General features: G+C 35.6%; 3 protein-coding genes across 8 annotated transcripts in view; 2 read left to right on the top strand and 1 right to left on the bottom strand.

Moving 5' to 3' along the window:
* The first annotated feature begins 23,242 nt into the window (after nt 1-23,242).
* On the top strand, nt 23,243-25,208 carry LOC134852088 (F-box/LRR-repeat protein 16-like). The gene is made up of 4 exons (XM_063868367.1): nt 23,243-23,584; nt 23,888-24,110; nt 24,516-24,959; nt 25,098-25,208. The coding sequence occupies exons 1-4, from the start codon at nt 23,439-23,441 to the stop codon at nt 25,206-25,208; spliced, it is 924 nt and encodes a 307-aa protein (XP_063724437.1). The 5' UTR covers nt 23,243-23,438.
* A 6,917-nt stretch (nt 25,209-32,125) lies between these two features.
* Nucleotides 32,126-63,792, top strand: LOC134851482 (adenosine receptor A3-like). Its single transcript, XM_063867598.1, has 5 exons — nt 32,126-32,893; nt 35,510-35,671; nt 37,505-37,664; nt 62,423-62,611; nt 63,279-63,792. Exons 1-5 carry the CDS (start codon nt 32,428-32,430, stop codon nt 63,583-63,585), a joined length of 1,284 nt encoding a protein of 427 aa, XP_063723668.1. The 5' UTR covers nt 32,126-32,427; the 3' UTR covers nt 63,586-63,792.
* Nucleotides 63,793-70,441: 6,649 nt separating this feature from the next.
* LOC134851412 (microtubule-associated protein tau-like) overlaps nt 70,442-72,089 on the bottom strand; it is a 6,564-nt gene continuing 4,916 nt past the window's right edge. For all 6 annotated transcript variants that reach the window (XM_063867483.1, XM_063867481.1, XM_063867482.1 and 3 more), the window contains one exon: nt 70,442-72,020. In XM_063867483.1, the coding sequence (XP_063723553.1) occupies nt 70,770-72,020 (1,251 nt within the window). In that variant the 3' untranslated portion in view covers nt 70,442-70,769. The remainder of the gene's footprint in view (nt 72,021-72,089) is intronic.

The raw sequence follows: 72,089 nt of genomic DNA, 5'->3' as shown, positions 1-72,089 counted from the left end.
TTGCCCCCCAAGGCCTGTTTCCCGTCAACCATTGGTGTTCCATCCGCCGCCGAAACTAGTTGATTCTGTTCCAGTCGTCTAGGGTGGTTCATGTGATCGACATCAAACTCAACGTCGGATCGTTCCTCCCAATCCGTTGCCATGGGTTGGGGAATTTTCTGATTTCTTAGGTCAGTAGAATCTAAATAGGCAGATTTTTGTTTCAACACTCTGGCCCAATTTAGGTTTTGCAGGGTTGGCTTTTTCGTAAGATTTCGAAGGACCGTATTTGCTTCCCTGCCGTGATGAGCTTCAAACGGCGATATTTTGAGAGTAGCATTCGGAGCAAATCTTAGAGCACTCAAGGCTCGTTCTATCATTGATTCTAAATTTCCGCTATCTTTTTCTTTTGCGTAAGTTAGGACAAAGTTTTTCATGCTGCCAATGGTACGTTCAACACATCCGGTTGCACGATGATCATTCACGGGTGAATAAATTATTTCTATTCCTTCGGAATTTCAAAATGATTTAACTGCATTCGATGTGAAACTTGATCCTTGGACCATAAAAATTTTCCTAGGGACACCATGTTGAGATATGTATTGTTTAATGAACTTAAGGACCTTATCGCTTTTATTATTCCCGCAGATCATTGCAGAGGGCCAGCGTGAGAATCGATCGACCGCTACCAAAACATATTTACTCGATTCATTTAAGTATCTAATCGGACCCCAAAAATCTAGCTGTAGACATTCATTCGGCTCCCGTGGTTCATATACTTTCCCAACGTCACCTTTAGCGCATAATGGTTTAAGGCTTTTACCTGCGTCCGTGCATTCCTTGCACCCATCCGCAGCTGCAACTTAATTCCGGTGGAGATAGGGAAACCAGACATCCCTCGCAGCCTCGAACATATTCGAGCGCCCGTGGTGAAAAGAATGTAGGCGATTGACTACAGCCTTTCTGAGTGGTATGGGGATGACGAGTCGTTCGTCCATCCACAGGCAATTTTCCCGCACGTGGAAATCATGTGTGTGCTGTCCGAGGTAGGCACCCATTGCTCTGACCTTCTTTTCCAATTCCGGGTCCTTACTCTCCACCAGTTCTTTTATCGCACGCATCTGAGGGTCCCCTTTATAATTTGCTTCAACTAGCTTTAGGTTGAATAGTTCTGGCAGTGCACTGCTTTTTCGGATGATCTTACAGTCCCGGGGAATCACTGACATGATTACATTTCCTCCTGCTGGGTATGCCGCCGGAAAGAGTTCGCCTCCGAATGCCGAAGGAATGGAGATTACCGTGTTGCATCGGATGTCCATAGTGTGATGTGTCTCCGCCTCCAGTCGTGCGTCTACTATCTCCACCTCGCTGCTACTGCCGCTTGTGATTTCTGGATGTTTCAACAAAAATTTATTTAGTTTCTTCAAATTAAGTGATGTCATTGTAGAGGTATTTGTTTTGATAGATCGATAACTTGTTTTGTTAAAAAGAGGACTACTGTTTACTGTGGAATTAATATCAGACTCATGTAGTTTACATTCAGTAATTGACTTTACTACTTTTGCGCCCTCCCGGTCAGTACACTCAGCTATTCGTTTTACTGGCTTCTGATTGGTTGGCCGACGGTCACGCGTTTTGACGCCCTCTTCCGATGGAAAGTTAATTCTATCGTTTCCAACTTGTATATCTTTAGCTGAAACAACTGATTTCCTTGATGCTTTAATAATCCCTATTTTGGTGTCAATATAACCGAGTGAATTGGTAATTGACTGCAATTTAGCAACTGTGAAGGTGTTATCATAACGACTAACTCTTGTTGCTTCCCCCACCGGATGCCTTGATAGATAATCCGCCAGGCCAATTTTAGCCCCAGGCATATGTTCAATGACAAAATCAAAGGGAATAATTCTATCGATCCAACGAGTCAACCGACTGAACATAGTTTTGTTTTTCTTATTGTTTCCATTCAATAATGATACCAAAGCCTTGTGATCTGTCACTACAGTAAATTGCCGCCCGAAAATATAATTTCTAAAATATTCGGAACCCCAAACTACGGCCAGCATTTCTAGCTCATTTGTCGAATATTTCTTTTCGGCCGCATTTAGAAAACGGGACGCAAATGATATAGGTCGCCAACCCTCGGCGCCTAGTTGTTCGAGTACAGCCCCCAAACCATTATGGCTTGCGTCGCACACGATACGTATGTCCTTAGCACATCAAAATGCTTAAGTTCGACTATGTTCGCGACTTGTTTTTTAAGCAATTCGAACACTGTTTGGAAGTCAGTTGTCCATAGGAATTCGTTTTTCTTACTAAGCAGCGGACGTAGGGGCGCCGAAGTTTCTGCCAACGCAAGCAAATATTTGTGAAGGCTATGGATTGACCCCATGAACGAATTCAATTGTGAGAGCGTTTTTGGGGCAGCTAATTTGTCAATCGGATCTGTTTTCCGCACCAGTGGTGTAATCCCTGATTTTGTAATCCGGTGGCCTAACCATTCGCAAGTATTCTTCGCAAATTGACATTTTTCTAGTTTCAAAGCCATATTTTCTCTATCTAATTTCGCCAAAATCTTCTCCACCAGGGCAATATGTTCGATTTTGGTACCTTTTGAAATCACTAATATATCATCAATGAAAGCATGCGCACACGGAAATTCAGCCAGAATGGCATCCATGACCCGTTGAATTTCCGCCGGCATGGTTGTCAATCCATAGAATCCTGTCTTGAATCGATATGTACCGGTAGAGCGGCCTCCCACTAACGAAAAATTACAATGTTTGCTAGTATTTTCATTTACAGGAAGTTGACCGTATGCGTACGTGAGATCCATCGTTATAAAAAAAACATCCCCCTGTTTACGTTCGCTGATCGTTTGCCCTACAATGTCCATTATTTCTTCAATATTGGGCATTTGATATTTATTTTTATGCACTTGCTTGTTCAATTCTCTGGATTCCAGTGCAAGTTTTACCGAACCATCTTTTTTCACTGTGATGACAATAGGTGAAACAAAAAATTTATCTGAACATTCTTCCAATTTTTGAATATGACCTTGTTCCAAAAGTTTGTCAATCTCCTTATCGACTTTTTCCTGTAATGTTATGGGCACTCGCCTACCCTTTTGTTGAATTGGAGTTAGATTCTTGAAGAATTCGGCCTGCACTTTATAATTTCGGATGCGCCCTACCCTGCGAAAAAGATGTTGAAATTGCTTACTGAAATGTGTCTGCCAATCATCCAAGTCATTGTCCGTCGCCACAGTTCTTTCCTTTGAATGTATGCTGTTCACCCCTTCTGTCGATGGTGCTTGTACCAACATCAGTCCTAGTGATGGCATTAAATCCCTGCCAATAATAGACGGTCTGCACCCTCCGATGACGTTGATATCCGCCGAACAAGTCCATCCATTGGAATCAAGCGTGACTTGCATCTTCCCCAAAAATTTTAACGGATTATTGCCGTAGTCGCGGAATTGGTCGTCTTTCGGATCCAGCGGCTTCAATTGTACGTTGACTGTTCCCAGGGTACGTTTTAGTTCCCCAATAGTGAAGATGAATATTGGCGAACCACTATCAATCCAGGCCTGGGTTGCTTTGCCATTGATTCTTAAGGCTAGTTTGGCCCCTGCGACTCTCAATTCTGTTTCCTCCTTCCGCCGGATTGACATAACTACATACTCCGTTGAACTATCCGAATCCGATCCATGTGCCGGTGCCTTTGAATCAGTCACCCATCCGACGGAACTTCCGTAATTGGATGCACTCTCCTCCGGATAATCTTGTGCAATCCCGCCATCAGTGTTGTCCTCATTTATCATGCCTACGCGACCCCTATTCGCTGATCGACGTCCTCTACAAGTTCGCTCGTAATGTCCAGTTTTCTTGCAAAAAATGCAGGTTGCGTTTCTTGCTGGACACTTTGGAATATGATCCGGGGTAAAACCACTCTGGTCACAATTGTAGCACTTGCGATCTGCTGCTCCTCCGCGGCCCCTTGTGCCTCCTCTGCCAAATCCACGTCCGCCTCTTTGAAATGGTCGGCGATAACCTCCTCTGATTGCGCTTATAGGCTCCGCTTTAATTTGTAGTGAGCCCACTGGTGCCGCGGTAAGTCCCCCACCGGATACTTTATATAACTTTGCGTATTTGTCACCCCGCTCATATGACAAAGCAATCCGATAGACCTCATCTGCTGTCTTAGTTGAACGACATAGTTCCGTTTGAGCCTCCTTATTGGACATATTCACTATGAATAAGTCACGTAACAGCCGTCGTTCCAATGCTCCCAATGATCATCTAGCGGCCAGTCCACTCAATACGGAGTGAAATTCTTCCAACGTTTCCCCGTCACGTTGTTTCCGAGATAGTAGCTGATACGTCTCGAACGTTTCGTTCCTTTCCTTCCCGAAGACATTCTCAAATTCATTCAAAACCCGTGGATATCGGGTAGTCGCCAGATCCAAATGGGGTTTTCGGTTATGTAGTTCGTCCTAACCACGTTCCCCCAAACACAAGTAGAGATTAGAAATTAGTGTCTGCTCAGCTTCCAATCGATTTTTCCCATTCACATCCTCTGGCAGATCTGTAATTTGCGCCGCGGTTAGCGTCCGATCAAAATAGAATGCCGTCGGATTGAATGAGTGTTTTGCTATTACACCCCAGGTAAATCGTGTAATCCAATGCTCCCACAGCAATGGTGCTTCCGTACATTTGCTCGGCCAAAATGCCGTAATCCCCAGTGGATTTTTCCCTGATCCCGCGCTTTGTCCTGCTTGCTGCGCCATGTGAAAAATGTAAGTTCAATATCGTAAATTCACTGAATTTAATTCACCACCTCTTCAGTGAATTTACGATATTGAACTTACATTTTTCACAGAGTTTTTTTTCGGAATCCATCCTCCACACTCTTCAAAGTATAGAGTGTTTTTTTTTGGCATCTAGCAAACTACTAAATAGGTTGAAACGCATGCCTGATTTCAATTTGAAACCATCCCTAAGACGGATTATTTCTCAGCTTACGCGCTGAAAGCACGAAACTTTTCGCGCATTTATTGTCCCAAATTGATCATTTTGACACTCTTATAACCCGAGCAATGTTTCAAACTTGATCACAATAAAAAATCTGCTAAAATCAGAGCTCACGATAACAGAACATTTCGGATAATCTTTCAAAATTGTGTTAAAATTTGCTAGTTATAAATTGATATATGTCTAGAGAATAAAATACCCCAAGCAAAATAAATCCGTCATTTTCTCCGAAAGTTGGAAGAAAAGAACTAAGGCTAGTAAATATTTCTCATCTTTGAGGGCATCTGCCATACTTTTGAAACCTAAAACTAGATTATTATGTTGTTTCTTTGGCGGCATCCAATGCAAACATACAAAGTCTCAAATGTTTCCAGACATCCAATCCACTGTATGGTTACAAAGTCTCAAAGGTTGGTTTCCCGTACCCTTACAAGTATGTGGGGCTACAAAGAGAGGCATTTGAATAACAGTTGCATACAAACTGATTAATTTGTTTGTTTTTAAAATTGATTTTGTAAATCAAATTTAACCTTATGTTGCATTAGGATACAGATTTTGATTCATTTTTTAAAATAAAAAGCTTCATTTTGAAGCACTCAATAAAACAAATCACTTTTAGCAATAAACATTCAGTTCTCTAGTGTTCTAAGATTCGTGAATATTTGACACACATCAGTCCAATTAGTAAAAATTATTTATACTTACAAGATAGAGTTCTACTTATTAGTTATATTTACAAAAACAAGTGTATAGAGTTCTACTCTCTGTGGCTTAGCTTTTGACATGTTGGCGCGACTGCGGTAGACACTTTTTTGTTATTTATGCTGTTTGAACGAATGACGAAATTCGGCCTATCAGTTTTTTAAAATAAAATATCATTTTGGACTGTTTTTGGACTGTTTTATATCTTACTGTTTTGTCGTCAATACTTTTGGGACTTTACAGTTTTTTTTTTCGAATGTTTTGTACTAGACTGATTTGTACAGACACGATCGAAACAGCACGCAATTTTCATAGCAAGGTCGGATCTACAATAATTTCGAGAGGTAGGATTTTCAAAAAAAATTTCAAAGTTTTGTCGAATTTTTTTTGAAAGTTTGTCAAACAAAATGATTCCCGAGCGAACCTAGAAAACTAAAAAACATATTTTGCCAAAATTTGATAACCGCAAAAAAATTGATAACAAAACAGGCCAAAAAAGCCGTTTGTGAGAATTTTTTGGATAACTTTCACCAAAAAATAGCGTTTTTTAATTATTGGCGTCAAAAAAGCGTTTATAATAATTTTAGCGTTGGTCCACAAAAAAATGATATCATAAAATAATAGCAAAAAGAGACCATTTTATTGATGAGATATCGAACTCTTGAAGCAGGGGGCAATTCGAAACCCCTAATCCCGCGGCTGTTTCACTGGTCCATTTAACATCATTTAACTCATTTCTTAAAAATTTTCTATTAGGTGGGTGTTGTGGTCATCAGTTGCGAGCCTACACTCAACACGGACAGAAAAATGGAATGTCTCCTTCAGAATACTTAAATAAAGTGTCAGACTTCAAAACAACACCTCGGAAGCATTTAGTTTACGTCAAGGTAAAACTTCACTTAGTGCCGTAGTCGGAAGGGGGTTACATTTCTAAACCTTCTGGAATGAAATACGGAATTTGGCTTTTTTGAAATATGTGCTAATCACTATTTTTGTGTAAATAAATATCGCCTGAGGCAAAATTTTTTTTTTTTCGTTTTTTAAGGTAAAAAAAATCAGTTTCCAAGCCCTCCAAAGTTCTTCTTGTTTTGTAACAATTTTCTGCGCAGCCAGCCTTTTTTTACCTGGCCAAAAAACCTTTTTTGCAAGGTTTCGACTAAAAATTTCTGTTTTATCGGGGAATTCCCTCTCAAAAAGTAGATAACAGCGTCGAAAATTGATTGGAAAAAAGAGCAAAACATTTATAAATGGGCTCACAAGAGTTTGTTTGTTCCTACGTTTTTTACTTCGTAAACTCGTAAACTTCTTAAAACTTCTAAAATTACTTCATTAGATTTATTGCCAATTTTCAAAAAATCTGCCAACAGTTTTCGTTTTTCTTTCGCTTTAGGCGAGTTGGAGTGGGCCGCAGTGCAGGAACGTTATCAGCCGGGTCGGTTTCGGGACAGGGGAGCTGAAAATAAAAGGAACCAGAATTCTAAAAAACAGATCCTTTGTTTTACCCCCGAGCGGAAACTCGACCATGGTGACAGTTTTCGGAAACCCAATTGAGAGTTCATTGACCTTCGAGTGGTTTTTAGAAAATGTTGTCTGCAAGGAAAAACCTCGGCTTTGTGAACAAAACGAAGAGGATGCTAACAGCGACAGAAAAGAGGAGATGAAACTTGAAATTTTAGATATTGATAAATAATCAAGGGTGAAATCTAATTAAATTTCAGGCTATTTTGTTTTTAAGGTCTGAAAACAGTTTGTTGGTGATGTAACAGTTTTTTTGGTTTATGGAAGGAAAAAAGAAGTTTGAAAAGTGTTATAATTTAATAATAGAACAACCGTTTTTTTCGTAATCCTGGGCCAAATTTTTAACACTAATTTCACAAAATGGAGATCAGCAAAATTGAACGTTAAAATTGCTATGATGTTAGGCAACCGGTCCATAAGCTTGTGTGTTGATTACCATATCCACGTACAAGAACACGCTCGCTGCTGGTTTGACCATTCTACAAAAAATCTCTGATAAAATTTTTAGCTGATTCCACCTATTTTTGCATTTTTCTAATAAAACAAGTTGTACGACAGCTTTTTCTCCCGGAAATAAAACAAAAAAAAATCCGAAATTGCCAAAAAAATTTTGAGTAATTATCTGAATTTTAAACTTTTTCGGTTTTAAATATGAAAAAAGTTAAGATTGTAGTTATAATATATGCATTTCAAACCATAAGTTCTGAAAAAAATCATATTTTCAAAATATATGTCTTAGTCATGCAATTTTACCTGTTGGAAATATTTGCCGGCACAATAAAACATCAATTTTAACGATTCGTGTTATATGGATTTGGAGCTGGGTGCTGGGGAATTAAATGTTTTGATTTTTGATTTTAAAAAATTCTTGTAGTTAGTAACTGATAATAAACTTCGCAAAAATAGAAGTTACACTGCATTTTTTGGATAGCTGCCTTCGGAACTAAAAAGCATTTGATAAATGCGGTCATTAATGAGTCATTTTGGTGTTGTATATTTGTATGTTTGAATATGTATATATTTGAAGAGAGGCCTTACAGAAAGACGCGCGGTAAATTTAGAAGCTGAGAGTCAAAAGGTGGCGAAGGATCGAATGGGCGAAAACCAAAATCAGCCAATCATATTTTAGAATTTCAAAATTCGGAAAGAAAGCGTGAAATTCTCGAAAAAAAATAAAAACTTCCGTTTAATTAATTTTAAAACATGGCCGATTATAAAAACAGCAGAAATCTGCGAATTTTTTCAAATTGTCAATGACCGCCGGCGAATTGGAACAAATTTTATATTTCGAGGGTTTTGTTATAGAAGAGTAAAATTTCGCTTCATTTCATTCCTTTCAGTTGAACGGCAATTGACTCAATTGAATAAATGATTTTCGACTTTATTTTTTCGTTCCTTCGCCCATGAGTCCTTCGCCCATGAGAAGAGCCCGCAACTGTTTTGAGCCCGCGACACCCAAAGAAGAGCCCGCGACACCCAAAAATCTACCTGTCTGATTCAACGAACATGCAGACAAGTAAATTATGCAGTAGAAAGAAAAAAATTTTGGGCTCAAATGTGATTGGTTAACTTTTTCGGAAAATTTTTTTGGGAATTAATTCAGAAACAAATTAGGCTTTTTTGCTGGCTAAAGAAAAATTTAAAGGATAAAAATTTGTCAAAACACAGGTTAGAAATCAAGTCAGGTGTTCAATGCGACCACCAAAGCGTTTCAAATTGAAAACCCTAAAGTTTTTGTGTTCTTTTTATCTGCTGCATTTTAAAACTGCTTTTCTGGGCCTTTTTGATAAAGCAATGTCAGACCTTTTTGAGGCATTTTTTGAAAAAACAATTCTTTACGTGCTGGTAAATTGCATGTAGAGAAAATTGAACCAGTACATTACTTGAAAACTTGTAGACGTACTTTTGTACAAGCTATTTGAAGTGATTGATCTATATTAATTTGCCCACACGACTGGTTAATTTAGGATCTTCCTCCAGACATAATATATTGCTTTTGGGGTTGTATATGTAGCTGGTAAAGTAATTCAAATTTCAAATTTCAATAAATAACCGGCACCGGAATTCCATGGATAATAATAATTATATTGAGTTTTCGTGGTCTGTCTCAATAAATTTCGAGAATAATCGATTATAATCGATTAAAAATGGATTACAATAAATTTATTTTTCGAATAAAAAAAATCGAATATAACCGATTAAAATCGATTATTTTTGAAAGAAAATGAAACTTGTTTTCGAGGCAAAATAAACCATTATAATTAATTATAATCGATTGTAAGGGATTTTTTCGAGAGGTTAGTCATGAATCATACAACTTTTTTTCAAAGTTATCGCATTTCCTGTTTAGTGCAGTTGCTACCTATTAGGTTTTTAGGCTTTATAAAATGTTGCATTTAACCTTTCAATCTTTATAATTTGGTCTTATATACCCTGTTTACCCCTTCCCTGTTAACCCCCACCCCCGTTTTCTTCCCTGTTTACACCCTCCCCCCGTTTTCCCCCCTGTTTACACCCCTCCATCTTAGTTTATCCCCCCACGTTTACTGGTGAGGGGGTTTGGGCAAATGCGGAATGATGGGGGGGCAAAGTGGGGGGGGGGGGTTAATTTGAGTAGGTTTAGATTGCGAGAAGGCTGTGAGTAGCGCAGAAAAGTTACAAGTTTTGCAAATGATTTTGCAAAAAATTTATAGATTATAATCCATTATAATCAATTATAATGGATTTTAAATGGATTATAATCCATTATAATGAATTTTAAATGGATTATAATCCATTATAATGGTTTTTAATGGATTGTGTTTTTACGAAAATAATCGATTATAATGACAATATAATCGATTACGTGATCTAAATTTGCCACAATAATGGATTATAATGACAACATTTTAGACACCATTTCCATAATAATTGATTATTATCCATGGAACTCCGGTGCGGGAAGATTGGTGAAAAGCACACATTAATTATTCAAGTTGGTTTTTTGAAATCTCAGAAATTTACTAAAAAATGTCGAAAGTGAAATAGTTTTCTAAGCCGATCATTATAACTTAAATGGGAGCTAAAACATTTGTCAAAAGCGGCATACAGAATGTCATAATTTATGTGAACAAAAAACGGCATAAAATTTGATCAAATGTTTTGCTTTGAAATTCAGCTTGTGCGTGAGGGAAAATTTAAAAAGTTCAGAATTTTTTTAATGAAGTTTTTTAACGAATTTTCTTAAAACAATAACAGAAACTTGAAAGCTAACTTAGTTCAAACTTTGAAGGCATCAGCTTAACTGGAATTTAAAAAAGCTTCACTTTTGATTGCTTTTCGTAAATTTTTGAGTATTTGAAAATTGGTTTATTCTAAAATAATTAACGCGGTCTATTTTGTTATAATGACACTCAAGCGGTGGTTTGATCCTGCTCAGCAATGAATCCAAATTGAACAAAAGCTAGTTGGCTTCAAAAATAAGTTACCAGACGGTATATGCAAGTAACAACACGGTATGATTTAAAATAACTGAAAAAATAAAACTAAAAATATACATATATATATATATATTTTTTTTGAAATAAGAAAATTGTTTAGAATATTATAAAATTCAGCTCGAAAACTCATCTTCTTCTTGGTACTAGCAGTCTTTAAAAAAAATGACCTTTAGAAGCTCAGGGAAAACGCAAATGCAAAACCACTTATGGAAAGTTTTTATTCGATGAGGGGAATTTTTGATGTACCATCATGAGATTTAATTAGAAAAAATATATTAATTTTTTCTAGAAGCAATCATAAACCGTTCTAGCATCTTTTGCAATACCAGCTTGCTCAAGTTTCTCAAAACAAACTCTTTTGGTTGCCGAGTTAACACAAAATTTCCTGGATATTTTGACCCTTGAACTTTTGGCATTGACCGAGAAAAGTATATCACCTCAAAATTGAGGAATTAAAAGACAAATTTGAGATATTGATATTCACTGATTTTACAAGTTAGTTTATACCTCTCATACAAAAATGGCAACCAAATCTGTAGCATTTTTAACCATCAGGCTTTTGTTTGTGTTGCAAGGTAAAAACTATATCTTTCCAATCTTTTATCTAATTTCTGAGTGCTCATCATTGGAAAGGGTCAGCCTTCGGCGAGTAGTTTTGTTTGACCACCAAATTTCTTCGTATGTGCTATGACACAGAATAAAAACCCAAAAGCCTAGAAACATTCCCTTATTCCAAGATATGCAACAATTCCCGAAGAAAAATTTGAACCAAAAAAGCGCGAATATAAAATTAATGGTTCAACTTTTTCTTCGGGAATTGATGCATATCTTGGAATATGGGAAAACCAAAGCGTCAAATCAACGAACCATCCTGAAATTCACTAAATAGTCAGCGTCAGTTGCATTTTTATTTAATGACAGGATCGATGACCATTTGCTCAATCTTAAAGACAAAGCTTGATGTAAATGAAAATTGCAGCTTTCCCGCACCGAATTTTCTTCATTAACAATCAAATATCTGGCATTTCTATGTTCGAAAAGAAGTTATCCCCACACTAATCAAATTTATGACAAGTTTTCGTAAGAAGACGACAAAATTAGACTATTTAGTCAAAATAATGCTTTTCTCTATAAAATACCAAAAAAGTATTTTTTTTCTGCAAATGATAGCAGTTCGAATTTTGTTTTTTTTTCTCTCTCCATATCATCCCAATAATCCCCTACTGGAATATATATCACCGACAAACAATCCTTTATAATTACTTCAATTAGGAGATTTTTACTTGCTGCACAAGTGCGGTTGTTCTTGAATGATCTTTTTTATTAACTTTTTAGCCGTTGTCTTGACAGTTTTTTCTGGTGAGAGAAAACCAAACGATCAAAACCGCCAATCGCTCGGATTTCTGCTGCCTGATCGCCTGGATCCACTCGGACTGAAATGCCAACAGTTCAGGTATTAAAAAGTTCTGCGAAATTGAAAAAAAGCCCGTAACTTTATTGTTTTGAACTATATATTCTCTGCAAAAATTGATAAAATTTTAAACCCTTCATTTTCTGTTAAAATTTGTTTCCAAAAAACTTTCCCTCCCTGATTTTACTATATTTTGGTGCCCAGTGAAAAAGTCTCTTGGAAAACATTTGAACTTTGGTCAGTTAAAGATGTAGAGCAGAACCAGAGGAAAGAATCTTTGGGTGGCGAAGTTTCTGCCCCTCCCGTAGTTAAATGGCATCTGTTTAAAATCGTAGCATCCCCATTGTTACGAATGTAACAATGATGAGTTATATAAAAATGATCATGCTCGTCATATTCGTAGAATTGGTCATAATTCTAAAATAATTAATTTTCAAATTTTAAGAAAAAAATTTTAGGTAAGCTAGCATCAATTTCTATCTGAAACTGGGAATTATGTTTAAATTGTTTTTTTTAGTAACTACTTTTGTGTTATGGGCTACTGGATTAAACGCACTATTACTCAGAGAAAACCAGAGCCAGAAGACCATGATCTGTTTTTGCAGATGGTTCGAGAGAAATTCAGCGACTTCAACTGGTTTTCTTTCCAAGAACAGGACGCTCAGATTGGTATCTAAACTAATTATCAATTTTTCCGAAATTATATATTTTTTAAAATTGCACCTTTAAATTTTAGTATGTGTAAGTATTTTGCTCATATTTTTTTTTACAATAGAGACTTATCATGTTTTAAAAAGGAACTTTACTTAAAATTATTCCGAGTTTTTCAATGAATGTATTTCCTTGTATAAAAAACTGACAAGTTGGTATTGAAAACTGTTCAGATGGGTAAATAACTCAATATGTATACCAGATAAACCTAAATTCAATTTGCCATTAAAAATGATCTTATACCAAAGCAAAACTCAAATGGCGTTCACAATAGAATCCATTCTTTAACGTTTTTCGAAGAAAATGGCGCATTATTTTCTTCATAATACATAAGAGAATTTTAACCGGCCGTTTTTGACATAATTTTTCATAAAAAAGGGTGTTGATGACCTGAGCTGAAATTAAGAAAAAAAGTCGCCTTTGATAAATTTTTTATGGAGATTTGAAATTTGATGAATATGAGATAATTCACAAGCATCATCTTTTGCTCTGTAATTGCGTAAGCGACGAATAAATCTTATTTTTTAAATTGTAATTTAGTCTCTACGTTTTTATCTTTTTATCAAATTTGTATCAAGTAAGTGGTCGGAATATCATTTAACATTTCTTTTCTCTTTTTTTTGTAGGTGGATGCTGTAAACATCAGCCTGCAAACCTACATTCAGCACGGACAGAGAAACGGGTTATCACCTTCAGAGTACTTAAATATAGTATCTGACTTCAAAACAACGCCTCAAAAACATTTAGTTTTTATCAAGGTAACTTTTCACCAGTTTATTATTGGGGAATGATTACTTGCGCGACATTTTTGGAAAAAACTGATAAAAACATCAGTTTTTCCTAATTTTATATAATTTAGAAACGCTTCAAGCAAATCAATTTCGGCTTGTTTTGATTTTCGAGGATACTAGATTAATTTTTCGAGCAGGCAATTGAAAAAAAAAGAAAACAGGCCAAAAAGACTGCTTCTGCGTACTTAGTGATTTTTTTTGAAAAACTGCGTTATATTTGTGATATCATTCTCAAAATTTGTACACTTACGTGCCAAAAGTATTTTTTGAAATTTTTCACAGGATTATACTGCCAGAAAATGGCAAGGAGATAACAAGAAAAATAAAAGTGTCTTACGACCTCTACAAAAATTTAATTGGTTAGGTTTAAAAAATTTTAGAAAACCTGTAATATTTTTTCCAATTTAGGCGTATTGGGGTGATCGACAGTGCATGAATATCATCAGCAAGGTCGGTTTTGGGACAGGAGTGCTGAAAATTGAAGGCACTAGAGTCCTAAGAAACAAATCGTTTGTGTTACCTCCGAGCGGAAACTCGACCCTGGTGCCAATGTTTCGAAGTCCGATTGAGAGTTCGTTGACTTTTGAGTGGTTCTTAGAACATGTTGTCTGCAAGGAAAAACCTTGGCTTTGTGAACAGAATGAAGTTGATGCTAGCAGCAGCAGACAAGAAGAAACTATTGTTAAAGTTTTGAACGATAAAATGAAAATGTAAGAAATCTATAGGTTAAAGATAGCGTTAAAGATTAGCACCAAGATCATCTTGTAACATTAAAACTCATTTGACAACTATGCTCAAAGGAGGTTAATAAACCAGTCGAAGTATAAATACAAAAATGCGCAGAGTAAATAAGCCAGCAGAAAAATTGCATCATTTGACGAAATTTGCTTGACTTTCATAACTGTTACGTAATTGTTGCTTAAAATTTATAGAACACTTGCGTATTTTCGGCTGGTTGATACCTCGGCTGGTTTATACTTCGGCTGGTTTAAATACCACCATGCTGAAAATCTAGTCCTCATAAAAACTTTAAGAGAATGACTTCGATAGTTCTTTCATTTAACGTTTTGGTTCTTAAATCTATAACTTGAAGTTTTTTGATAAAATTCAATGTTTTATAACTGGTGTTTTTGCGCCAAAGGTTCTCATGTTAAAATAATTTTTTGATGGCTGAAGTTATAAATTTTTCCTCATTGGAGTTTGAAAAAAACTAGAATCAAGCAACAATTGGATCTTTTTCTCTGAAAAATTTAAAATTGGAGTCAAACAGCAAGTTTTTTTAGATGCCTAAAATTTAAAAACTAAGAGTTGGCTAAAGTAAACTAAATCATATTAAGCTTTACGAGTTTTTTTGTTCAAAGCGCCGTTTTCAGTTTTAATTTGAGTCAGTTGCATCTATTTCCACAACGACAAAACTAATATTAAGATCTTTTGAAATCAATTTCAAGAGATTCTTAACAGCATGAAAATTTATTGCATGAAAAGTGATTGCCTTTTTTTAATTTGGTAAAATCTAAAATTGTAAAAATTGATATACAACTGATTTCAACGATTTTGGCCTACTGTAAATAAACGATCACTATGCCAAAAAAATTAGTTTATTTCGATTCCAACATTGAATGAAATTTACTTTTTTGGGCCGAGCAACATTAATTTTCAAACCCGAAATTTTGTTTTTAATCCGAATTTAGAGCGAACACGATACCCAAGAAAAAATTTTGTCCGTATTGTGTAAGCTTGAGCGTGAGCGGAGATTTAGAATTAGTTCCAAATTAAATTGGGGCATGCTCCTCGGGCTATTAAAAACTTAGCTATATGCAATGATTATCACTTTGTATTTAACACAGCGTGTGTGGGATGATTTTCAAAACTAAAACATTTTTCAGAATTTCATCAAATATTTATTTCAAGTTACTACAAAGAAATTTAAATACAGTCGGAGAGTTCAAGTTTTGCCCTGATGCGAGCATTTTTTCTTCATAATTGTTGCAATCTTTGGATTTGTCTAACTATCTCAACCTTTGGTATCTAGGAACGATTTGTCACCCCTATAAAAATACTTCAATGGTTAAGCATATGTGAGTTCTGTACCTAATAACGAATCTTTCCCCTTGCAAAAGGGGGATTTGTTAAAAGATTCCATTTTTCGATGGTAAGCAATTGTTTGAAAGCGCAGCATCCTTTTTCTGAAGCCTTCAAGAAAAAAATGATTTGATTCGTTGCATCGTTTGGCATGCTTGCCTGACATCACTTGAGGATGATTTATTTTTTGTCGCCCTGAATAGATATAACTTCAGCTATGCAAGAGAGTTCCAGGACCAAGTTAACATCCCCCCCCCCTAAACACCACGTTTAGGGGGGATGATGTTAACTTGGTTCTCAGTTGGGAATTTTCAGCCAATCAGAATCGAGCATTTTACATGCAGCGCTTAACAAGTTTAATTTTTAATTTAAATTCAGCGCTGGGGGATCTTAACTTGGTCTATTTGGGTTGGTGGGGGGGGGGGGGTGTTAACTTGATTCGAGTTCCATTACCGTTTTGGAGGGCCAACTTATTTTAAATCCTGCGGAGCAATTTGATAATCAATATCACTTAGAAAAAAAACGAGCATAAATCTTGTGCGAAAATAATTGATCAATGTATCAAAACAATCAGGGTACACCGTTATAATAACATAAAATAAGGTTCTAAATTTCAATTGTATCATTCGATTTTTATGTTTCTTATGACTTCTCCGGGATTGGAAATGATAATTAACTCATGTTCTTTTTCTGTATTATATGACAAACAAAAGTTGCCCAATTCACAAAAATAAAATCAAAAAGAGGGTATGATATCAGATGATGAAAAATGTTTTACAATGGATTCCTCTGATTTCAGTTTTTCCAACTACTTGCAACCTGTTCGAAGTTTTCTTCCTTTTATTTATTTCTCGCGTTTTAGCTTTTATGATATCTGATTGTAAAATCTTTATATCAAACCGCAAAAATTTTGTTGAAGATGGTATTTTGGTAATGTTAAATTCCGATCTGAATAAACAAATGTATTCAATCAAGATCATAAGCGACAACAAAATCAAGAATTTACCAAAGGTGGCAAAGCGCTCTGAAGTTTAGTACCTGTCAATTGTGTCTAGCACCGATGTAAGGTTAATTGCTTGACAGATGATTTAACGAACAAAACAAGACACGATGAGTGAGCTTGTTTAATTACTATGACATTCCTCTTTTTATGAAATGAAGTTGTATAGGTATAATGAAAGAAATTTTAGTACTCAGAATTGGGTTTAGTAAAAGAATTTTGAAAAGTCAGAATGTTTTGGTTTAATATGTTAATGAAATTTAATGAATTAGGAACGAAATTTAAGTACTCAGAATGTTTTAGTTTAAAGAATGAATTTTAAGGACTCAGATTGTTTTGATTTTAATTTGCAACTAAACTTTTTGAGTGTTTGACTGATCCGGTCAGCCATCTCCCTGGATTACTCCAATTTAGTTTCTCTTTTCGTTACTTTTTCTCCATTCCTTTTGATAGGTGATCAATCTTTACTCCTCCCATTTTACTAACCGTCGTACGTTTTCTTCCACTTCTGCGTGAGGACGTATCGCCAAAACTACTTTTTGAGTCTTGGCTTGAATATGATACCAAACGTTTTTTATCTTGCTTGATCGTTCCACCGGTTTTTGCCGAAGGCGCACTCGTTGCACCGCAGGTGCATTTTGATTGTCGAATATCTCATCCGCCGCTGGTTCCTTTATCGATCGGGAAGTCTCATCGCCCGTGTCTTGCTTTTCGCCTTCGCTCTCTCCGTGTCCGCTATACGTTTCGCCCTCGCTCTCAACCGCTGGTCCTGTCGTTCGACCCCTCGCCTCAAGGATTTCCTGTTCCACTGGTGGCAAAGTCACCGTCGGAATTTTGCCCGCCGTTCGTCTGGATAGCAACGGCTGGTAACCGTCCTCGTCCGACTCCGTTTTGTTTGCCGGTTCGAATCTTCTTCCTGTAATTGAAACTCCATGGCTCGAGCCTTTGGCAGTCAATTTCCTTCCTAACTCCTGTGGAGTCGGTAGTTTGGGCATTTTTTCCCCGCTAGTTTTCAGATGTAGCAGTAGTCTTCTTGATCGCGACCCCAGATTTCCTAAGAAGGCTACTCATTTTTAATGTATGTGTGCTTTCGGCGATTATTTTACAACTGAGTAGTTTATACCTTTTAAGGTTTTTATCGCCCGTCTGTTAATAAACTGCCCGGTCCCGCGGTCATGATTGTTTCGGCCGGTACCCTCGCCGATGGCTCATGTTCCTGATTGAGCGCCTGGTGGTCAGGTAAGGTGATAGGATGGTTGCGCGTTCTGTTTCCGTTCTCGGAATCCGATCTGATCCCCCAATTGGTGTCCGCTGGATTCGGCATTTCTCTAAACAGGCAGACTTAGATTTGATTAAGTTTGTCCAGTTTAGAATTCTTAGTGATGGCTTTTTGTTAGATTACTTAATACTGTGTTTGCCTCCCGACCGTGGTGAGCTGTAAAAGGTAAGAATTCGAGTGTTGAATTGTTCCGAAATCGTAACGCTCCGAGGGCCCTTTCGAGCTTTTTCTCCAGTGGTCCCGGTTTTTCATCGCGCGCAAACGTTAGAACGGAGTATTTTAGGCTGCCAAGCGTTCATTCGACACACCCAGTTGCTCGATGGTCGTTTACTGGGGATTGTATTATTTCTATCCTTTTGTTGTTACAAAAAGCTTTTACCTCCTTTGACATAAAGTTAGTTCCTCGATCCACGTGAACTTTTCTCGGCACTCCGTCATTGGTTATATATGACTTAAGGAAATTTAGAATTTTATCGGAGCAGTTCGGTCCACATACCATTGCCGATGGCCAGCGCGAGAATCGATCGACAGCTGCATTAACGTACTTTTTAGACTCTCTTAAGTAATTAATAGGTCCCCAGAAGTCTAACTGCAACGGTTCCTTTGGTTCTGAAATAGTACCTAAATCTCACTTGCTACAAATAGTTTCAAAATTCCTACCAGCTGCGGTGCACTCCCTGCAGTTTTCTGCCATCGCCGCAAGGTTTCGGTATATGCAAGGGAACCAGATGTTTTTAGCGGCCATGAAAATGTTTGTCTTTCGCTGATGATAGTAGTGTAGGCTGTTATTTATGGCTTTGTGGAGGTTATTAGGTAGGACTAGTTTATCGTTCATCCATTCAACGATATCGCGTACGTAAAATCGCAAACAAACTGTTAGTAGTAACGACTCATATTGTGCACCTTTTGTTGAATTTCCGGATCCTTTGCTTTCACCATTTCGCAAACAGCTTGTAGTTGTGGGTCTAAGCCGTATTGTGACTCGATGAATCTTGAGTTAAATAATTCCGGAAGAGCGGTATTCTTCTTGACTACCTTACAGCTACAAAGGACTATCGACATGATGCAATTTTTCGGGTCCACCGCAGAGAAAATTTCACCTTTGAATGTCGAAGGTACGGATAGCACCGTATTCTTTTTGGTTGTTGTAGTTTCTGTAGTTATCGCCTGCAATTGTGTTTCTCCTTCAAGCTCCTCCACTTCATTGTCTTCACTTTCACTTGTATCAATACTCGGATGCTTCTCCAAAAATTTCTCGATCTTTCTAATTGTCTTCTCTCTGTTGTTTGAATGTATTTCAAATAACTCACTGCCGTCTTTCAAGTTAATAATTAGCTTCAATTATTTTTAAGTTTTTGTCACGTTGGCGAAAGCAAATATCTGCATTTTGATTGGCTGAATTGCTTTATTATGCTACATCGCCCTTAGCGGTCATTTTCTTGTACAAAATTTGCATATTACGTCCTTATTGGTTAAGACCTGTTAAGTTGAGTCAAACTGATGTTTTATTTCCGTTAAATCAGTTTTTACAAATCCGAAGGTTTCACGAATTGCATGTATTTTCGTCACGGTGAACATACTCTCATAACTTGAAACTGGCTTAGCTGAACTGTTTAGATTTCTGGATAAGTAATTTGCCAAGTGGATTTCAGCCACCGTTTTATGTTCCACGCGGATATCAAATGGAATTGATCTGTCTAACCATCTTGTTTGTTAAACAGCTGAACATTATTTCTTCTTCCTTATTTTTACCAATTAACAACGATACCAGCGCCTTATGGTCAAAGATAACTAGAAAAGTCCATCCCAGTACATAATTCCGGAAATATTCCGCTCCCCACACTACCGCTAGCAGTTCCAGTTAGTTTGTTGAACGCTTTTTAGCGTCATTCAGATAACGCGACGCGAATGAGATCGGCCACCACCCTTCAGAGCCGAGTTGCTCTAATACGGCTCCCAATCCGTTATGGCTCGCGTAACATACTATTCGATTATCCTTGAGGACGTCAAAATGTTTTAGTTCCACAATGTTTGCTACATGGTTTTTTGGTTCTCAAATTCCGCCTGGCATTCTGGTGTCCATACGTATTAGTTTTTCCGATTAAGTACTGGGTGTAGCGGCGCCAAAGATTCTGCAAGCGCCGGCATATACTTATGCAAACTGTGGATCGATCCCATGAAAGATCTAAGTTGCGACAGTGGGCGCGGCGGTTTAAGTGCGTCGATTGTTGCCATTTTCCGAACTAAAAGGGTGATGCTTGTTGCGCCGATTTAATGCCCGAGCCATTCACATTCATGTTGTGCAAACTAGCTTTTTGACAATTTTAACGCCAGGTTTTCTTTGTCTAGCTTTTTGAGTATTTTTTCGACTGTTGAGAAGTGTTCTATTTCGGATCTTTTTGTTGTAATTAAGTATCAACAATGAATCCGTGTGCCTGTCAAAATTCCGACAAAATGAAATCCATCACTCTTTGATTTTTGCCGGCATAGTAGTTAAACCGTAGAAAACGGTTTTGAACTGATACGTTCCCGTCGACTTTCCCCCGATTAACAAAACATACATTGAACGCTAGTTTCCGGGCTGAATGTCAGTTGACCATAGGCGTACGTTAAGTCCATAGTTGAAAAATAAATATCCGCAGATTTATATTCGCTAATCGTTTGACCGACAGTGTCCATGAGTTCCCCGATATTAGGCATCTGATATTTGTTTTTATGAACTTGTTTATTTAGTTCACGAGCCTCAAGTGCTAACTTTACTGAACCGTCTTTCTTTACCGTAACCATTATTGGAGAGACAAAGTACCGGTCCGAACACTCCTCGAGTTTTTCTATATGCCCCTGGTGTAACAATTTGGATATTTCCCCATCTAATTTCTCTTGTAACGTTATTGGTACGCGTCTACCCTTTTGTTGAATAGGTAGGAGAGAATTAACAAATTCTGCGTCCACCCTATATTTCCGGATTTTATCGACCCGTGTAAAACGATTTGAAAACTGCTTTCTAAAATAGTCCTGCTATTGGTCCATTTGGTTATCTCCCTCGCCATTTTCCTACTGAATTGCCATCACCTGCTACCCTGTTGTCTTCTGAAGTAACTGGAGCCCCAATTCAGCCGTCAAGTCTCGAACGACTATTGATGGGTGGTTTCCTCCAATCACTTTGATGAACGCTGTCATCTTCCAGCCGTTCGATGCCAGCTGCACTTTCATGGTCCCCAGTAAGCTTAGCGGGTATTTTCCATAATCTCGGTAATCCTGGTCCTCCGGTGTCAAATCACATAGGTTGAATCCTGCGGCGCCCATTTTTTTCTTCAGTTCTCCGATCGTAAAGATAGAAATTGGGGAACCGCCTTTGATCCATACACTTTTCTTTTTGCTGTTTATTGCAATTGGTAATTTAGCGCCTGCGACTCGTCATTCTGTTTTATTTTTCGATCTAATCGATTTATCTGGATAATCCCCAAAACTGTCTGAATCCCACGAATGCTGTTGCCGTGGAGGTGTCGGTGTACTTACCCATCCTCCCAAACTCTCGTTTTGCGACATGTTATCTTCAATGCCTTCCTCCTGTCCATGAATCATTCCGACCGATTGTCGTCCTCGGTTTCCACGTTTAACTTCGCATGTCCGTTCAAAACGGCCCACCTTCTTGCAGAAATTACAGTTCGTTCTTTTTGCGGGACACTCGCTCATATGTTCCTAAGTGAAACATGGATTGTCACAATTGTAACATCTCCGATCGTTCGCTTTTACTCCCCCTCGGAATTCTCTCCTCCCTTGGATCTGTCCGCGCCCGCGCCTTCGGTTATTCTTATGATATCCACCTCTGATTATACCCAACGGTTTCGTTTTAATCTGGAGCCCTCCTGCCGTCAGTTTACTTGTCCCGCCTGATCCTCCGGATGTCGATACGTACGTTTTTGCGCATTTGTCGCCCCTCTCCTAAGGTAGGGCGCTGCGATATACTTCTTCCGGCGTTTTTGTTGCTCGACATAGCTCATTTTGGGCCTCCCTGTTGGTCATAGTTACATTAAATACATCCCTGAGTATCCTGGAGTCCAGCGTTCCGAAGGAAGACCTCGCTGCAAGCCCACTAAGGACGGAGTGAAACTTTTCCAAGGACTAACCAATGCGTTGCTTGCGTGACAATAGTTGAAATACCTCGTATGTCTCATTCCGTTCTTTCCTGAATTACCCTTCCATCGCGTTCAGCACCCGTGGATATCTCGTAGCCGCCAAGTCCAAATGAGGTTTCCACTTGTTTAAGTCATCGTGCCCTTTTTCTCCGAGGCACAAATATAAGTTGGATATCAATGTTTGTCCCGATTCCAATCGTGGTTTCCCATCCACATCCGCAGGTAAAGCAGCGATTTGGGTCGCGTCAAGAGTACTTGCAAAGTAAAAAATTTCGGATTTATTGCGTGTTTTGCTACCATCCCCCACTGGAAGCGGTTAACCCGAAGTTCCCACAGCATTGGTGGTTCCGTGCAAAGCGCTCCGATGGTTAGTACCTGTCAATAGTGTCTAGTACCGGTGTAAGGTTAATTGATTGACAGATGGCGTAACGAACATAACAAGATACGATGAGTGAGCTAGTTTAATCACTATGACAGATATCTGATTGTAAAAAATTTATACCAACCGCAAAAAAATTGATGCAAGAATGACTAGTTTGCAATCAACCATAGAATTATCCACAAAAAGTTATATACTCAGCCTAACCCCATTTTTCAGAATTTTTATCATATTATGCAGCCCAAAGATATGAGAATAAAACTAAGACCAGCATTGGGCTAAGTACTTACACAATACTGTTGTACAAGTTTCAAGTGATCTTAAATGCCCGCGCGCTGTTCAAAAGCTTGAAAAAACCAAGCACTTTTTTAATACTTTCTGATGTTTTTTTTTCTAACTTTTCAGTTATTTTTTTTTATAATTATCCGTTAAATTAGAGACATTTGCTGCCTTGCAGAGCTTTCAAACAACAACTCCATTGTTTAAAAAACTATCTCCGGTCAGTCATAACTCTTTTTCATTGTTTGAACTCCGTATGGGGCACTTTGCATAACAATGTTAGCAAAAAGCTTCAATTTGATTGTCAGCTTTCGAATGGTTATTTAGATGCTGAATTGTCATTAAACTGTACTTGTCATTTTCGCTCAGCCGCACTTACAATTTATGTTCAGCAGTTCATAAGATAGTTTGCTTTGACACTTGTTATTACTTTTGTTTTGCAAGTTTTTTTTGTGTTATTTACTTCGATTATAAGTAGCGGTTTTATTATTGAGATTGGCTATCGATAAAAACGCTGGCCAGTTTGTTGGTAATTTACTTCAAAATAAACACTCTCTTCAGTTTAACTAAATTCAATTTAACTGAAACAAGAAAAGCGAAAACTTAATTTCTCAAAAAAAAACACCGGCTAACAGCTAAAAACTCGAAAATTGCAAATGAGTCATCATCGCTATCTACCGCAGGAACTATGGCTGAGTATATTCGAGTACATCAACCTAATAGAACTGTGTAGTTCCGTTAGACTTGTAAGTCGTTCTTGGAACAACATAGTTCTCTGCTGCTTCCAGGAAAACAAATACAGGTAAAAACGAGTTTCAAAAATTCTACATAGACAGATTTAATTTAAGAATAGCAAATGACATAATTTAAAAAAATTGGAGCCGAATTTTCAGCCAGAATTATCTCTCAGAGTCGCCTAAACCTCAAGTTAGCATGCGGAAATGATTGGAAGCTGTCTTAGAGTTTTGCTCTTTAAATATAATTCTGTCTGTTTTATATTAATTAAAATTAACAGTTAACTCAGTTTAGTCAAAAACAATTTCAGGACAGTCAATTCTGCATCATTTTAATTTTAAAAACAAGTTAATAATGATTGCAATTTTAGGTGGCTCAACATGGCTTCAAGTGGATCCAACGACAGTCGAAGAGCTGCAATGGGATCCATCGAAAATCGGAAAGCTGTATTGGGTTCCACCAGACATCGAGTCTCCAATATGCAGAAGTCTCATAAAAGAACTGCAGATGTCTTGCTTAAAGATTGTATGCTTTTCAGGCTGCAGTTTGGATTCGATCTTTCAAGCTTCGAAGCTGTTACATTGCGCAATCAGGTCTGTCCGTGGAGTCACTTCTTATACTTTTTAGACCTATTGTACATTTTAATCTCAACGCGTTTCTTGACTATCAATGATTGTTAAGGCGATGAATCATCAAAATTCCAGACTTTTTGCAACAATAAATTTGGTATTTCTCTCTCGGTTTGTTGGGACACTCTTATGAAATATGTCGTTCAAAGACCTGTAATTTAGTAATAATTCAAACTAAAAGCACAAAGGAAAAAAGATTTTCGATTCCAAAACTAATGTCAATGAGCTCAATTTGTTTATTTGGGGGCCGTTTGGTCGGCGATGAATTAAATCGAGCAGTTCATAAGTTCAATCCTACCCTTAAAAAACTGACAATTAAGTTCACTTTTTAGCAAGGAACCAAATGAATAAAACTTTTTTGTTTTCTAGGTTTCAATAACTGACCAAGGATTCCGATACGCAATCACTATGTCTTCAAACCTCACGAATTTAGTTTTATCCGGATGTGTCAATCTAACAGATCTTAGTATGGTATCGATCGGAAAACTGACCTACCTCAAATCCCTAGACGTCAGTAAATGCATCAGACTAACAGACCAGGGATTTAGTTACTTTTCCCAAGGAAAGACCAAAGATCTGAAGTGTTTGAACATCAGCGCATGCGAACACATTACAGATAAGTCATTGAAGATCATCTCGGAGACTTTCGGGTCGACTTTAAACTCGGTTCTGGCATCCGACTTAATTCTTATTTCGGACTGTGGAATTGAGCAGTTGACAAGAAGTTCCATCTTTTTGAAATTTTTGGACCTCAGTTTCTGTCCAAAATTGACGCCATTATGCTTGACTTACCTCGAATGCTGCAGTTTAGAGGTAAGAAGATTATTGAATTATCAGTTAACTTAACCATTTTGGGTCGCAATGGTCTCAACATACCCAATTTGGGTCGTGATTGAAGCAGCATAAGTTCCCGATCTCGGCCCGGGTTATGAAAATAATATTTTGTTTCAGTTTTTGAAGCTGGAAGGAAGCTTGTTGCCAAAAAGAAGGACTGAAAATTGCTTCAAGGCTGAAGACTATGGACTAAATGGTGAAACTAAAATACCAATCACAGCCCATTAAACGTACACTCTTTCATCCATTAAAGCACTGCAGTAAAACTATAACATATGCACCGAATGTAAAATTAAAATGCAATAAAAATTAATTTACTCTTGTTTTTGTTTCATTTCATTGGTTGCCTGTTTTTCAGGTCTAATGTAAAATGCAATGGGGCACATAAACTTTCGGAATAATAGGCCAGCTACCATATAAAGATGTCAAAGTTAATGAGCAGTTACAAAATTTTGGGTAAAATTATTCAAAAAAAATTATGAACAAAAATAGGATATTTTTTGGCGATGCTTTCCTTTGCTGTTAGTCTTTTAAAAATAAACCGTGATGATAATAATTGGATTCAAATAGTTCAACAAATTTGATTCGCAGCCTTTACAAAAAGTGATAATTCGTAGCAATTCGTAGCTGGCAATAAGTATTAGTTCTTTTCAGCAGTAATTCTAGCAAATTTGTTTTCAGATGAAAATTGATCTTGATGAAATTTATCTTGCTCAGATTTTGATGCTTCGGTTTGATTTTGAAAGCTCGATGAAATTGATCTTGCTCAGATTTTGATGCTTCGGTTTGATTTTGAAAGCTCGATGAAATTGATCGTGCTCAGATTTTGATGCTTCGGTTTGATTTTGAAAGCTCGATGAAATTGATCTTGCTCAGATTTTCATGCTTCGGTTTGATTTTGAAAGCTCGATGAAATTGATCTTGCTCAGATTTTCATGCTTCGGTTTGATTTTGAAAGCTCGATGAAATTGATCTTGCTCAGATTTTCATGCTTCGGTTTGATTTTGAAAGCTCGATGAATTTGATCTTGCTCAGATTTTCATGCTTCGGTTTGATTTTGAAAGCTCGATGAAATTAATCTTGCTCAGATTTTCATGCTTCGGTTTGATTTTGAAAGCTCGATGAAATTGATCTTGCTCAGATTTTCATGCTTCGGTTTGATTTTGAAAGCTCGATGAAATTGATCTTGCTCAGATTTTCATGCTTCGGTTTGATTTTGAAAGCTCGATGAAATTGATCTTGCTCAGATTTTCATGCTTCGGTTTGATTTTGAAAGCTCGATGAAATTGATCTTGCTCAGATTTTCATGCTTCGGTTTGATTTTGAACGCTCGATGAAATTAATCTTGCTCAGATTTTCATGCTTCGGTTTGATTTTGAAAGCTCGATGAAATTGATCTTGCTCAGATTTTCATGCTTCGGTTTGATTTTGAAAGCTCGATGAAATTGATCTTGCTCAGACTTTCATTCTTTGGTTTTATTTTGAAAGCTGCATAACTGCTTTGTGCAGTAAATTTTAGAACAAAAAAATATATAAATTTTTGGTATAAATATATAAATTGAAATCCAAAAACTTCACGGCAAAATTCTAAACTCGATCTATCAGTTGGATTTTCGACAAAAAAGCTGTTGCTTTTCACATATGAAAAAAAACAATAGATTCTTGTGGTGAGGGACTACACGTAAGAACATAAAGACCAACTCAATAAACTTGATATTGTTCACTTAAAGAGAAAATGTTAGTCGTTGTGTTTCATAGTATGGTTGAAATGCTACTCGTACAACATCGAAGTCGTTTTGAGACAGTTTTCTATACGTGTGAAATGCTTGCTCAACGACTGTTAAATTGCATGTAGAGCAATTTTTGCCAACCAGGGAACATTGAGAAGTTTCGAGTTTTGGGCTGATATGTTTTAGCCAACGCTTAACATATATATGGTAAGCTCAACGTTTCAAGATTGTTTTCGTAGCAAGATATTCACATCAGTAACTCTAAATTTCCTACGAACAGTTTTTATTGTGTGCTAGCAAGTAATACTTCAAATATTTTCTGCCCGGCTTGAAATACTACTATTTTTGTATCATGTTTAAAAACAGGATTACTTGTATGTTTTGACAGGAGCCTTCAACTTACTCCTACCATGAAAGCGTTTAGCAATTAAAAAAGCAAGCGTAAGAAAAGTTTATGTTTCCTTAGGAGCTCTGCAAAGCACTAAAAAGTCTGAACCGCAGGCAAAAGTTTAAAAAAAAACAGGCCAAAAAGGCGTTTTTCGGGCACTTTTTGAAAATTTTTGCCAAAAAATTGCGCCTTTTCGGCGCGCTCCCTCCTCAAAATTAGTATAGGTTAGCGCCAAAGGCGATGACATTGCGTTATCTTTTTTCCTGTTAAGAGCAGGTGCTAAATTTTTTTCAATTTTTTTTTACCACATTACTCCCTCATACTGAAGAATGGTTGAAAGGGGATGAGGTTAATGTTTGAATGGAGAAGCGGTTACCCAACGCAAACTCTCTGTTTTTAACAGCCCTCCGTTTACCCCTTCCCTACAATTACTGAACGTGCGTGGGGGGATTTGAGAGGTACAAAAATTTTGAGGGGTACATGGGCACTCGGTGCCGGAGCTTTTGTCTGAGTTATATGTGTTTGCCCTCTTTTTTTGTTGTTCCTGAATTGGTTTCCTAAAGATAAGGGGACCTTTCCTTCAGAGTTGTTTCTCATCATTTTAAAAACTTTCGCTGCGCAAAAAAGCGATATCGAAACCAAACCCCTCCCCAAGAGTTAAAATCTTAGCAAGACAATTTTATAAAACAAGCACCTCTTCGCGCACTGGAGTTCCATGAATTAAAGACTATTATATTTTGCATTGCGTTTTCATGCTATTCTTAAAAAACTAGTTATAAGCTTTTTACAATGAATTATTTTGTTTCTAATAGTTCTATATTATTTTAAGAGGCGACAAAATCAATTTTAAATCAGTTAACAAGACTGCTCGTATCAAGGCGAAGCCCTGAATGTTCTGACTGCCTTTTAAGGTCTATGGAGCATTAATAACTTGAAAAATTTCAATGTAATAGAAAAAATTTTTAAAAAAATTTTGAAAAAATTTGAGATTTTATGTAAAAACATCCCCCCACACGTCATATTAAGAATAAAGTGATAGATTTTGCGCCTATTAACAAATCGATTATGGCAAATAAGCTTCTTTCAACCAATTTGGAACGATTTCTAAGACGGATTAAATCTCGCTTACGCGTTAATAGCGCGAAATTTATCGCGCGTTAATTGTCCCAAATTGGCCAAAATGGCAGTCTTTAAACCCCCATAACTTTATGAAAAATGATCACAGGTAAAATATCTTTTCAAATTTAAGCTCAGGACAACAATAGCTTTCGAATGATAAAAAAAATTTCCGTCAAAAAGGGCTAGTTAAAAAGTCGAAATTTGTCTGAAGAAAAAAAACCCACCCCGAGCACAAATATTCCGTTACTTTCGTATCGAAAGTCGGAACAAAAACGGTGTTTTATTTTTATAGAAACTGACAAGCTATTGAGATTTTGAGATTTAATGACATTCAATTCATGAATGCAGAGAATAAAACACTAATAGCACTGGTTGCATTGGTTAAATACAACTGCAATCAGCTTCATTGCATTTTTCCACCAATTTCTAATCAAGCCGAATTTTAAACAGATATGAATATGGCCATTTTGGTCTGGATAAAACTCTACATAAGAACAAACCTAACATTAAGAACAAACTGTTTTAAGATGGTACTGATGCTTGATTGGCTAATTCTACCCAATCATTTGAAGCAAAATAGTTTCAGCTTGAGACGTTGAAAGTTATGAAAATTATGAGCGGATTACACAAAAAAACAAGCACTGCACACAAACTACATTAATTTTGCTTAAATATATATTAGTTTTGAGTAACTTCTATAATGCATTTCAAATTGAGCTTAGACACTAAGTAAAATTTAGAAAAAAAATCATACAAAAGTTAACAGCCTCCCATGTTCACCCAACGCTTACCACTCTCTCCACGTTCTGGTTCTGTCCCCTTATGTTTACCCGCACGTTTATTGGGTTTTATGCACTAAACATCCCAAAATCAATATTTCTATATCTTGAAATGAAATTCATATTGTTGAATATGATTGGCTAGTTGGCTAACAGCATGACCCGGCGTTTCAAATAAGAAATTCACGCTGATAAAATTATTAGCATAATTGATTGAAAATATAGAAGTGTTCCGTTGAAGTAATTTTTCTCAAATTTTATTGACTGAATATAATTTTACAAGTTGGCTAAAAGTTATTTCTTTATTAATTGATCAAGTTCAGTATGAAGATTTCGGCTACTAATTTCAGCTGCTGAAACGATGATTGAAATGCCTGGCCGCGCAGCTTGCATTTGATTGGCTAAAACTAGCCAATCAGATTGGAGCTCAAAAACGTTATCTCAAGATATAGCAATTTTGATTTTGGGCCGTTTAGTGCATAAAACACCGTTTTTTTCAACCCGTTTTGTTGAAGCCTCCTTTCCACGTTCATTCTTAACCTACTTCTCCGTGTTCTGTTTGTCCAGTAACTCATTTCGCGATAGACGGAGGGAACGGGGGGATTACTGGGGTTAAACATAACAATGATGGTGTATAAAACATGAAAGTGGGGTCGGTAAACAGGACGTGGGGTGAAAGTTTGGTGTAAGCGTGCAATCTTGCCTCCCACTACCAACACCCCCCTCCCCTGCCCCAAAAAATAGGCAGCGGTGTGAAAGTTAGGCAGAGGCAGGAGAAGCCATTAGTGGCGGTAAAATTTAGATAAATTTTAATGGTCTTAATCTTTTTTCACTAATATATATAGAGGCGCGGATCTAGGATTTTATCGAGTGGGGGTCTGTTTTTCAAAAAAAAATTGAATAATTTGGTGGCCTTTTTTTATTTTAGGTCGACCAAATCGATTTTCTAAGTTCATCCAGAACCCTATAAAGACCCTAGTTTGACCAAATTTTCTGCGCCGCGATGTTGCCTCCCACTCCCAACGCCCCCCCCCCCCCCCCCCTCCCCCGCCCCAAAAAACATGAATAATAGGCAGCGGTGTGAAATTTAGGCGGCGACGGGAGATGCCATTAGGGGCGGTGCGGGCAGGGTAGGGGCATTCGTTGGACGATAAAGGAGGAGAGGCTGGGTAGGCTTGTGGATGGGAAGGTTGAACAGCCTGGGGAGGGGTGTTTGTGTGTCTTTTCAAGTATAAAAAAAAGTATGCACCAATTTTTTTTAGAAAAAAACATCAAAATTTTGAAAGATTTCATATTGGAGTTAGCGGTTTATACTAAAAAGTTTTTGCGCAAAGATAAAATTTGTTGGTCTTAACTTTTTTTCACTAATCGCAATCTGCAAATCCACATTACATTGGTAGAGTGTTGTAAACTTGAAAATTTATCTATCGAGAACAATAGGTGTTTGCCGTCCTCGCCAATGAAGTCATAATTTTCAATGATGACAATAAAATCAATATGCCGATCAAACCTGCAATGAAAAACGAAGAACGATTTAAGCAATCAAGACTGCTCCTATCCGTCTGCCCGTAGTCTCGAATCGTTTTTGGAATATGAAAGATTGACAAGCTACAAAATATACTAAGCTGATAAAAACAAAGTGTTAAAAATTGAGTTGTTGATGGAATTAATGAGACCAACAAGCTTGCCTCAATTGAATTCTATTTGGAACGATTATGAGTGCAGATATTTTGCCACCCATAAATTTTTTCGCGAGTCGAAACAATCTACCAAATTTTCAATCCAGCACCAAAGCACCCGGGTTGAGGCGATCGACATATGTTTCGACTTTGAAATTGAGCAAGTGCAGTTTTGCGATTGCAATTCCGCGGTCGGGAAGCAATTTTAAGTCGAGCACAAAAATCGAACCGGGTCAAGACTGTCAATTTTGGTCGAGAAGGTCGAAACATAGGTCGAGAAAGTAGAGAAAAAGGTCGAATACAATCGAAGCAACTGATTTTGGTCGAGAAAATGAAAAAATAGGTTAACAAAGGTCAAACACAACTTATTTTTTTTCAAAGATTTTAAAGATAAATAGGAATCTCAGCAACAAAATTGAAAGACCTCCGTGTGAAAGTTGCAACTCGCAACAATCAATTGAGGAGATTTTCTCACCGCAAAACTAAAATTTTCAGATTGATTCTTCAGTTTTTGGAAATCTAAGGGTTCCTGCGTCAAGGAAAGGTAAATTCCTCCAAAAATTACTCAAATATCAGTTTTCCCATCAACAGTTTCAGCTGAGAAACAAAATAAAAAGCAAATTGGGAGAATGAACTTGCAAAAAAAAGTTAAGTTTCCTGTGGACGAATTTCATTATATTATTTTTTTCAATTTATTCTTGTTATTTGATAGTCAAAAAGGTCAAAATATATGTCGAGCGCAGTCGAAATATACCCAGTTTTGGTCGAGAAAGTCAAAATATAACTCGAGCACGTTTTGAACGTGCTGGAAGTATGCTCCGACCGTGCTTGACTGTTCTCGACTGTGCTCGCTGTATATTTCGAATTTGTTTTGGACCCAAACTCTGTCTCGACTGTTCATTTTTGGTCAAGCTTTGACATCGTGCTCGATGTTGAATTCGAAACATAAAGTGTACACCTCGAACCGGGACTTACTAATGTAAAAAAAATCGTGTCATTGTATATTTTAAGGCCCCCATAAACCGTTCAATTATAATTAAACAAGCAAACAATACCTGGTGACATTTTTCAGATTGCGACTGCGCTTGACTTTGATGCAACCATGTCCATAGCATTAATAATGATTTCAAAACTCAATACTGTTTTAATCACCCGGGTTGACAAAAAATGCTTATCATAAATTTCCATGCTACGGGGAAAATACTTACCATACAAAACAATTTCAACCATGTTGCAATGTACACTGGTTTTTTTTTACAGTTCGCTCAGATCTAATCATGATTACGAGATCTCTTTTGTTTTCGATTTTCGCTCCAACAATTTTAGCTTTTAATTTTAATGTGGTTAGATTAATTAGTCATTTCCGGACTGCTAAACTTTGAGCAAGTTTGACTTTTACTCAAAAAGTTCAAAACGAGTCTTACTTCAAAGCCGTGCTATTTATCAAACAATTGACCCAGATCATTTGCTAGACAACCAACATATCAAATATTAAATATTTATCACATCAAGTTAGAATTTAGAAGATGTAACTATTTTTGAACCCATATTCTGTTTCAAAGAAGGCAATGATTATAACGAGTTAAAAACCTGTTTTTATCTTTCAACTATGGGCTCAAGATTTCGATGCATTTTTTTGTGTTGATGCAAACCTTTTTGCTACTGAAACTGCAGCGGTCCATGTTTAGATTTTAATCTATACAGAAAATCCATGAATTTCTAAAATCTAAAAAAAAACTAAAAATCAAAGCGATGTCTCTTGAAATTATGGATCTATTGGGTTCGGTTCTGGACAGTAACTATATCACCGACAGCCCCGAACATTCCAATTCGTCAACGACTCCGAACTACGGCTGGTCAATTTTCGCCGACATCGACCCTCAACTTCGGGAGGTGAATTCAATCGTCTCGGGTGTTCTCGGCCTCGCGGGACTCATTTTCAACACGATTACTCTAATCGTACTTTTGGACCGAAACCTCCGAGGGAAGAAAAAATATAAACTCATAGTTTCACTTACAATTGTCGACTTGTTGTCCTGTATTAGTGCCGTGTTTTATGCTAATTGCAACCCGAACTGGTCAGTTCCGGAGGGGTTCCTGGGCCAGTTTCTGTGCAAGGTGATTTTCAGTCGTTTTCTGTATTATGTCCTGTCGGCTGTTAGTGCGTGGCACTTAGTAATGATAAGCGTGGAGAGATATGTGTTTGTCTTGCATACAGGTGAGTGGAAATAAGATTACTAGCCGAAATGTAAACTAGCCGAAATTGCCATGCTCATAACTCTCATTTCTTTCATTTCGACTTTCATTTCTTTTTGAAATTCGCGATGACGCGGAAATTTGGCCGCAAATTCCGGTCATTATTTCCTCGATTGCTTCAGCGGAATAAGCATTAAACCTTCCTCTCAATCCGCTCAAAGCTATCTGTGATAGAAAAAAATTGGGGGAAAATTTTTGCTTATTCAGGAAAGCTTCCCTCGAATATTTTTCGGACTTTCTTGTTCACCAAGAAATGCAAGTTCGGTAACAGCAATATAGGCTTGAACTGTTTTCCGAACTTTAAAAAAAATAGTTTTAAAATTTAAAAAGTTTTTGTGTGATACCAACACGCGCAAGAAACGAGGAAAACAAACCAAGTCAATCTATGAAAATATGAGTTTGTGATCAGCAATTATAATTTTTCAAAAAAACCATTCAATTTTTATCAAAAACTTTGTAACGAAAACCATTATGACTGACAAAGACAATTATAGTGCAACCGCAAAAAATTGGAATCAAAATTTTTCTGTGGAAAAAAAAGAAATGCGAAAAATTCATCCCAATGTATGGACGTTTTTCAGAGAATTTTCGAGTGGGATTATTTCATCAGTAAAAAAAGTTTTAAAAAAGCAGCGAAAAAATTTGTTCTATTCTCGAGTAAATCAATTAAAATTTTAAATTGGATGATTTTATCTGTTAAATGAAAAACCGCGAAAACTCCTTGTCAAATGATTTTAATCGTAAGTTTGATGTCCTTGTCAAATGGATAAGAAAATGAGAAGCCGTTATCATTTTTCCCGGTAGTTTTTTGTGGAATTTTTTGTGTGATGAACTTACCTGGGAAACCCGCCAGGCCTACGGAAAAAATCATTCTACCGTTTTCACGAATCGTTTTGCAATAAAAAGTCAACCGCCATTTTCTATGCTAAAAGCGCGAGTTTTTGAAAGTTTCCTGCCATGAAAATGAATATAGTCGGCTTTTTTTTCAATTTTCATTTTTTTCTTCATTTTTTTCCAGAGTTGGCCCTTAAGCAAAGTGACAAATTAAGTGACGCTTTTTTAGTAGCTTGAAATATTTATTGCTTGAACAAATTGAACAGAAGATCAAATTTCTTTAAATTTTCCATTCGGATCTGCTTTTCACTGCTTTTTGTTCAGAGAAAAAATACGAACGAAACGCCCGAAACAAAAATTTTTTTATTTCTGACTTGTAATACTTTATATCTAATCTAAAATTCTGCTCAGAACTTCCTAAAAAATGTTTAAAAAAGCAGGGATTTTCATAAAATTTTTTTATTTATCATCTGAACTCTGGGCTTTTTTCCGGTTCCCCCTTTCAAACTCAATTTGAAAAGCTTTTTTAACCTAGTGATAATGCGATGAATTTTCGCGTGGTGAACAAATCGACAATTGTAAATAGATTTGTTCTTCATGTTTTACAGCGTAACATCACGCATTCAGCCGTAATAACACGTAAATCAAGCATAAAACTCGGTAGTTTGAAAGGGCGAAACTGTAAAAGAGCCAATTTGTGAACACAAATTAGCTAGATTTAGGCTAATTTTAACTAGAAAAAATCTCCTGCTGGGGCTCTAACCCCCGATGTACATTTTGAAAGGAAGTTAAGATACCCGCTAGGCCACATAACGCCCTACTTGCCAAAGCAAAGCAACGGGTGCTCAATAAATTCTCTTATTTTTTTAAATGTTTTAATGAGAACAGATTCAAGAAAAATATTCATATCATGCAAAACTTTTGGAAAAATCCAATGAAAATGTATTTTTGGATATCCCTAGTGTACACAGGTTGAAAGAGTGTATTAAAATCTCCCCAACGTTTTGCATAAATTTGAAAGTAATGCAACCTGAACTTTTGTTTTTTCTGCACCTGCAAAAATTATTTGCAGAAAACTTTGTTCAAGCCGGGGCCGAGGTTCAAAATGTGTATGTAGGGAACTTGGCGAACCTTAACATTTATGTCGCAACTTTTACATGACCAAAAAAGTTCGGCGCGATTTTGCGCGACCCGAGAAAAGATGATTCGAGACTGTGTGCGACATATTATTATTTAAGTCGCACTTAAGCTCTAAATATCAAAAAGGTCGCAGCCGGAATAATCATGCTATTCCAATATTTTTTAGCCTTCTTATTTAACGCTGTGAAAACACTGTTGAAAAAACCAAGAAGATGATGCTGATATGTTAATAGTGTCTTCTGCGATTCGCAGAGGAACTAGAAAAGGCTATCAAGTCCGTCCTTTTTTGTCCACAATCTGAAATGTCCACATTTTTTTTGTTTTTTTTTGTCTATTTCAACAAGTTGGGAGATTACCGTATGACGTATGACAGCTGGTTAGTTTTATGAGCTTTATAACTTACTTAAATTTTTTTTTTCAATATACAAATTTTTTTGTTTTAAAAAAATGCTAGTCATACAGTTCCCATAGTATGGAACTGTATGACTAGCAGTTTTGTCAATGGCGGTCAACCCGGGCTGTTTTTTTTTCTAGATTTTTCACGTGGTACCAATGGTGAAGGGAGAGAGGGAAAGATAGATAAAAAAGGCTCAATCTGTTTCAGATTGGTACGACCATTACTTCACCACGCTTCTGAACACCCTCCTGATTCTCCTCTGCTGGTTGATTGGCATTGGGACTATGAGCTACGATCTAGTTCTATTCAGTCGCTATCACACCACTTGTCAGTTCAAATGGCCTTCAGATCTCGCTAAGACTTCTTCTGGTTAGTTGATCAATTACGGCCATTTGCTATTTTCAACCAAGTTATAGACAGCTGCAAACAGTTCGAGTTTGGACGGACAGCAGTAACTGATCCTAGCAATCTACCAATTTCTGCCAAATTTTGCATTGCAATTAAAGGAGCAATCTACATTTGAGCAAGTATTGCATTCTAATAGGAATTTCCTGGCTACGGCGAGACACAAATTCTCCTCTGAAAAAATCGCTTTTGCTTACAATTATTTTAGATAAGTTCTATTTGCTGATTATGATGATCCTGCGAATATGCGAACTTTTTCAACCATTGCTAAGTTAGCCACATAGCAGTAAGCAGACAATCTAGAAAATCAACAAGCCTTAAAGCGGACAAAAAATTTTCAATTTCGATCTAAAACGCTATTTTTCTGTAAAAAAAATAACCATGTTATTCTCTGGAAAAATTTATGCCAAACTTAATTTTTCATCAGGTTATCGCAAAAACCAGCTCGGTTAGTTTAAGTTGGTTAAAGTGAGTGTAATTTTAATCTGTTTTATTTGAAGAATTTTTTCAAACCCACTTTGCGGAGAGGTGGCCCTAGATTTTCTGGAGGGGAGGTGAAACAACTTTACAAATAAGAAAGAAGTTTTTAAATAGAATCGACAATTTGGAAAAAAAAGAAATTTTTTTTCTTAAATTTGAAAAGCTGTTATCGACAAAGCACAATGACTCTCAAGCTGCTTTTCAACTGATTATGACTTCATGTTTACATACTTTTTCTGTTTGTGAATATCCTTTTTGTCCTTTAATCGTTAAAAAATGTCAAAGCTGTGTCAAAGAAAAGTCAAAAGTATAAAAAAACTAAGAAGGTGATTGCAGAAGTAAGTGAATAGAACAAAAAAATCGTTCAATATAATTCAATATAACTTTTCCGACCATTGACCACAGACAGGATTTCTGAACTCCTGCCTGTTGTGGTGTGTTTTATTTTTTTTGTGTGGTTTTTTTTCGACGCAAAACCGGGTACCACAAAAAGTTATCGAAATTGGTCCATAAATCATATTAGAGTCGTTTTAGTCTGATTCGAATGGCATTTAAAAAATTCCAAAATTCTCCCAGTGTTGAGAAAAGCTGGTTTGAAGTTTTTGAGATTTAGTTTAATTTTGAACGAGTAATGTGATCGAGTAATGCTCCTCAAATGGAAGTTTACTTTTTAGGCTTTTAGGACAAAACAGTTGATTTCACCATGAATAAAATTTGTTTCGGTTGTTTCATTGAGCTCTTAGTCGGCAAAAATCGCTTTCTAAAAAAATTAACTTTTTCGTGCAAAAAACTCAAATGTTAATTTTTTTTTGTTGCTGTCGAACATACCTGATTAGTTAAATATCTACGCGATCCTATAGTTGTCGAATCACATCACCTTTTAAAAACGGCACTAATTTGAAGAAAAGTGTTTTTTTTTATGTGTGCTTGTGCAGCAACCGGCTATCTTTGCTTTAACTTCGGTTTTGGTTTCTGCAAACCTAACTACCCGTTTTCACTATTTTTCCACATTCAAGTTGTTTTGTTGAGCGAAGCTGCTCAGTTTTGCGACTCACCGCATTTTTTTTGCGACCAGAATTTTCAGATAGTTCTACAAATTTTGGATCAAGTTAACGCCCCCCCCCCCTCCCCCCAGAAAAAAAGACAAAGATGAGATCCTCCACCCTAGCTTCACTTTCAATTAATTTTGCTAAGCGCTGCATGTAAATTCTCTATTCTGACTGGTTGAAAACTCACAAACTCAGAAGCAAAATAACAACCCCCCTATACGGCTTTCGTAGGAGGATGTTAACTTGGTCCCAAATTGTTCCATTTCAGGTGTGGAGGAGGCGGTGGTTATGGTGCTGCTTCCCGTGGTGATCATGACTGTGCTGTACCTCAGAGTGTACATGCGGGTGAGGGAGTTCAACGCCCTCTTCAACGCCAAGTCCCCCACCCCCCAACCCACATTCGGGTTCCTCAGACAGCAGACTATACGGTTAGTTAATATTTGAAAATCACTAATTCATTATATTTTATCATAAATTAAATAACAACTTAACTTATATAACACAAGACTGATCACATTCTGGTTCCTACGACAGCCAAGTATACGGTCATTTTACATATGATAAGATAGAAACGTCATAATTTCAATTTTTTGAACAATTTTTTTCACGAAAAACCTATTATCACGAGAAATGCAAGAACCCCAATCTTAAGACCTTAAGGCCACGTTATCATACGAACATCCAACTCTTATAAAATTCCTCAGATAGCAAGCTATACGATCAGTATTTTTTCGAAAACAAAACTCAGAACTTAAATTTATATGATATAAGCTCAAGTTCTGATTCTTAAGACAGCAAAGCATAGGTTACTGTATATAAAAACATGGGACCGTCAAAACTTAGGTTTGATAGAACAAGTTTCAGTTTTCATCCCTAATCTAAACGGCGCGCAATCGTCTGCCAGGGTTAAAGTCCCACAGTTGATTATCGCTTTTTCTGTAGAATCCCAGTGATCTCTTATTTCCAGCGCTGATTCATTTATAACTCAGAGTTTTCGCAGACCTAACACTGCGATTTTTCAGAGCTATTTCAGTAATGATTCCGTAGAAAGTCATCGCTCAGACTTAAGAAATTTTACCTCATTCTATTACCTTTCAAATGAGAGCTTTAGTTGATAAGCCCTTTAACTTAATGGGCACTACGACTGGATGGCGAAGAGATAGCATGCATGTCAACTAAGATAATGGTCGCCGGATCGAACCTCTCTTAGATCCTTATTTTTGCTCGTTTTGATAAATTTGTATTGCGTTTTCTTCACTGAAAATTAGCCAAATTAGCGATAATCTATCGATTAAATTTGCTTTTGTGGCAATGAACATCGATTATTCATGGATGTTTTTTTTTCTCTTTTTTATCGCTAATTTATGGTGTGAGCTCAACCCGGGTGACCTTCTAATCCATATTCGGATTTCTTAGACTCCAGACTAAGCTGTCACTATAACACAAACAGATTTTCAAAGCGTAATTTATATGATAAAAGTTTACTTTCGAATTCCTCAGACAGCAGACCATACGGAATTATACAGCAGAATTATACCAAAAACTAATGAAATACATCAAGGCCTATATTCTCTGGCGTGCACAGGATTTTATTTTATGAGTGGGGGGAAGGCGCTTTGTCATTTTTTCCACATGTTTACAGAGAGAATTTCAGGCCAACTTCACGCATGTCTAGTTTTCAGATAAATAATAGATAACTTCAGATCTGAAATTTTATGAACGAAAAAAGTTTTTATGAAAGAAAAAATTTGAAATCATTCTTGAAGAATTTTTTGGGTACGGGGTTGGACTGAGCAATCACAGATTCTTCATAGCTTTGGCCACGCAAAATTTACCGTCGAGGTCAAATTCATAATTTTTGTAATATTTGATAATTTTGTGGCGAGATATCGAACCCTTTCAAAAGTTTCTAGCAAGAAGCTGTTTGCAAAAATCCAAAAAAATTAAGAAAAATCAAGACAGACAATTTCTTGCAAGAAAGTTTTGAGAGCTTTTGATATCTCCCCACAAAATTATCAAACCATAGAAATTAAATATAAAACTATTAGATATAAAACTATTAAATATAAAACTATTAGTTAGATCTCGAGGGTAAATTTTGCCTGGCTATAATTATAAGGAACCTGCGGTTTTCACAACAAAAACTCATTTTTGCATGCAAAAGTTTTTCCTTAGAAAATTATTGTTTGATTACAATTTTCGTTTAAGCCTGAAAAAAAACTTAATTTTTTCTTGGGCAATTTCGATACTACTTAGAAAAATGTTTGCTCTCTCCATCAAAAAAATGCTAGTCATAGAATTTTTATATATGGAATTTTTGTGATTAGCATTTTTTGTTGATAAAAGGTTTTTCGTTTTTATTTATGATTGTAAGCAGAGTTTTATCCAAAAATAAGAGAAAATGCTTTGAAATTTTGCTGACTTCACAATAGCAAAATGTATGAAATTTGTTTGACTAGTGTTTTTTCAGACTGAGTTTATCGAATTGTATGATTTGCATTTTGCCCGCAGTGACAAAATTGGTTAGAAATCAATTATTTACATAAAAATCTACAGATTAATTTAAGTATAGAAGTAATTTATCTAATACCATTTTGCGAACGGTAATCGATTTTATACAGATAGAATCTATTCTTTTCCACCAAATATAAATGCACTTTAAAGCCAAAATAATCGATTCCTCTATTCTAAAAAACCTGTATGTAATCTGTAGATAATCTGCATATAGTCAGTATATAATCTCTTTACATTGACTCCTGTAGATAATCTGTATAAAATCTGTATAAAATCTGTATACAGTTTGTATAAATTTGATAAAAAACCACAAGGGTCGCAATAATTTCAATTTCGGCCATTCATGGTTTATATTAATGATTTCTTCACAAATTTAACAAAAATTTGTTATCAGGAAGTTTTTTTCAGAGTACAGTGAGCGGAACTCATTTGAGGAAAATTGTTTACCGCAAACATCAAGTGTTAAGAGACCCATGAAAGATTTTGCAATCTAATGGTTCCCGCGGTAATAAAAGTAAATTTGCGCAAAAATTCTTCAAGTGCCTTTTAAAAGATCAACTTTCTCAGCCCAGTTTTGCTAGAAAAACATCAATAAAAATTAAAAAAATTTTACATAGAGCAATTAGTTTTTGAAAAAAACCCACTCTGAAAAAAAAGGAATTTTTTTTAAAAAGTTTTCAAATCAAACATCAGAAACAAAAGTTCAATGAAGAGCCTGCATTATAATTGAATTTCAAAACAATCATATCATCTGATTGGCGACAGTGTTGAGGAAATCAGTATATAATTTGTATGTAGTCTGAATAAAATATGTATTTAATCTGTATATAGTCTGTATATAATCTGTATAAAACCAGTATATAATCTGTAGATAATGAGTAGATAATTTGTAGATAATCTCTATATAATCTCTAGATAATCTCTAGATAATCTGTATACAATATGTATTTAGTATGCAGGAAATTTGATACAGCAAAAATAGTTTTAGAGTGTTTCGGTACTGATTGTTTAATGAAGATATACAGTATGAAATTTTAGCAAAATAGCAAGCATTATGATCGATTATTAAAACTACTTCACTATATAAATTTACAACAGATCTAAAATCGTATACTTTTCTGTAGATAATCAATTTTTATCCATTTTTGTCACTGCGGGTAGGTCTATTGAGATCAACCCGGTATAGATGAACTTGGTAAGATGATATTCGGGCCGATGTCCTCGACTTATGTCACAACCGTCGCGGCTTAAATTGACGATGTCGCAAATTGGCGATGTCGTAAATTTGTTATCAGAAAGTTTTTTTCAGAGTACAGTGAGCGGAACTCATTTGAGGAAAATTGTTTACCGCAAACATCAAGTGTTAAGAGACCCATGAAAGATTTTGCAATCTAAGGGTTCCCGCGGTAATAAAAGTAAATTTGCGCAAAAATTCTTCAAGTGCCTTTTAAAAGATCAACCTTCTCAGCCCAGTTTTGCTAGAAAAACATCAATAAAAATTAAAAAAAATTTACATAGAGCAATTAGTTTTTGAAAAAAAACCACTCTGAAAAAAAAGGATTTTTTTTTAAAAAAATTTCAAATCAAACATCAGAAACAAAAGTTCAATGAAGAGCCTGCATTATAATTGAATTTCAAAACAATCATATCATCTGATTGGCGACAGTGTTGAGGAAATCAGTATATAATTTGTATGTAGTCTGAATAAAATATGTATTTAATCTGTATATAGTCTGTATATAATCTGTATAAAACCAGTATATAATCTGTAGATAATGAGTAGATAATTTGTAGATAATCTCTATATAATCTCTAGATAATCTCTAGATAATCTGTATACAATATGTATTTAGTATGCAGGAAATTTGATACAGCAAAAATAGTTTTAGAGTGTTTCGGTACTGATTGTTTAATGAAGATATACAGTATGAAGTTTTAGCAAAATAGCAAGCATTATGATCGATTATTAGAACTACTTCACTATATAAATTTACAACAGATCTAAAATCGTATACTTTTCTGTAGATAATCAATTTTTATCCATTTTTGTCACTGCGGGTAGGTCTATTGAGATCAACCCGGTATAGATGAACTTGGTAAGATGATATTCGGGCCGATGTTCTCGACTTATGTCACAACCGTCGCGGCTTAAATTGGCGATGTCGCAAATTTTGGAGGTTAAAAAACTAGCACGAATTTGCGAAATTTACAAAAAATGATTGGGTTCTTATGGGTTAAACGGCACAAAAATCAAAATTGAAGCAAAATGAAAACTAAAACTGAAACTGATCCAGATTGGCTAATATAAGCCAATTGAATTCGAGCAACTAGGTTAGCCATTTCGATTGATACTGAGAATTTCAAACAGACAGATAACAAAATTAGCCGAAATGACCGAAAATATAGAACTTTTGGCAGATAATCAAATTAGTTTCAAGTCACTTGTACAACTTTGCCCAGACATGAAAAACTCTGTAAAATGGCTTCAACAAAATAACATTTTGAGCAGCACACGCATTTGTTCGCAAGGTCACGAAATGAATTTACAATTATCGGAAAAAATTCTAGATGGCGATGTCGAAAAAAGGATTGTACCGAAGCTTCCTTAAGGCACTTTTTTGGAAAACACCCGTCTACCATTTGACGATATTATTATTTTTTTTCATCTGTTCAGGGGCCTATGAGCTCTCCAGTGTCAAATTTTGCAAAAGAGAGCTTAGGATGGGCATTCATTCGGCCGTCGATTGCAGTTCTTTCATAAGAGAAATATGTGCTATGTTGGGGGGGGGGGCAAAATTGTCGAAATTGACGAAAGTTTATTTTCGCGTCAAAAAAATAACATTGGCCGGATTTACCCAGAACAATGGGTTTTTGGGGGTTATTGCCGCGAGTCTAGGGAAATTTTTCTATAGTTTTCTATATGCCGTCCCTGATCGCTCTTCCACTACCCTTATCCATATCATACGTCAGTCAATACGTCCCGGAACGCTGAGTTGCTCGGACGAATCATAAATGAGGGTTTTCATCGTAAAACTGTAAATCACAGCCAAAATTTTGTCGACCCGTTCACTTTCTGCCTTACGAACAGTATCGAATCTAAGTGGAGAAATGCAAAAATGCGAGTTAAGCGTCAATGTGGTACGGCAAGAATCTAAGTGGACTCGTATCTGTGCGAATTTATGTGGAGAGAGCGTCAAATTGTAAAAAACTGTAATCCATTTGCTCAAATTATCAAAGAAATTGCTCACTTCTGGCCCGCCCCATAAATTTTCTTCGTATAATATGTAATAAATGAAGTAATTGTATGTTGATTACAAGTTTTCAATTTGAAATAAAATTTCTGACTATTTTCCTAATTTTGGGCCGTTTAACGCATAAGACCCCATGATTGCATTGAATGTGATTGCATTGTAGCAAAACTTAAATTTTTAATTAAGATTACCAGATATAATAAGGATTTTGCTCTAAAAGTGTGACAAAAAAAAATTTGATAGATTTTGTGACAGAATTTGTAACAAAATTTTAAAAAAATTGTAACAAAAATTACAGGAACATATTTTATTTACCAAGTACTATTGTCGAAGCATTGTGGCAATGTGTAGTTGTGGCACTGCGGTAGTGATGGTGCCCAGCTGTCAAATGGTTGCTGGATCAAATCATAAGATTGCTGCTATTTGCAACGTGAGGTCTTGCAAGAAAGTCATACTTTAACCTGCACTGAATACGTGCGCCCTTGTCAACCCAAATATTTAACCTACGTTTTAGGCCTCCGCGTTATGTGAGTAGAAGTCCAAAACAACAGAGAAGATTAAATAAAAGTAGCAATGTTGCGGATTCCGCTACAAATCTGATTTGGACCTGTTGCGGAATCCGCTTAAAAAGCGCATAATGCACAGTTTGGCCTCGTAATGATTATCTGAAAAACCCAGCGCGACGTTATGTTGCAATTTTTTTTGGACTTTGCGCGACCGTTCTTAGCTATGTCGCAATTTCAACTTCGGCTCGACTGAAGAATTTTGATATGAGTTGGTTGCGTCATAAATATGGCTCGACCCGAGTTATACCAACCTATGGAAATAAAGCTGAGGAACGTATCGGAAAGGTGTCAAAAAAGAACTAGAAGAAAAGTATTTTAAACACTAAATTTATTTCAGTATTAATTTTACATTCATTTGAGTAAAATATGATCTAATAGATTAGAAAAAGTTTGCATTATTAGTTAAACAGAAGGCATGCAAAAAATTAATTCATCTCAAGACGAAGGTAGTTCTAGTAAAACGGTGAGGTTCGAAAAACTTTACTGCTGATATTGATGTGCCTTAGCTGTTACAGTCCACCATTTGTGATCCAGAATGAAACGTATCTTATAATTGAGAAGGTAGATTTAAATTAATTGAAGATCTGCAGCATTTTGTAGCTTTAGTTTTGCTCTTGATTTCTTAAAAAAACATTGAGCGAACGTAAATATATATACTAAAACAATTCATGCAAGTACAAAAGCGAAATTTAATTCAAATTTACAGTCTTTTTTGAGTGGAATGTTGCTGAGGTAAAATTAAAATTTCTAAATTAAAATATTATGAAAATAATTTAAGAGTTAGAGATACTAAAACGGGGCAGCAATAATCTATGATTGCGTGTATGATTTGTTTTCTTTTTCAAACGGAATTATAGGGATTAAAATGGACGAAAAAAATTTTGCATGCGATATCGATTGTTTAATTCATGAATAGTTTCACTTCTGCGATATTTTTGCCAATTATGCTTCGCTGCAGCACAGAAAGCAGTCTGAAAAACTTCGCCACTTATCATGTAGAACATTAAATTAGCCGAACTGTTCACAATATGTAGGAATCGGGCCGCGACAACGAAAAAGTCTCGTCGGGCCGAATCCAAACTGTCGTTTTGTGATTTCATCGCCGCAACAACGCAAAGAGCATTCAAACTGGAAAAGACAAGGTATGTAGTTGTGAGCATGATTAACATCTTGGTGTAGCATCTCTCTTTCTTTTCATCTTCGAGTTGTTTTTGTAACTTCCGTTGGAAAAGCGAATTTGCAGCTGTGATTTGGGCTATCTGGGCTTCGATTTTCTGTTTCTTCGTTTTCGATCGAACATGAACCTCGACAATAAAAATTACGTTAGAGAATAGGAGTACAAGAAAAGGTAATAGGAACACAATAAAGCCGGTGATTATTTGAACTGAAAGCCTTGCTGTTTCTGGGAGCAAATTTAGAACTAATTGGCATTGGTTTTTTTGCCCGTTGTGCGTTATGAAAACTGACACACAAGCCGTAAATAAGGCTGCAGTTAGCGAGATAATGAAACTCATCCATAATGCAGTTCTCTTATTCACATTGTTTTTATGGAAATATGGCGCTTTGAGACAGACCACGCGATCCAGAGCCATGATGACGATATGGTAGCTGCAAGTTAGACTTAAGAACCACGCAACAAAAAAGAAGCATCTGCAGGTCAAAACCTAAAAAGCATCCATTCTTGTTTTTTAGAGAGATACACCAGGCTAGACAGTCTAATTTTCTAATTTTACCCATCTAAGCCGGACTATCAGGCACTAATGAAACATCTATTGAAATTGCGCAGTTCTAAGTGCAAAGTGACAAATTTTCCTGACTCTCCCAACCCCCCCCCCTCCCTCACCATCCTTGCTGCCCAAAGACTCCCCTTTTTTTCTTAGAAACGATATCAATTTATAGCTTAATGACCCTGAACGAAATTTTTCGAAAGGCGCCTGTGACTCCAATATAAGGTAATTTTGAGAGGGAGCGCGCCCCAAAAAATTATAATTTATAGGTAAAAACTTTCCGAAAAGTGCCCAAGAAATTTTTCAGAAATAGGAACATCATTTTTTTTATATCATGTGAAAAATGTCATAGCTCACGTTAACAGATGTGAAATTTCCGACGTCAAGCAATTTGCCGCCCATTATTACGAGCCCTGCTTCCACTAGTAATATCGAGTCCCAAACCGACAGATATCGCATCAAGGCGACGTTGTTTGACTCCTTTAGTTGAAACGTAGTTTCGAAGCAGAAATAGTTTAGAACTAAACCAAGAAAACTCAAGATTATACCCCCAATTCTAAGACCAAAAACGAGGTAATCCCAGAAAGATTGCTCGTCTTTTTGAAAAAACTCGCCCGAGTCTTCAGAAATGTTTGACAGTAAGACAACGGACATTTTGTAATAAATGATGTGGCTATGATTTGTTACTGAGACAGCAGATTGATTTTTACGACTGGCGATAAGAAAATAATCGTGATTTTGTTTCTTAAATCACACCACTAAAATTTGAATAAAATCAAAATAAAAACAATTATTTAAAGTTGTGAAACAATGACAGTAAATATTGTGAGTTGTTTCAATTCAGAAAGAACAAAGCAAGTTTTCAACCGAAAATAGGAAATTTTAATTCCAGTTATTTTTTTTGAATTTTTTTTTGGCTTGTGAATGAAACAAAAACTTAAATTGATTGCGACATTACGATTAAAGCACTTTATAAGATGAATGATTTTCCTATACTTTTGTTTGTGTTTTCAACTGGAAGAAATTAGTAAGATTACCTTCTTTTCAGTGAGAACAAAACTGTTTTTCAAGCAAAATAGGAAGTTTCAGCACCAGTGGTTTTTTGAATTTTTTTCTGGCTTGTGAATGAAACAAAAACTTAAACTGATTGCGACATTACGATTAAAGCACCTAATAAGATTAATGTTTTTCCTATACTTTTGTTTGTTTTTTCAACTGGAAGAAATTAGTAAGATTAATTCTTTTCAGTAAAAACAAAACAGTTTGTCAACCAAAAAGTGAAGTTTTTTTACCAGTGGTTTTTTCTCATCTCAATCGGAACAAAACAGAATTTTGAATATATTTTTAATCTAAGTTTACAGCACTTTATGTGATCAAATTTTCGTCTCAATTCAAACGCAGTTTTCTCAAATGGGTTTTTTTCAAACGAAAAATGATTTTAAAACCCTTTATGGTACCTTCTAAAGATATAGGGACCGGTTGTTGAAATTTGGTTTCCAGTTTTTTTCATTAAAAAAAAAATTTGAATATTCAAACATCTCAAAGAAACCGCAAAAATCTCAAAGAAAGCGAATAAATATTGAAAAATAAAATAAATTAAATGATAAAGGCCTTGAAACTTAATAAAAAGCGATCAGAAAAAAAATCGGATGCATGAATTTTCAATTTTTGCGAAATCAAAATCCGGTTCTGGAAAAATCTAAAACTGATTTCGGAAAAAGTGAAAAAAAAAGTTCATTGTATATCTTCACAAATTGTGCAGCAAAAAATTGCTGCAATGCTTTAACTAATTTTCTATTAATAATGATTTTGAATTCGCGCAAAAAAATCAATTATCCAAAGGTATTGTCACATAATTCTGACTGTTTAAAGTGTTCCATCATTCAGTCCCTCCATCATCAGAATACCATTCTCCTATTAAAGCACCACCCTTCCTGTCGACAAAAACAGTAAATTCGCACAAGAGCTCAATTGTGAAATTTCGACTTCTGATGGGTCAAAAATTTGCTGTTTAGCCTACATGACAATACCTTTTCTTGGATTTCGACAAAATCAATGAGTGGCAATTTGTGTTGCAATTGTCGGAATAAAAATGGGTTTCTATACTTTTATTCTTTATAAAGTAACTCAAAAAGGTTGTTTTTTTATAGAAGAAAATGGCTATGTGAATGATCTGCTGCCAAGTTGAGCAAGTAAACTTTTGATGCCCTGACTCAAATATTATTAACTAACATTATTACTATTTTTAAAAAAGTCGAATAATTTTGAGTGACCAAAAAATGTTTTCTGTAAAAATCAAAGAAAACAATTCAGACCACTTTCATTTCAGCCACTTGAATAATCTACAGTGCTGATTTATATTAATAGAAAAAAAAACGCATTAAACTTGAAATTTAAAACACGTTTTTCTTAAGATGGTTTGACTTTGACCAAAAATGATGAAGACAAAACTTGTTTCAAATATCAACATGGTGAAGACTGTTTTGCAAAAATCGGGCCTAAAGTTTCACCCCCAAAATTGAATCACTTTAGTTTTTTTAGTCATCAAAAATTACGCCAACACTACTTTGTCAATCACAGACGTAAATTATCTCAAAGTGATGGCTGATACATAGCCCAATAAATTTTTAAAATGGTTTCTAAAAATTTGTAGGATAATTAACTTTTCGATATACAACAAAGGTCGTTATAAAACAAACCAATTTTTTATGAAGGAACTTTTTTAAACATTTTGCGAATTTCTTTTGGTCATTATACCCTTCATGGACTTTGTAGTAGGCTCATTCTGAGATAATTTAAAACTGATTGGTAGTTTTGGCGTAATTTTGATTGAATAAACAAACGAAAAATGAAGAATGTTCGGGGTAAAATTTTGGGCCCAAACTTCACAAAACAAATTTCACTATAATAATTTTGTAATAATAATAATAAATTTTTCAGCAAGTTTTTCTATCATTTTTGGCTAAATACAACGCGTTTTTTTTAAAAAAATCGTTTTAACTTTAATGCGTTTTGTTCAAGATAGATTAAGGCAGCACTGTTTTCTGGACTACAGTGCTCATTCGAATCATCCGGACCAAACAATATAACTTGCAATTTGAAAATCGTTTTGCCCAAACTTAATTGAGTCTAGACAAAAAATGGTAGACCCAAGACTTGTTTAAAATTTCAGAAGACTGCTGGATCAATTACTGATAAAAGTATAAAAAAGTGAGACTTTGTTGTAGCAGCACAAAGTTTAAGCAGGGTAGAGTCTATCAGTTTTAATAATTATAAATCAATAAATCAGTTTGCTTAAAAATGATATAAAAGAGCGTTTTTTCAAAACCAATTTCATAATGTTTTGTAATGACTTACTTTGACCCTGCTAAAAATTTTTCGGGCTACATAGTAGGCTCACTTTGGTATAGTTTAATCAAAATTGATCAATTAGTTCTAACATAATTTTCATTAAATAAAAACAGCCAAAAATGATTGATTTTGATGTTATCGCATGGACTCGAATTTTGCAAAACAAAGTTATGCATTTTCATTTTTTTCTATACTTTCTAGACAAGTTTGGACTTCATCCGTCTCGTTCAAAAACTATTCACTTTGATAAAAACTCATTTTTAGTTTTAATTTTTTCTTTATTTTGTACCGAATCGGGTCATTGGGTTTTAGCTGAATGACAAATATTTTTTGATACCAAATTTTGCCGCAAAATTTTGCCCTAACCACGCAGAGTGTTTTCAGAGCTTCCGTAACTTTCAAGTTTGATAAATTTCTGCTCTGGTATCAAAATGATTAGCGGCCCGGTTGATTTGCATTTCTCCAAATTTCTCGGATTAGGATAATTTTTTCGAGCAAAAACGCGACAAGCATACCTAATGCCTTCACAAGTAAGAATACCAACGTTTTTAAATAGTGAATCTTAATTTAGTTCGTTCCTTGAAACGTCTGCTGGTAAAACTTAACTACGCATAAGTTTCTTAGTTGAGATCTTCATGTTTTTGGTTTTTGAGAATCTTTTGAGTGACAAATTGCCCAATCAAACCAGACAAGACATTCACATATGTGCAGTCAGACATACGGAAACAGCTATTTGTTCAATTTTAAGTTGCATGAACTTTGTCCAATCAAAGCTATAAATAATGTTTCTACAGATTTAAACTGTTCAAAACAGTTCAGTCCTTCTGCGTGCTTGTTTTTCTGGTAGCTGAAAAAAAAACAATTGAAAGTTAATTAAAAATTTGTTTGTGCAATGGCTAGTCTTGAAACGAAAAACGGTTAAAATCGTTGGCCCAGAATTTTTTCCTAACTCTGTTTCTTTGCCAGCTGATACTTGTATTTTACTTAACACGTACGTATGATTTTTTGCAATTAAAAAAATAATACTAAAACAGTATCATCTACTAGAAGTGTTAAATTCCGCACTGACAAGAATGGTTTCAATTCGATTTAAATTGATTTTAAATCGATCCAAATTGCTTAACAATGTACATTTTACAAGACTTAAGGGATTTTTAATCGATTTCAATCAATATTTCCCGAAAATTTTGGATCGATTTAAGTGTCTATAAAATCGATTTGAATCGATTTGGATAGATTTCCCGGCTGACAAAAATCCATCCGAATCTCATTTAAATTCATCGAAAGTCACATAAATCAATTTTAAATCGATTTAAATCGATCTTCCTTGAAAGTTTTGGATCAAGTTAAGCGTATAAAAAATCGATTTAAATCGGTTTGGAGGGATTTTGAGACTCCTTAAAATTGATTTGTTTTGCTAACAAGGTGAAAACAATTTGAGCTTGAAAATATGCATTGAAATCAAATAAAATCATTACTGTAAGACAGATTATGCGCAAAAACATATGCAACAAATAAAAATGGATGAAAATAAATCAAAAGTTGATCTCAGGAATGTGCAATTAAAACTTAAAATATCATGAATGTAAAATCTTATGAAACGAAAAAAAAAAGTCAAAATAGATAAAATTTTAAACTCAAAAGTCGCAAGGAAATCATAGACTGTTATCGATAATTTGAAAAGAATTTAGTATTTTCATTATGCTATACAATCATCCGATTAATAAGATTTGGGACAAAAATCTAACTAACAAATCAAAAAAACACAAAAAAACACGTTTTGAGCTCAAAAACTGCAATAAAATCATGAAAAACTATCATTGTAAACCAGAATGGGAAAAAAAAATTAGTAAGAAATAATTGAAATGTCAAATTAGATCAAAAATTCAGTTCAAAATATGTTAGGAAATGATAAATTTTTAAAACTATTTAGTTTTTCTTTTTTCTACAAAATGCTATATTTGTAAAATGAAGAATGATAGGCAACAAATAAATGCACTAAATTAATATCTGGCAAAAAAATGATTCAAATCATTTTTATCTTTTCTATTTATTCTTCGTACGTTTTTCAGAATAAAATCGATTGAAGTGTAACCTAAGTTTTTTTCATACTAAAATCGATCCTAATCCATTTTTTTTAGTGCAGGATACTTTGCACATTTGCTTGCACGTTTATATTCTTATAATTTGAAAGTTTTATTTTCATAATTTTTTAGTTCATTACGAGGCCAAACTGTGCACTGGATAGGAGCACATTTTTGTGTCTGTATGTTCCTGGATTCCAGAGACAAGTCTTAAAATATTTTCCGAAATGTAAGTGGATTCCACAAACAATAATTCAGTGGATTCCGCATACATATACCTGTAACGTCAATTTTGTCGGAACATTTGTTTTGTTGCGGATTCCGCAACAAGCAAATATAGCTAGTTGCTCTGGATTCCGCAACTGTAGGTAGATTTGGCAAAACTTAAGTGGATTCCACAGAATGTAAGTGGAATCCGCAAATGTAAGTAGAATCCGCAAAATTTGTAAGCGGAATCCGCAAATGCAAGCTGATTTCGCAAACTGTAAGTGGATCCAGAATTTGTTTATTACTAAACTTGCAAATGAACAATTAAAAGCTAGAGCTAGAACTCTAATCTATGGTAATGCGGAGTTTAAATGCGAGGACTTAACCATTGTCAGCGGAATCCACAAACAAATCTAAAAATATTTGATGACTAAATCGGTAAAGGACAACTTTTGGTAATTTGGAAACACAACACTAAATAAATTTAGTATTTGGAGTCATTCGATTGACAGTGTTTGGAAATACAACACACAGCATATCGCCAAATTATGTCAGTATTTGAGATTGCATCAATCCTAAAAACTGATTTTGGAAGCATAACGCCGAATAATTTCAATATTTGTAGTCATTGAGTTGAGAGTGTATGGAAACATAACACACAGCATATCGCCGATTTAGGTCAATTTTGGAATGGCATCAGTGTTTGGGATCGAAGTTCAGATCGAAGTAGGTCGGTATTTGGGATCGGTAGGTCAGTATTTGGGATCGAAGTTCAGTAGGTCAGTTTTGAGGAATTGAGACCAAACTTTTGGTATTTCAACTGTTAGTTGATCAATGCAGTAATTGAGATTGATTTTTCTGGTGACCGGTAAATAAAAGATATAATTTTAAACGCTATATTACACATATAAATTCATGTAAACAGAATCCGCAAACAAAATTCGGATTCCACTTAGAATTTGCGGATTCCAATTACAATTTGCGGATTTGCGCATACAGTTGCAGAATCCGCAACAGCTCAATTTAGCTATACAAGTGTCATATTATTTGTTTGTGGATTTCACGGTTGCGGATTCCGCAAAATTGCGGTTGCGGATTCCGCAAAATTGCCTAATTTTGGAGCAATTTCGAGCAGTACAGTGTTTTAGTTTGTGGAATCTAAAACACGAAGAAGATCAATGAAAAGTAGCAAAGTTGCGGATTCCGCGACAAATCTGATTTTGGCTTGTTGCGGAATCCGCTTACAATGCACAGAATGCACAGTTTGGGCTCGTAATGTTCTATTTTTTATCTTTGATTTTTCTGTGTTCTGTTTAATTGAGTTTTTAATTATAGTTACGAAAAATTTGTTTAACAAAAAGCTACAAGTTTTTTTTAAAAGTAATAAGATTTACGGAAAAAACATTGACTTTTCTATTATCTTGACGATTTCGAAAAATGGTAGAGCGCTTAAAAAATTGTATAAATTATTCCCAGTCTAGACGTTATTTCTGAATTTCAGGCGTGTGAAGTTCATTTCTGAAATTCGAATAAGGTTTATTTACCGAATTAAAGCATAGCGTCAGGCCTACATAAGCTAGTTTTGAAAGTCATGCAATCTTGCACTCAGAGAGAACCCCTCTGGCTTTCACCGGATAAATTTCAATTACCCGTCACTTTCATTTTCAGTTCTACAAAACTAAACAAGGCTACCCGTATCAGGGCAAAACCTTGAATGTTCCGACTGCCCCTTAGTTGGTCTCTAAAAGTTTCTTCGGAAGTCAAAACAAAAACATTCAGTTTAAGTTAAAAAAACTGATAACTTTGCTATTATTAAAAAAAATCCATTGTAAATTGCTTAAAATTGATTACTTCTCATTTTATTAGAGAGTGACAATGAAACTCAATTAAGGTCAGTTTTTTTTTCCTTTCATTCAGATGTGGGTTAGCATGCAAAAATCAACGCACACAAATTCGTTAGCACGTTTTTCAGCTAAAGCTGATTTCCTGCTGTTCAATTTTTTTTTCATTGTGATTTTTATTTCCATGTCTCATGCTCTGTTAATCGTTTCACGTTTTGTTGTCGGAGGGGATAGAAGATGAGGAGGGGCAATCAGCCCCAATGGGAACCATATAAGGGCTGATTTTCAAAAAATGGGGCTTTTTGTAGTTGGAAAAACATCAATTCAAAATGATTTTGAATGGACTATAATAAATTTTCAATCATCTCGTTGTCTGTGGGCGAGATGCGTGCGAATCGATTATTTTCACAACTTTTTTATACCACAAGAAACCACTATTTTTGACTTTTTGTGTTACTTTACTTAGATGCGGGAAGTTATTGAGAGGGTAAAATTTTGTCAGATAACAGTTCGCAACAACGATAATTGGAACAGGCAATTATCTATAACGAGCGACCATTCGTAGTATTAGATCGAGGGTAACCTTTCTCTTGTTCCGAATGTACAGAGGTTCTTGAGATTGGTACTTTTCAAAATGCCACATACAACATCTCGCGTATCACAAATTGTAGCAGATTACTAAAAGTCGCACAAACAGGTAGAGGAATATACCAAACTTTTAAAAAGTTTTCAATCTTGTTGTAAGTCTTTTTTAGAAAAACTTGTTAAAATTCAGGAAAAACTTGTTACTAATTTTGAATAATTCCTGATAAAAACCTGCGATTGAGAAAATTTGTTAGTTTCTTTTGAACGTTTTTGTATAATTTTATCAGTTAGGGAGATATACAAGGTCGATTATCGTGAGGAGACAATTTGTCGCAAGCGAGAGTTGGCCGCAAGCGACGATTCGCAGCGTTTTTCAAAGGCAACAAATCACAACAAGCGTCAAGTCGTAGCAAGCGACAATTGGCAGCACGGTTTTATTTCTATTTGGGTGATTGCAATACGATGTGAATTAAGGTTGTGGAAGATTACAATTCAGCTCCAGTTTTGAATTAAATATTAGATTGAAAAGAAATCACAGTAAAGATAAGAGATGGGAAAAGAGAAAAGAGTAGGATAAAAAAATTTGTGTTTTGTTAAAAACCTGTAATTTTACAGGGTTAAACATGCTAACAAAAAGAAAAAAACAACATTGAAGCCTCTTAAGATCACTTGCGTGGAAAATGCTGGGGATAATAGCCTCGAAACAGTTGTTAACTTGCTTAAGAAGAGATCACTCGCCACACTCAATATTAGACATTGTTATCTCTTTGGAGTGTAGCGAGACCCTGACGGATGATTGTTTTCTCTTTTTCGATTCGGCGTCTCATGAGAATGACCGAACGTTAAAATTTGCCACCCAGGAGAACTTAGAAACTCTGGAAAGCAACACAGTCTGGCACGCAGACGGGACATTTAAAGCATGTTTCGCTTTACTTTTTGAAACTGTTATAATTCATGCTGTGGTTATTGGTCAAACTGTTCTTTAATGATCATTAGTCTTCTTAAGTCTTAAAAACAAAAGTGAAAAGCAATACATCCGGGCATTCAGACAAAAATAACAAAAATAAAAATCAATCCAGGACTTGAGCCCTCACAGATTGTGGTAGATTTCGAGAAGGCTCCAATTAACATCATTCAGTTGATATTCAATGGTGTAACTAAAAAAGATTGGATTTGCAACAGTTTATCGAGAAACTAAGAAAACCCACATACTTCTAAAGTCTTCTGTTGCTCTGGCACCATTACCTCAGCTTGTCTTTGAAATCCGCATGGCTGCTTCATGCTCCGAAGTTTCTGAAAAAATGTGGTGAGTCTAGCTTACTGGAATACGTGGATTATTTATAACCAAATTGGATTGGAACCATCCTCCAAGGACGCAGGGGGGTTGTGCAAGTCCCTATCTCACTCTAGAATGAGTTCGAAAACGCCAAAAAAGGAAAAAAAAGCAACAATTCGGTCGAGGGATGGCATAGGGCTTTCCAGATGGGGATGGGGTGTGCTCAACCTTCAAGTCACAAATTAAGTCAATTCCTGAGAGGAGAACAAAGTCTGTCAGAGAACAAATTATCGAGAATAACTGCCAAAGAAAGTGCCACCAAGGTGGCAAAATACAAAAAAGCCTAGTCAGATTAGTTAAACTCGTTGAACATTATAGCAACATTATTGTTCTCAAATAACTTGAGAGCCTCTCGTTCAATTTTGCTTAAAGTTTTTTTCTCCTTAATTTAAAACATTCATCTAATTTTTTTGAACAGATCAAAGCTTTTACCGCTACTAATTATTGCTTGCTACGAGTAGTCGCGTGCAGCTAATAGTAGCTTTTTACAACTGCTACGATTGATCGCTACGTGGTTCGGTAGGGCTAATGACCCTATGCGTTTCGACCAAACATTACCCCGATCACCGATTCAAAATATTTATCAACAATTTTCTGTTCTAAAAATAATTTGATCTTGTTTTGAGAACTGTTTTGTAGCTTTCGCTCAACTTGGAAGAGTAATTTGAATTATGACATAGTTGCTCTTCTTAAATAATTCAAAAAATATCCCTATAACCCTTTTTTCCTATATCCCTATGAACCGACAAAAAATTTGGAGAGCTTCTGCTAAATAAATCTTCTAGGAAACGATTTTTAAAATCTTGTCAGTGCAGTTTCCGTCCATTGCTCGGCAGCTTTTGCAAATTTTGTGGGAGTTGCTTTTCACGTGTACTATTTTTAAGAGAACCGAAATACTGGCGAAAAATCAAAATATCATTTGTGGTTGCTATCATGCCAAATGAAGTATTGGTTTTCAATTTGAATTGACAACAACTGCGATTAAAATGACGCGAATTAAAGCTAGGTAATAAGCTGAGCTACTCGTTATTTTGCTTATGCATCAACAGGTTTTTTAAATCGCAAAAAAAAGTGTTTATTGTCGCAAAAAAAGCTGATAAGTGTTTTTGTCAAGGTGGGACGCGAGAGATAAAAGGATGTTTCAAATAAGAATCGGCCGGTTAAATTTATTACAAGTTACAATTTAATTTCAAGTTTCATTTTCCTTAATTGGAATTTTTTTTTTTGAGTTTGCGAGTAATGTTGTTCCACTTTAATACTCTAGTTTAGCTAACGATTATGTAACCATTCTAACAGGTCACTTAGAAATGACCTTCACTCTTTAATTCTCGCTGGCGGAGAAAATGCTCTTTACACTTTTCAATGTTTTAACTTTAGATCAATTCCTTTTCATATTTTTGTTCTTTTAATTGTATAAAGTAGAGTTAGCTGCAACTAAGTAAAGTTTGATCATGAGTCAAATAACGAATCTAACGTAAGATGAAAACCTCCAATTTGGCAGAACCTTACGGTGGACCCACCCATAGCGTGGGAAGATTGGAGTGATCTCTTCCAATAGACAATCATCGCGAAAAATAAAAGTAGACATCGCGAAGAACCTACTAAGTCCTTCGGAAACACATCTTCCCCATCAACCAACTCTGGAAAATCCGACAAAAAACGAATCGAAAAACCAAAAAAGCATGGAAAGAAAGAAACATACAACAACAAAGACGGTACGACGATGAGGAAACGGCATCTATTAAATCCGAAACTAAGAAATTTAACGGAATGAGAATTCAGGAGGCACTCAAGAAACTTCGTTCTATCCTCGACCTCGCCATAGGAAACGAGCGAAAGCGAATCTTTGCACAAAAGCTTACAAAGGTTCATTCAAAGACTTTTGGGGACCTTTAGCAACCGCTTTTGTCAGGAAAACGAACGTCACATTCGAGAGGCACAATTTAATAAATAGGAAACAACGTGACAGAGAGTCACATGAACAATTTTGGGGAGCCTTAGCCAAAATGGCTAAAAAGTGTGACATAACCGCCGGAGAGGACGAGTGGATCAGGGACATCTTCATAAATAACAAGAAAAATTCAGATATACAAAAAAAACTCCTGACCGAAATCTTACCACCGTGGGAAGCACTCAACGTCACCCTAATTGACGAAAAGGGGATTTTAAACCATATAAAATTAACAAATAATTTCAAATCCAACTGATCATCCGTACACAAACCCCACAACCATATTAAGGTCAAAAAGAGAACCTACACTGAACATTGAACGGAGCAACACCCGTATGAAAGGTGACGGCACCTTTTCAAAAGGGAACCTGGCTGTTTGTCCAGCAAAGGACACAAATTGTACATCCTGTAAATAGGCCATTTCACCAGACTCTGTAAATCTTGTCGTAAAATTCTAAGCATTGTAAATACTCAAAAAAAAGATAATGCAGATTTTTAACCGTCGCATCACCCGGATGTAACTAAGGAAAATCTAAATAGAGAAGGTTGTGGCGTGATTAGCGCATGGTCAGAATCTGGACAGTGTGAAAATGACGACTATTCTGTAATAAACGTAACTACATTTTTCGCGATGATGGAAAAGAACTTAAGAAACTATTAAATATTTGACTCGGAAAGGAAAAACAAGTAATTTTAAACATACAAATGGACTCTGCAAGCCCGGTCAGCTTTCTTAAGCAGAACGTTCTTCACGAATTGAAATTACGGGATCCATACCTAAAAAATTATCCAGTGGATAAAACAACCAAGGGTTTATTTTGCGGGTTCGCGGACAACGCCATCAACATCTCTGGCAAAGTGATACCACCGCTTTTTTCAAATGGATGGTCACACGGCGACTGCCATTTCTTTTTGACAGAAGGGCATGAGAGAAACATACTCGGAAATGACCACCTGCCCAAAGTGGGGATAGAAGAATCACAGAAGTTTTTCCACATTTCCAGACAAATAAGATGGGTAAGTCAATAATTGAAATTCCGATCATACAAAAGCCTTCGAGAAAATCAAACAAGAGATTATCAATCTTACGGAAAATACTCATTTTGATGTAAAACGTAAAACCAGAATAAAAACGGACGCATCACATAACGGTTTAGAAGCCTCCTTAGAACAACTCCATGGGAATGACTGGAAAACAATTTCATTTGCATCACGGGTTCTAAACCCACATGAATCGAAATATTCTAACAATGAATTAGACCTTTTGGGAGTAGTCTGAGCCATAGAACATCCTAAAAATTATTTTTATGGATCAGACTTCGAAGTAATTACAGATCATAAAGCCCTACTATCCCTCTATCAATAAACCACGGGAATAAAATACTACACTAGACTAACAAGATTGGTTGATCGGTTATTACCGTTTAACTTTACAATTAAAAACCTTTCCGGAAAAGACATGGGGTTCAATGAATTAATTTTAGAACTCCTCCTGGAAAAACCCTACCCCATCAAATTACGACGAGGAGTTTCTAGTCGCTAATATAGATAAAATTAAGAAATCAATTAATCCTTTGGTTTATCAAAGAAAGACGTGCTCTGTTATTGGTTCAAATCTGAAAAATTCCGATTACGCTAGATTACGTAATAACCTTTTAGCTTCAGTAATAAAATTCATTGATTCGACTTTCCAATTTGCTCATCAAATCATAATCGAAATGAATTTTGTACTTCGAAATGTGTTACTTTGGATTATTCAAACACTAATTCCTTAATAATTTCTTTTTCTATTTCCGCATTTTTGTATTTTTTTATTCTTAATTGTAGCATGAATAATTCAGCTATAGATAGAAGTTTTGTCAATACTGTTATAATGAGAAAAAAGTAAAATTGTAGTTAATCCGTCTACTTCCGGTATTCAAGTTTACCTAAAATTTCTATTGTTACCTGACCACGTAAAACTTGAAGTTGCTCGACCGTCCTTTGGATTTGAATAAGTTATTTGATGCTTAATTAGTAGATCTTCTAACCGAAGACGATCCAATGCTGAGCCCCATCGTGAAGGCACACCAAAACAGAGAAGAGATGATTAACGCAAATTCACCTTATTTCAACACCTTTGTACGGGACTTACATGATCCGACAGATTACTATACATAGACGGTAATTCAGTTACCCTTTTACCATAAGAAACGCAATGATGAAAACTCTCCATCAAGCACATCCCGGTCAATTTGGAATGAAATACTTGGCCCAATACATCTGGTGGCCCCATATTAACAGGCAGCTCTATTTTCACATCATAAATTGCTCCGAATGTACAAACACGGGTAATAGTTTAAAAAAGTATAATTCCTAATTCAAAAATTTGTGAACTTCCCTCCATACTGGAACCCAACGATGAACTCAACCTAGACTTTGCCGGTCCTTTAGATTCTCACTGGGGCACGAAAAAACATATCTTACTTGGCATCGATCGATTTTCGAATTTTCCATCGGCAAAAATTACTACATCTACTTTGTCAAAAACAGTCATCGAATTTCTTCAAGAATACATATTTCTCTACGGCATACCTTACTCAATTAGACTAGATCACGCATCCTGTTTTAAATTATTTTGCGATTTGAACAATATCAAATTATTATTTTAAACAGTAGGAGATCATTGCTCCAACGGATTAGTCGAGAAAATTGTAAATAGTGTAAAAATTAAATTGTTGGCTGTCTCAAAAAACCCAAAAATGTACATTACAAAATTCTCTCTCAAAAAATATCTGAAACCTTCTGTCTTCTTACCAATCAAAAATCAAATAATCTCCTTTCGAAATACATTTTAATAGAAAACCAAACACTATTTGGAAACAATTGGCTTCCGGTAAACCATCCAATGAAATTTTAGTTAAAGGAAAACCAATGCTTTCTAAACAAAGAGCAAAGGACCGGAACGCAAACGACAGAGTGGAGGATGGATACAAGGATACGTTGATCTCCAAGAAGAACCAGACACCTGTTGAGAAGGGATACGAAGCGGACTACCTATGCCCCTCAAAACCTTGCTTGTCCAAAGTCCCCCTTCAAAGTTCAATTGAAGGTAAAATTTTTCGGAAAACGAACAAGTGCATCAATGCAAATCCGTTTTAAGAGGAGTTAAAACAAAAAATCATAAACATCTCTAGTACAACCGTAGAATTATCCGCCGGAAAAATAATCAGAAAATTAGATATCGCCATTCCACGTTCAAACTTTTCAAAAATTCGATCTTTCAAAGGCAACATATCATTTCCTTACTTTTTAAACTGTAATGTTGAATTAGGCCAGAATTGCGAGAAACTCTGGAAACAAAACAGTCCACGTAAACATCAAACAAAGACCAAGAAACAAATAGAATTAGAATTGGGATCCTCAGACAACAACACCAGGACGCGAGTGTCGAGACCTTCTTCGAGCCCTTCTCGAAGACAACCTCCACGATCGATCTAAGAAGTCAATTTTTTTTACCAAGTTAACTTGCTTCTGACGAGTCTTTGTATATATTCCTTTGGATTCTTCCGATAAAAGCGATTGGGAATGGATAGCTGTTGATTTTCCGTGTAGAGACGTAGTTAGGGAGCGAATTAGTTCCGGTTCCGTAAATGAATTAAAGCAAGATTACAACACTGATAAGTCTACCGAAGCAAATGATAACATTAAGGTTGAGATTTTAGAAGATAACCAAGAGGTCGAGCCAATAATATCGCAGTGCCCAATCAGCATCATTGCGGCCTTATCGACTACCACTACTCAAGAAAGGGACTCGAAGAATACCTCAACAACTTCACAAATTGTGGACTCTCCAGTGAACTTCCCAGTATATGAGATAGTGGACTCATCTGATGAAGCCCTGCTTGAGCCAAAGTCAACACCTAAACCTGGTAATGAACCACCCATACGCCGGTCTAATTGAAATGTGGGCCCGCCAAAATTCTATGGTAAAACATCTTCATAGATGTTGTAGATGAACCTCAAGTGGTTTCTGGCGCCGCAACGAACCCTATCGTCCTGGACAACAACATCAGCGAACACTCTGACCTAACTCATCAAGAAATTCCTTCGGACATAATGACTATTCATTCAAACCCTTCTTCACCAGATCCTCTCTCAACTTCATCGACGGACGAATCTTTAAGAATTGCGGTAGACAATTTTGGCGACAACATAGATCTCGACAGCGAACTTTTCAATATCGAATTTGAAAACTTTGTAAACTGTTACAAAAACTGTTAACTCAAAAACTATTCAGAACGTTTTCGCTTACCCGGTGCTAAATGTTTTTTGTCTTCTCATTTACTACAATATTCTTTGGATTGTTAACTGCCTAGAACATCATTTAACTTTCCTTCGGATCAATACACATACTTCACCTTAAAGTTTGGCTACCATTAATATTTGATAGTAATGCTTCATAGCCTAGCTCATTTAATTACATTTGCACTCAGTTACATTCCAAGGAACTCAACATCATAATTTTTTGATTTAATTTCGACTGCTTACTTTTACATCCGGCGGACGTTGGGTACTTATTTTAATCCAGCAGTTAATTTCTTAACCTTAACGGCCTTATTTAAATCCACTCGTTAACTTTTATCTCTAACCTAGTACATTTATGGTGCTTAAAATTTAACTCCGTTTCACAAAGGGGAGAAAGGGTGCAGTTAGGTAGTTAATTAGTTATTTTTGCAATTCAAATTTTTACTGATCAGAAGAATGATGTGGTTCTACTTTAATACTCTAGTTTAGCTAACGGTTATGTAACCATTTTAACAGGTCACTTAGATATGACCTTCACTCTTTCATTCTCTCCGGCGGACGGAATGCTCTCTTCACTTTTTAATGTTTCAACTTTAGATTAATTCACTTTTCATCTTTTATTCTTTTAATTGTATAAAGTAGAGTTAGCTGCAACAAAGTAACATTTTATCAGCGAGCAGAAAATCCTACTAAATTTATCTAAATCATGACCTAAATTGAATTTTTCTAGATTTAAGGTTGCGACCATTGTTGTCGCGGATTTAACTAGCAAACGGCGATCGTCGCGACTTAAGTTTTCATTTTGCGTGACTAAAATTCTCGAACCGATTGGGAAATTGTGTGGACAACGACCCGGGTTTTCATTTTTGTAATTGAAGCATGGTCAGCTCTTGTTCTATTTGTAGTTAGCCGTTGTGTTTGGATTGATTAAGTGAAATTGTACTTAATCTGATTAACTAAATTAGAGTTCTGGTTACTTGACCAAAACAAATTGGAGGAAGACTAGAAGATTAGAAAGAAACTATAGATTAGAGAGACGGTTTTTCAAATATTTATCCAGGTACCTTTGTAAAGCAAAGCTCGTGCTAGATCAAACGCAATATCATATTAAAGCTCTATTGGCCATGATTCGGATTATGAAATTTTTTTTTCGAAAAGTTATCTCATTGTTGAGAAAAACTGGTCTGAACATTTTCGGTTTTCAGATTATGATAAAAAAAGTTTTGATAAGAGAAAGGCAACCCAATTTAATTGATTACAGTTTCAACGTTATTTGCTTTTTTCAATATTAATTCTTTCGTCTTATTCGGTCATATTTATAAAAAAAAGCAGTAAAATTAGATCAAAAGCAACATAATTTTATGAATAAATTTCCGTTTTATGTGGAATTCTCCCTTTATTTCTAAGTTTCAGACCTTGTACTGTTGTAATCGGAGCAATCAGTGCTATTGTTCTATCCATGTAACATTTGTGTTTTTTTTGGCAGTATCGACTCCAACGAGACCAGAGTATCGAGCCTGCTGCTGATTCTGGTCTACATAGTCTGCTGGGCGCCCAATGAGATCCTGTTTGCGGGCTATGGACTGGGTTTGATAGGGGATGATGACAGTGAGGAGGATGACATATTTACACGTGTACCATTCTACATCACCCAGATACTCATCAACCTCAGCGCGTAAGTTTCGCGCTGGCCCCGATCCTCAAACAACTGTTTTTCAAAGAAATTGTCATTGCAAATGGAAACTATCACCCCGTTATAGAGCCGGCTTTGACTCTCGCAAGTGGTTAGTGAAATTAAGGGGGGCAGCTTTTTTATATTTTCGGGAAAGTTATTTTTTTAGAGTCAATCAAATTCAGTTCCCTCCACCTGCAAAATTCCTAGATTTACAACCAGAGTTTTTTATGCGCAATTGGACGTTTAGACAAAATCACACCGAGACGAAGTTACAGGGCGCAACATTCAGAATAGTTTAGCAATTATTCTTGTTTTCGCAATTTTAGCAATTATTCACCCGTTTTTGTGTAATATTGTGCATATCTTAAAAAAACGCCGAACCAAGAACGGAATTTTTTAATTTAAAAACTTGAAGCTTGAAATTTCTTGATTAGTATTTTTAGATATGAAAATTTTGTTGATGTTTTCTTGCTTTGTTTTATTTGCTGTTTTTTGTCGGAAAGCGACCGGCTACCCTTGCTTTCTTTTGATTGGTTGTTTTTGTTGCGTTTCGTTGCAAAATCTATAAAAAAATTTCAGGATACACCACGGATTAAGTTGCCTAAAATGATTAATTCGTTATGTCTAAAAATAATCTTACATTTGACAAAAATGTTTTTTTTTTCAGTGTTTGCAACCCAATTCTATACGCCTGTTCCTTCAAAGAGTTCCGCTCGCTTCTCAAGATGAAAGTGAAAAGAAGCCCCCAATCAATTTTAAATTTCTGCTGCTGTAGAATAGGCCGAGCGAGTAACTCGGATGCCGCCGATTCCGAAATCAGAGTCTACCGAGTGACCAGTTTGAACGACTCGGCAAACCCAAACCGAGAACAATTTTATAATGACCAGAGTAAAATTTCAATCCCGCAAGATTCTCAGTTTGATGATTATAACGATAACTATGGCAGGGAAACCGATACAGGAACCCTTATGTAAAAACGGCAGTTTGAAAATATGACCATATTGTTCACAGCAGGAAAAAAGTGATATTGAAGATTTATAACCAAAGGGGCGGATCTAAGCTTTTCTCGAGGGGTGAGGGTGGCTTTTTAAAAAAATCAAAAATTTTGTCGTCATGTTTTTCTTGGTCAAACAAATTTTCAAAAAAAAACAGGGTAAAATTTTCAAAAACAGGCCTAATTTTCAAAAACAGGCCGCAGCCAAATTTTTAAAAAACAGGCCAAAAAAGCCACATATGAGAAAATTTGCAATTTTTTGAAAAAATTTGATTAAAAGTTACGGTAGGTCAGCCAAAAACATTGTCTGAATCGAATACCAGAGGGGCCCTTTTGGTCAGCAGGGGTCGAACCCCTGAGGTGGAGGGGGCGTTAGCCTAAGAAATCCGCCCTGTATAAGAAACCTAAATTATTTCCCTAAAAACGTTATTCAATGTTTATTGGTAATATTCAACTTAGGATGATTACAAATAATTAATGATGATTGTATACCTTTATTCCTGTATATTTATGATGCTAAGCAACACAATTGACCTGAATCAGTTCAAAAATACAAAATTTCAGAACAGTTTTTTTCCTATAAATATCTCAGATAGATGGAAAATTCTGCAAAAAATAACCCAGTAATTTGTTTTTAACATTTGCAAAACAAGAAAATACTAAAATATTGTTAATTGAAAAGTCAGAATATGAGCACCCCTCTCATATTTTCACAGCGATCTAAAGAAAAAAAAATAAACTGTAAAATTCCCTTTTTTAATTTGATTTCAAGTAATTAGGTAATTTTATCTTTAATCATAATGAATGAGATGGGTTCCGGTATAAAAAAAAAACGATTACTTGGGTTAATGATGGCTGACGCAGTTTCAGTTTGGTCATTAAACATTTTCAGTTGAATCATCTTTTGGAAGGCAAACAGTGGGCTTACTGAGTTAATTGCTCAAGAAAATGTTCGTTCCTCGAGAATAGTTATGTTTCTCCTTGCAGCTGGAATCACGATTTGAAACTAATACTAGAAAGTCTTAATCGAATTAAACAGTTGTTTTATAAGTTTTTTTTGCAAAAAAAAACATAACTGATGCCGAACTTTTTTCACACTTTTTAGTCAAACTAAAACAATACTACTAAAAATGACGTAGCTTAAAAGTCGTCCGAGTATCTCAAGATGTGAATAAGTTTTGGCCTGGCGAATTTTAAACAGAGTTTCCGCGGCCTTTCGTCCAGCGGTCTTACTCAATTTTTTGTTTTTTGTAAGACGCACCGTTTGGTAAGTATATGGCATTTGAAACCAGAGATCAGCCTTAAATTGGTTCAAAGTTCAACCGCCAAATCTAAGGAGCAAAATTTAGGATAGGTCAGCCAAAAATGTTGTCTGAACCTAATAAGAGTGGGGTTCTTTTGGTCAGCAGGGGGTCGAAAGCCTGAGAGGGAGGGGGAGGGGACGTTAGCCCAAGAAGTCCGCCCTGTATAATAAATTAAAATTATTTTCTTGAAAACTTTCTTCTAGGTTTAGTAGTAAAATTATACTTAAGATATTTATAAAAGAAAAATGATAAAACTATACTTTTTTTCTTGTTTTTTTTGTTGCAAAAAAAATGAATTTTTTGCTAAGCAACAAAGTTAACCTGAATCAGTTCAAAAATATAAAATTCAGCACAGTTTATTCCTTGAAATATCTGATAGAAGGAAGGTTTCTGAGAAAGGTTACCCTTTTTTTAACAGGAGGGAACAAGAAAAATCTGTTATTTATAAAACTGAACACAAGAAACCCACTCAAATTCTCACAGCGATCTACAAAAGAAAATAAACCGAAAAAAAATCTCCTTTTTTGTTTGATTTTAAGTAAATAAGTAATTTTTATATTTTATTATATTGAATGAGATGGATTTTTTTCTTGAACTAATTCTGGCTGGCGCAATTTCAGTTTAGTCGGAAACACTTTCAGTGAAATTATCTCTTTTAAAACAAACAGTAAGATTACTGAGTTTGTTGCTCAAAAAAATTTTCGTTCCTCGTCAATAGTTATATTTCTTCTTGCAGCTGGAATCTTGATTTGAAATTTTTAATGGAATGTGTCAATCGAGCTCACGATATGTTTTTAAAGATACTTATTTTCGCATAAAAACCTAACATAAACCGAATTTTTTTCGCATATTTGATTCAGACTAAAACAAAGGCTAGTACATACGACGTAGCTTAGGTTTTGTCGAAGTATTTCAAGATGTGGATAGCTTTTCGCCAGGCGACTCTTAAATTGCGTTTCGTTTCTACGGCTTTTTTTCTTCGGTTTTTTTAACCCGGACATAGTCTTTTTTCATTTTTTGTAAGCCGCCCTTTTTGGTAAGTATGTGGCAATTGAAACTAGAGACAAGCCTCAAAAAGTTTCAAAAATCAACCGCCAAAATCTAACAAGCGAAAATTAGAATAGGTCAGCCAAAAACGTTCGTTGTCTGAATCGAATACCAGAGGGGCGCTTTTGATCAGCAGGGAGTCGAAACGCGGAAGGAGAGGGGACTTCAGCCTAAGAAATCCGGCCTGTATAACAAATCTAAATTTTTTCCTCAAAATTTTTTTCAAAGTTTATCGGTAATATTCAACCTAAGATGATTATAAAAAAATAATGATAGTTTTATACCTTTGTTCCTGTATAACTATGATGCAGTATAAATGAATTTTTGCTAAGAAATATAACTGACCTGACTCAGTTCAAAATTATGAAATTCAGCAGTGTTTTTTTCCATGAACTATCTGAAAGATATAAGTTTTCTGAAAAAAGTAAGCCAGTAATTTGACGTTAATAGATGCAAAATAAAAAAGTACTGTTTTTCAATAAACAGAATATAAGCACCCCATTTAACTTCTCCATTTTCATTAATTTTTTTCGTATTTATGTGATTTCTAATTTTTATAATAAAGAATGAGATGGGTTCCGGTTATTTTGTTTCTTGGATTATTGATGGGGCGTACTTTCATCTTAATCATCTCGTGTAAAGCAAACAGTGGGCTTACTGAGTTAATTGCTCAAGAAAATGTTCGTTCCTCGACAATAATTATATTTCTCCTTGCAGCTGGAATCACGATTTGAAATTATCACTAGAATGTCTCAATCGAGCTCAACAGATTTTTTAAAGATATTTAATTGTGTATAGAAAACATAACAGAAACCGAAATTTTTTCACACTATTTAGTCAGGCCAAAAAATACTACTAAATATGACGTAGCTTATGTTTTGTTCAAGTATTTCAAGATGTGAATAAATTTTGGCCTGGGGATTTTTAAATAGAGTTTCCGCGGCCTTTTGTCACGCGGCCATACTCATTTTTTCGTTTTTTGTACGATGCACCGTTTGGCAAGTATATGGCAATTGAAAACAGTGATCAGCCTTAAATTGTTTCAAAGTTCAACTGCCAAATCTAACTACCAAATTAGTGTGGATTTCAAAAGTAAATACATGGTAACAAAAAATTTGTGGTCTGATATAATAAATTGTGTCGCGAAATCTTAAACGATCAAAAAAATTAAAGAAAAGAGAAAAAAATGAAAGAAAAATGCTTAGCGTTTGCGGAGCTGTATCATATTTGTCCTTGTGTTTTTGGATTCTATAAAAGCAGGAAAAATGAAAAAACACCCATCCTTGTTGCCGATCCCCCAAAAAGTTTTCGAGCCTCTTTGCGAAATCCGCGTCAAACTCAAACAGAAACAGTTTGGCATTGTAATGTGTACGGGTGGTTTAAGTAAAAATGTTTTTCAGGACATGGTTGTTTTGAAAAAAAAAAGATAATATTGGCTTTAGCCTGTTGTAGCTCACACATAGTTTGAATCATTTCAAAAACGAGCTGGTCAACCAATCCGATCTATACATTCTTTATAGTTCTTTTTAAGCAAATGTTTTTCGTTTTTCGCCTGACCTCAAAAAATATATTTAACAAATATTACAAACAATCACAAATAACTAAAAATATTTACAAAATTTTACATATACAAATATTTTCTATATAAAACAGACTGGTAAGTTCAATTTCTATATTTGACGTTTCTGACAAATTTTTCACCCGCACATAACTTTTATTATAATTGTCGTAAATGTTTTACAAATATTTTTTGACATCAGCTATAGAATAATAGTTACAGTAAAACAATAGCTTTTTCTTGTCATCAGCGTGTTCTCATCAGAATTACGATTATGATTGGTATTGTAAGTTTTGTCGGTTTTTTTTGTGCAAGTCTAATTTCTACATCGGCGAAATTAGTCGATAATGAGCAATACTTCTTGCTCTTTGAAAAACAATGAAAACTCTGAAATGATTAGTTTTTCTTATTCGATCAACATAGCAAAGAGTTCTCTAATGTTCTTATTCCCGCACACCGCCCGCAAACATAAAACTGCTAACAAAAAAAAACATATTTTTATACGTTTTCAAAATAAGTTCAGGAGTTTTAGGCGCAGTTTAACACAATTCAAACACAAACTTTTTTATTTTTTATTCTGTTTTTTTTTGTCAAAAAATTTTTGTTTTTGGAATATTCTGTGCTATTTACTTATTAAACGGTCATTAATTTTTGTCATTGTTATAGAGCTATTATGTTTTCATCAATATTAAACTGATATCTTCCAAAAAATAGGAAAGAATTACAGTCTAGATTTTTTCGCATAAAGCTAATTTCCTTCGAAGCATCAACATAGGTGACCAATTGTGGCTTTCTGTGAGGCCTTTTTCATCGTTTGTACAGATTTGTCAGATTTTGTAAAAAAAAAAAGAGTCTCAAATCTTCCATGGTCTGATTGTTTCATCTTCTAGAAAAAATCCCAATGTCTCATGGTTCGAATACTTATGTTTTACAGCCAAATGGAAATCGTTTTGTTGCGATATTAAAAGAAATAATTAGATAATTTATGGTTGGGTTGGTTTTGTTTTGGCATTTTTGTCGATCAAAACAAAAAGTTTCAGCAAAATAATCATAATTCAGTGAAGATTTCGATTTTTTAGGAGAACAAAAAAAGTAAACTCTACCTGCGATCATTTTTTGTAAGGCTATGGGGACTCAAAGAATGCAATTTTGGAAAAATTGGGACAATTAACGCGCGATATATTTTCCGCTCTTAACGCGTAAGCAGAGATTTAATCTGTCTCAAAACAGTTCTAAATTTTTTGAAGGAAGCTTATATGCTATAAATGATTGGCTAATAAGAGCAAAATTTATCACTTTGTACTTTATAGGGCGTGTGGGGTGGGGGGGGATAATTTTTACAATAAAACTAAAATTTCATTTTTTTAAAATCATTTTATTACATTTAAAATTATCCTGTTCTTTTTTGCTCTATAGACCTTAAAAGGCCGTCGGAACAATCAAGGCTTCGCCCTGATACGAGGAGTCTCGTTTACTTTAATATTAATTATGCGATTATTTTTTCAATTCATTCTTTACGAGGCCAAACTGTGTTTTCTGTGCAATGTAACTGGAATCCGCAACAGACAAAAATCAAATTTGTCGCGGAATTCGCAAAATTGTTACTTTTCTTTGACCTTCTCTGCTGTTTTGGATTCCACAAACAAATACATAAAACACCGTACCGCTCAAAGTTGCTCCAAAAATAGGCAAGATTGCAAAATCTGCAACCGTATTTGCGGAATCCAGATCAGTTTGTGGAATCTACAATTAAATAAAAAACATATGTAAAGTTAAATTGAGATGTTGCGGAATCCTCAACTGTAAGCGGAATCCGCAAATTGAAAGTGGAATCCGCAAATTATAAGTGGAATCCGCTTTTTGTTTGCTGATTCCGTTTATATTTAAGTATGTAGTATAGCGTTTAAATTTTTTATCTTTTATTTACTCAGCTAATCAAAAAGATGTAGCACCATGTATTCAAACGAAAAACTGCCCTCATAGTTTGATTTAACTTTCGACTCATCTCAAATACTGTTCTCATGAATTCGCTAGAATCGAAATCTACTAGATCAGTATTTGAGATTGATGCCATCTTAAATACTGACCTAATTCGGCGATATGATGTGCGTTTTTTTTCGAATCACTCTCAACCCAATGAAATCATATATTGAATTTATTTGGTGTTGCATTTCTAAATTATCTTAAGGTGACATCCATCGATTTTGTTAACCATTTTTTTTGAGATTTGTTCGTGGTTTCCGCTGACACTTGTTAGGTCCTTGCTTTTAAGTTCCGCGTTGCTATAGATAAGAGTTCCAGCCGTAGCTTTTTATTGTTCATATGCAAGTTCGGTTATAAACAAAACTCGGAATCCACTTATAATTTGCGGATTCCGCTTAAAAATTTACTGATTCCACTTACATTTACGGATTCCACACACATTTTGTGGAATCCATTTACAGTTGCGGAATCCAGAACAGCTAGCTATATTCGCTTGTTTCGGAAAGCTATTTTTAAGCCTAATGCAAAGTTTTTTTGTTTCCGAAAAGTTGCTCACCGTCGTGTAATCAGTTTTGTATTTTTATTGATAAATTTCTATTTGTTAAGCGTGAGTTTGATTTGGTTTCGTTGAAAGTATGATAATTGATATGCTTACTAAAGAAAAACAAGAACAAATGTTTACCTCTCCAGTGATCTCTTTTATCGATAATAAAACTCTTTTGCCTTATAAATTAAATACTTCGAAAGTTTTTGCTGTTTTTATACTTGATAACGTCAATTTAAAACATTTGAAACAGCAATCATCCAATATGGTATCTATTTTTTTTTAAATATATTTTTTTACTAATTACCTAGAGTAAAACACAACCCATTTGAGAAATCCTACTGAACTATAAAAAGATGAAAAAAAATATGCCAGCTCACTTGTAAAAATAAATGTTCTCCAATTTTAATTATAATCAATACAGAATTTAAAAATAAACACGCGCACATATTTTACTAAATATATATTGAACGAAATAAACCCGTCTTCAAAAAAATGTAGATGATTTCAAAATTTTCGGGTCATAACACTCTGTGCACTTTACACTACCTTCAATCACCAACTGAAATCAAATGCAATTTTTGGGAAATTCATTCTTCCAAAAGTGAAAACATTAAAATCTAATTATTGTGACTTTTATTGCTTAATTAACACGAGGTATCAATTATATGTGTTGACTTTGAGGCCTTTGTAGGGCAATATACAGCCCCTCCCCTTTTTTGACCTGGTCAACGTATGGGGGTCATCGGGGTCTGGGGTTCTGTTGAGTGTTCTGTCGGATCTGGGCTAAATGGAGTTTCGACCATCGACTTTCTCTCGAGATCCAAACTGCTTCGGTCGATCGGAAGTGACCCGATTTTAGACTGCGCGCTGAATTTTGGCTTCTCGTCGTAAATCTTTTTGTCGCCCCCTCGCGGTGTATATTTCGCATTATCAAGCGATCCGATTTTCGATTTAGCCTCAACTTTATATTTTTCGTCACGGATCTTTACGTCGCCCCCTTGTGGTGTGTGTCTAGCATTTTCAAAAGATCCAATTTTCGATTTCGCTTGAACTTTGAGTTTTTCGTCTTGAATTTTCACGTCGCCCCCTCGCGGCGTGTGTTTTGCGTTGTCAAGCGATCCTATTTTCGATTTAGCCTCAACTTTTAACTTTTCGTCACGAATTTTGACTTCGCCCCCTTGCGGCTTATGAGTTGCATTTTCGAGGGAACCAATCTTGGATTTCGCTTGTACTTGAAATTTTGCATCGACTATTTTGACTTGACCACCGCCTGGCTTATGAGTCGCTTTGTCAAATGAACCAATTTTAGATTTGGCTTCAACTTTGACCTTTTCATTTTGAATTTTGACCTCACCCCCTTTAGGTTTATGTGTTGCATTTTCAAGAGATCCGATTTTTGATCTCGCTTCTACTTTCAGTTTTTCGTTCACAATTTTAACTTCACCGCCTTGTGGTTTATGTGTTGCGTTTGCCATCGATCCGATTTTTGAAGTTGCTTGAACTTTGACCTTTTCACTGAAAATTTTCTTGTCTCCGCCGCCGGGTTTGTGAGTTGCTTTCTCGGTTGACCCAATTTTAGATTTCGCCTCAACTTTGACTTTTTCGTCAAAAATTTTTACCTGACCTCCACCTGGTTTGTGGGTTGCTTTTTCAGTCGATCCTATTTTTGATTTGGCTTCGATTTTAATTTTTTCGTCGTGAATTTTGACCTGACCCCCTCCTGGTTTGTGAGTTGATTTCTCAAGCGACCCGATTTTAGACTGTGCTTGAACTTTGACCTTTTGTTCGAATATTTTTTTGTCTCCTCCGCCCGGTTGGTGTGTTGTGTTTGCGAGTGACCCACATTTAGACTGTGCTTGAACTTTGACCTTTTCACTGTATATTTTCTTGTCGCCTCCCCCTGGCTTGTGTTTCATATTCTGCAATGAACCAATTTTGCCTCTCGAAACACTCTGGCGACTCGAGGTTGCGCTGGACTGTAACAAACAAACAAACACACATAGATTATTCGATTTAAAATTTTATTGAGAAAAATTTCGCCTCTT

This window comes from Symsagittifera roscoffensis, chromosome 7 (genome assembly GCF_963678635.1).
Source record: "Symsagittifera roscoffensis chromosome 7, txSymRosc1.1, whole genome shotgun sequence".
Classification (NCBI taxonomy): domain Eukaryota; kingdom Metazoa; phylum Xenacoelomorpha; order Acoela; family Convolutidae; genus Symsagittifera; species Symsagittifera roscoffensis.
Note: the sequence above shows the minus strand (reverse complement) of the source record. Positions and strands in the feature narration are given on the sequence as shown.

What these genes read in the sequence shown, in the direction of transcription:
- LOC134852088 (XM_063868367.1), top strand. Translation starts at nt 23,439, where the DNA reads ATGAGTCATCATCGCTATCTACCGCAGGAACTATGGCTGAGTATATTC. An exon ending in TTCCAGGAAAACAAATACAG is followed by an intron (nt 23,585 to 23,887) that starts GTAAAAACGAGT and finishes TTGCAATTTTAG; the next exon opens with GTGGCTCAACATGGCTTCAA. An exon ending in TCGAATGCTGCAGTTTAGAG is followed by an intron (nt 24,960 to 25,097) that starts GTAAGAAGATTA and finishes ATTTTGTTTCAG; the next exon opens with TTTTTGAAGCTGGAAGGAAG.
- LOC134851482 (XM_063867598.1), top strand. Translation starts at nt 32,428, where the DNA reads ATGTCTCTTGAAATTATGGATCTATTGGGTTCGGTTCTGGACAGTAAC. An exon ending in CTCAGACAGCAGACTATACG is followed by an intron (nt 37,665 to 62,422) that starts GTTAGTTAATAT and finishes TTTTTTTGGCAG; the next exon opens with TATCGACTCCAACGAGACCA. An exon ending in ATACTCATCAACCTCAGCGC is followed by an intron (nt 62,612 to 63,278) that starts GTAAGTTTCGCG and finishes TTTTTTTTTCAG; the next exon opens with TGTTTGCAACCCAATTCTAT.